Source organism: Cydia splendana, unplaced genomic scaffold (genome assembly GCF_910591565.1).
Source record: "Cydia splendana unplaced genomic scaffold, ilCydSple1.2 scaffold_42_ctg1, whole genome shotgun sequence".
Lineage (NCBI taxonomy): Eukaryota > Metazoa > Arthropoda > Insecta > Lepidoptera > Tortricidae > Cydia > Cydia splendana.
Genome location: NW_026946887.1, coordinates 63,211 through 135,299, shown reverse-complemented (window position 1 = coordinate 135,299; position 72,089 = coordinate 63,211). Strand labels below are relative to the sequence as shown.

The window sequence follows — 72,089 nt, the reverse complement described above, 5'->3', positions numbered from 1 at the left end:
ATTTTGTCGCTCTTCTCATATAAATGCTTAATAAGATCACATTATAAAAAAAATTTAATACGTTTTAAGACGCTATTTTGGGTTTTACACATTATTACGCGATCAAGATCATAAAAAAAAACATTTAGTAAACTTTACTCAATCAGATTATTTGTGAAGGGTGCGGAATACGGGGTGTGATTACAGGGAGTTCAAAATAAGGCGGGTATAAGACAATTTTTTTAAATATTTTGTGTTATTCAGTCAGTTACGTGGTCTTTCACTATCGGCCTCATCTGAGAATTCAAAGTCGCTCAACGAGCTATGGAGAGGGCTATGCTCGGAGTTTCTCTGCGTGATCAAATCAGAAATGAGGAGATCCGTAGACGAACTAAAGTCACCGACATATACTGTGTGCATATTTATTTGCGTTATTTGACATCTGTCACTCACAACAGCAATACGACGTAAAATGTCTCGCACATCGAAATCACAAAGGAAAACAATTGCACTACGAACGTTTACGTTCTACGTCTTTTTTTTTAATTTTAGGGCTAGCCGGACACCACCTTTATGAATCGGTAGTCGTCTAAGTAAATCGATATGAATTTTTCATTTTTCTTTTAATAAAAATAAGGAAAAGGTGGATAATCAACTGTAAATATGGATATATTTATCGTCACCTAACAGACAACAAATTTGACACAGAAATAACATAAATAAACTTTAAAATAGATCCCCAGTTAGTTTAGATTTTGACGATGGGTGCGACCTACTCGGTCGGTGTATTAAATGCCTTGCGCGAAAACCATCTAATTCTAGCTTTATTTAAATCGCAAATAAAAATTCATTATACGTCACAATTCGATACCTCAGTCTACGTGCCATCCAATCGTAATCGCTTGCTGTGACTATCGATTTGGGTTAGTTACATCTCTATACAGGATGTCCAGTAATTAATGGACAACCTTCTAACCATCGACAGGGCAGCTTAGGCTGGTCCAGAAAATGCACTTATAGGTCTAGTAAAAGTTTCGTGGTTTTCGAGATAATCGCACTTTTATGTCTTTTTTACTAGTTAGCACCATACTTCACTTTAAACACCATCTAGGCCATATCTTTATTTGTAGAAATGTAAATAGCATGTGTGATACCATTTTAGAATCAGTATTAGATAAACTATTTTTAAGAAAGTTGGCCACTCTGTTCTCCATACATTATACATATATATATGGGCAGGCCACATTGCGCGCAGAGAAGATGGCCGATGGGGTCGAAAAGTGCTCGAGTGGAGACCACGGACTAACAAAAGCAGCGTAGGATGTCCACCCACAAGATGGACAGACGACCTTGTTAAGGCCGTCGGAAGACGCTGGATGCGGGTCGCTTCCGACCGGAATGGAGGTCCAAGGGGAAGGCCTATGTTCAGCAGTGGACGTCTTATGGCTGAGATGATGATGATGAGTCAGTTACAACTTAATTCAAAAAAAATAATTATATAATGCACTTAATAAAATGTAGGTACCGTGCGCGAGTTTGACTCGCACTTAATTGAATTATTTTCTTGAAAACATTGTTTCGTTAAAATTGTGTGATCATTAAAGTAGGTGTAAAGTCGATAGGTATTGTAAACAATAATTTATTAAGTTAGGCAACAAAAGTATTGGAAATTGCGATAATGAGACCCACCAAAAACATTTTCATGTAAAATGTTGCCAAGACGAAACCATAAGGCTTGCACTGACAAAAAGTTATCAGAAATTTACTTTGAAACTGTTTTTTTTTATTTTTAGAGCTTATAAATAAGTACTACTGATCAGTAACAACGTTTTAATTTCACGGCAGCGTTATTGAGTTAAAGGAATCTGTAAAGTAAAATTATTGATTAAGGTTAATAACCTTTATAAATAGAACCCTTAATTGACCGTCTCCTTTAAAATTGTTACTTTCCTTTAGGTACTTTAACTCGAACACGCTGCCATGAAATTAAAACGTTCTTTACTGATCAATAATAAGTACACATGTCTATATAAAAATAATAATTCTACATGAAATGATCAGAAATACGTAATGCAAAAAATACATACGTACATATACAATAAAAACTCTAAAACGTGACCATTTCCCGGTCTAGTTAAAATACTGTCATCATAAAATCATTATACTGTGACCCGTCTGCTATGTTTACCGTGCGCGGCGCGCGCTCACGATCTCGGCGAGCGGGTCGCGGGACGCGCGGGCGGGGCTTCACGGTTTGCCGCGCACCTCACCCCCTCAGATTCGTTGATGAGTCGAATCATATCGCCTTAAGTTAACTGGAACAGTAGGCAGAGGCACTAAACTGCTTATTATATAATTTCGAATTCAATAAATACATTACATAATAGGAGGTCACTCTATACTAACATAATGTCAGTTTATGACTATTTAATAATAAATAATTAATAAAGTGTGAGACCAACAACATCGTCCACAGATTACTAGATTACCTACTGATAAATCTACAATGTATATAGCGCAAGGTAACAATATAAATGATGTATGTAAAAATTGTAAAAGTAAAATTAACAAAGATAAGATTACAAAATAGGTTTGTGGATGCAATTACAAATTCATATTGGCAGAAGTAGTCTTATACAGTTTAATGAGCGAGTAAACAGTTAAAACAGCATGGCCCATGGGAGCAACTTTTAATTATGTTTTGTTTGAAGCAACTGAATCAATTTTTTTTTATACACATTATCAGAGAACATGAAAATATCAATATCATTAAAATACAAATTGTAACATTTAACCAGCCTGTATAGGGGATCTCGTTCTCCAGCGTGGGTGCGGCAGCGCGAGTCTGCAAACAGCTGGTGCTTACGTGCAGCGCGCTCCCGCGCCCTCGTCGGTACGCGGTAGCAAATAGTCCCGCTCAGGCTTGGACAGTCAAATTTGTTATGACATAGATTATAAAGGACCATCGCGTCCAGAAGGAGGCGTCGGTTTTGTAAGTTGAGTAATTTGTACTTATCAAGAAGCTGTTGGTAACTTAAACGCGATCGGCAACATCGGAAATGCATGGCACGCAAGAATTTCTTTTGAACAGTCTCTATTGAGCTTTTGTACTTATCATAGAAAGGATTCCATATTGACACGGCATATTCTATTTGTGACCTAACCAGCGACTTATATAAATAGAGGTAAGTTGAGGGTTGTTTAAAATCCGTACCGAGACGCATGATAAAACCGTACATTTTATACGCTTTACCGATGATATGACTGATATGACAATCTAAATGTAGTTTTGAGTCTAAATTGACACCAAGATCTTTTATTACCGAGACTTTTTCGAGAGCCGATCCGCTAAGGGTGTAGGAAGTGGGAAGGATGTGGAGTTTTTTGGTAAAAGTAATTTGTTTGCATTTAGGCAAGCTAAAACACAGTTTATTTTTGTGACAATACTCGCCGAGTCGGTTTAAATCATTTTGGAATTTGAAACGGTCCTCTTCATTTTCAACAATATGATAGATTTTAAGATCGTCGGCATAAAGTAAAAAGTTACAAAATTTAAAACAACTGTCTATGTCATTAATAAACAGGGTGAATAACAAAGGCCCTAATATAGACCCTTGTGGGACTCCAGAAGTTACATGGACACATTTAGACTCATATCCGTTGACTGCAACTTTTTGTGTGCGGTTTGTAATGTATGACCTAAACCACCTCCACAAATTTCCACGAATGCCATTGAAGTATATTTTTTCTAACAGAATTTGGTGATCTACTCTGTCGAAAGCTTTGCAGAAGTCCGTGTATATACTATCAACACGTTTATTTATGTCCAAACTTCTGAAAAGGTATGAGGTATATAGAATTAGGTTTGTTGTTGTTGATCTTTTCTTGACAAAGCCATGTTGCTGTGGGAGGATAATGTTGTGTAAACTTGGATAAATCTGATCATGAACCAGTTTCTCGAAAAGTTTGGATAATACGGGAAGAAGTGAAATAGGCCGGTAATTTTTTACGTCTTTCTTTGAACCTCCCTTGTGGACAGGGACAACTCTTGCGATTTTCCAGACATCAGGAAAGGTACCTTCTTTAAGGCAGCTATTATAAATGTAATACAGAGGATGTGAAATATTGTCAGCTACATTTTTTAGGAATATTGGGGGGATGTTATCAGATCCAGAACTTTTCGATGTATCAACAGTTTTCAAGGCGCGTTTGACAAGATGGATCGGTATGTGAACATCATTAATATGAACATTAGATGGGCTAGTTGTTGATCCGTGAGGATCGAAGTCAGGGGAAGTATTAGACGGCGCAAAAACAGATTGAAAGAAGTCAGAAAATAAGTCACACACCTCGGCAGGGTCACTGGTGGATACGTCATTATAAGAAACGGTGGCGGGGATATTTGTGGTTCCACGCTTATTAGCAACAAATGTCCAAAAGTATTTAATGTTGGTTTGAATGCTTGTTTCAACTAATTTTAAGTAAGCATTATAACACACAGCTGATTGCTTTTTAAACCGTTCCCTGTAGAGTGAAAAAGTTTCATAGTCGTTTTGATTTTGATATTTTTTCCACTTTATCCAGGCCTTTTTTTTATTATTAAATATGTGTTTTAAAGCAGGAGAGAACCATACAGGAAAACGCGAGGGATGAACGGGTTTTAGTGGAACAAACTTTTTTATTATCTTGTATAATTCTTCATAAAATGTCTGTACCGCCTGTTCCGCCTTGAGACCTAACAATAAACTATTCCAGTTAATGGTAGATAATTCCATATTTATGGCATTGTAGTCTGCTTTATAAAATAACAATTTAGGGATGTTGCTTTTATTAATTGTTTTAGTACTGGTTAAGAAGGGGGTTAATATAGTGAGTGGTGGGTGGTGCGGATCAACTGGCACAAGCGGTACAGGTGCCATTGCGCACTTACAATCAGCGTCGTTGGAAAAAAACAAATCTAGTATACGATTATTAAGGTTTTTGTGTGTGTTTATTTGAAAAGAATCTGTGATGGCCATAAAATTACGAACACAGTCATTTTGTGGGACTTGTGGAGAATTAATGTCAGGCGAGCAGCAAGGGCCCACTGGAACCCAGTTTAATGTAGGTAAGTTATAATCCCCTAAAACCCAGTAACCACTAACCGAAGGAGATAGCAGAATAGCTGATAGATATTCAAAGTGTGTAACATATGTTTCCAGTTTTTCATTAGGAGGGATATAGGTAGCACTAATGACGTATTTATGGCATCGGTTTACTGGTAGTTCAAGTAGGACGTGATCAACAATAGGGCAGGTCGGCGCCGGCACGGGCCGCGCGGCGCCGGCGGCTGCGACGTACGGCGCCGCGCCGAGCTCGCGACGCGCCGCTACTAGCACGCCGCCGCCGTCGCGCCGGCCAGTACCGACGCGGTCCCTGTCGCTTCGGAACACAGAATATCGCGGATCTATGAATTCATTATCGGCAATGTCAGGATGTAACCATGTCTCTGTCAGGATCACAATGTCAAAGGAATGGGATAGGATATTCATGTACAAGGAATGTAATTTAGATCTTAACCCTCTGCAGTTTTGGTAATAAATAGATAGACTACTACTACTCATGTTCAGATACAATTACACTAAGTTTAAAGCCACTGGTTAAGGAGGTAAATAAAACCAACACAACATTTGAATTATTATAATGTGAGATAAGCCTATTATACAATGTTTGCAAAAAAATGGTTATTATGAGCCAATACGGAGCCCTACACGTTTTAGTTAGTTTGCGAATATTGTATACAGTTAAAACAAGGTAAAAAGTAACTATAGTTGCCACATTCGTGCATGCCATGACCGCAATGAAATAATTTCTCAACACGTACAAAACACTCCTACTTCTTAAACAACTATAACTGAGAATAATAATAGCACTATTACACTTTATTAGTAGAAACAATATTACAGTACCTATATATAACAGAGCAAGTTCATATATTATATTTAACTTTGGGTAACACTTCACAATAGACCGGACGCTTGCATCATAAAATTTAAGATTTAATTTTCTCGATGTCACGGGGGGCCCTAATTGCAAGCACGGGTGACGTATCATTTTTTCGCACAAATATTTGTCCGTTGCGAACCCATGGGTGTTTAAAGTTATGCTGGCTGGCGGCGGCTCGGGCGTCACGAAATAACAATTTGTTTCTGAGCGTAAGGTGCTCGTTCAGATATATCCTGTACTGCTGTCCAGTGATACCAATCTGATCAGATGTTAGGCCCTTCTTAGCTCTGCATGCAGCCAGGATCTCGTCGCGAAGTAACCTTGTAGATAGTTTTACTATAATGTTTCTGGGGCGGGTGCTCGCAGATTCGGCGTGGGGTACGCGGTGTATGGATATTATGTCACGAGGGGCTATGTTGCAGTTGATAACCTCGCACACATTTTTCATGATAGTCAAAAGGTGTTCATTTTTCCTCTCCGGGACGTTACTTAACTCAATGTTGCAGCTTCTAGACTGTTGTTCCATAGATTGCCTCCCTATTAAGTTTTGGTGGGCTAAAGAATCCGTCTAATGGTGGTATCTAGGACATTTTGGATGACCTAAAACAAGATACTATCGTTAGTACCAACCAACACTATATCGCGTCAGTTTACTTTTAAGTACTATGTTGTACTAATTTGGACGACCTATAACAAAAGGTCCTATCGTTAGTACCAACCACCACTATCGCGTCTACTAGACTAGTTACTAGGTACATTTGACTCTTTTGGTTTGTTAGTACCAGTTGAACATTCAACTTACTAATTATTCTCTGTTTGTATCATAGGTAAGTGTTATGATTTCGCTTATCATTTCTTTTGTTTTGCTAGTACTAGTTGAACATTCAACCCACTACTTATTTATTTTGCTAGTACCAGTTGAAAGTTCCAACCTACTAAATTATTTGTTTTGCTAGTACCAGTTGAAAGTTCCAACCTACTAATTATTTGTTTTGCCAGTACCAGTTGAAAGTTCCAACCTACTAATTATTTGTTTTGCTAGCAACAATTGAACAATCAACCTACTAATTATTTGTTTTGCTAGTACCAGTTGAACAATCAACCTACTAATTATTTGTTTTGCTAGTACCGGTTGAACATTTCAACCTACTAATTATTTGTTTTGCTAGTACCGGTTGAACATTTCAACCTACTAATTATTTGTTTTGCTAGTACCGGTTGAACATTTCAACCTACTAATTATTTGTTTTGCTAGTACCAGTTGAACATTTCAACCTACTAATTATTTGTTTTTCTAGTACCGGTTGAACATTTCAACCTACTAATTATTTGTTTTGCTAGTACCGGTTGAAAGTTTCAACCTACTAATTATTTGTTTTGCTAGTACCGGTTGAAAGTTTCAACCCACTAACTATTTGTTTTGCTAGTACCAGTTGAAAGTTTCAACCTACTAATTATTTGTTTTGCTAGTACCAGTTGAACATTTCAACCTACTAATTATTTGTTTTGCTAGTACCGGTTGAAAGTTTCAACCTACTAATTATTTGTTTTGCTAGTACCGGTTGAAAGTTTCAACCTACTAATTATTTGTTTTGCTAGTACCAGTTGAAAGTTTCAACCTACTAATTATTTGTTTTGCTAGTACCAGTTGAACGTTTCAACCTACTAATTATTTGTTTTGCTAGTACCAGTTGAACGTTTCAACCTACTAATTATTTGTTTTGCTAGTACCGGTTGAAAGTTTCAACCTACTAATTATTTGTTTTGCTAGTACCGGTTGAAAGTTCCAACCCACTAATAATTTGTTTTGCTAGTACCAGTTGAACATTTCAACCTACTAATTATTTGTTTTGCTAGTACCGGTTGAAAGTTTCAACCTACTAATTATTTGTTTTGCTAGTGCCGGTTGAAAGTTTCAACCTACTAATTATTTGTTTTGCTAGTACCGGTTGAAAGGTTCAACCTACTAATTATTTGTTTTGCAAGTACCAGTTGAACGTTTCAACCTACTAATTATTACTTATACCAACTGCAGCATAGATGTGATGTACAGTTTACTTCTTGCAATTTATTTTTCTTGTTAGTCGACTCCGACTTACTACTCAATTCATTTGATGCTGAGGTTACGTGTCTACTCCTACAGTAAAACAATAACAAAGCCCTCGGCGTTCATCAGTCTAAGTACGCTATCTATAGTTCTAGACTCACTTGACATCGTAACGGTCCTTGATAATTTAACTGGTCCGTTACCTGTTAGCATTGTTTATTATCATAAACAGCACATACCTATGTACTTATATATAAATACATGTTAAGTCGACACCAAGTTAACATCGATTCATACCCATATCGTGCTATAAATAGCATTTCAATTGATTATAACTGGTTATTTTAACCGAACAATATTTCTTTTCAACCGACGAAAAAAAAAAACGGAGGAGGTTCTCAAGTCGACGCGTATATTTTTTTTTTTTTTTTTTTTTTTTTTTTATGTATGACCACGCATAACTTTTTACAGAGGTGTTCGATTTTGATAATTATTTTTTTATTGGAAAGGGTATACCCCGAAGTTGGTCCCATATAAATTTGGAAAAAAAAATCCAACGTTAAGGGTAGGAAAATAGGGGATGATTGATTTTTTCACTCACCGATTGTAACGTATGACCACGCATAACCTTTTACAGAGTAGTCGTAATAATAATAAAAATTTGGAAAAAATCCTACCCTAAGGGTGGGAAAATAGGGGTAATTTATTTATATTACAGAACATAATAGTTAAAATAGGATTATTAATATAACAGTTAATAGCTAAAGCAAGGTAGGTAGCTATTTTATTTAAAAGTAATCAAAAATTAAGCATGTAATAATTTGTATAAATTATAGCCACAGAAAATTATAAAATAAAAACTTTTTAACAAAAAAAATAATGGATTTACAATTGGTAACCAGGCTCACGCACAGTAGCCATTGTCAAAGAGTTAGTGTAATAAGCACGCGTATATTTCTTCTTTGCTTAGTAAACATTCCTCCCGAACTACGTACCATCAATTATTTACTCAATAATAGTTGTAAAGTTAACCACTGTTCTTATGTAAACAGCTTATGTAAACAGTCGACAAAATCAACTGTGCATATACATAATTGTTTTTATTAACATTGATTGTATACAAAACTATAAAATTAGGTATAGTTACAAGATCTACGTTTTTACAGTAATATTTACATTCTACATTAGTTCCTTTAATACTCCTCTTACGTGAGTTTGGAATTTCATAACCTACTTACGTAAGTACCACCTAACAAAATCGTTGCAGTTTTAATATTTTCGTATTATGTACAACCGTACGTCACTCGTTACACCGAATATCACCTCGCACAAAATGTTGTATTACCTGAATACAATCGGTAGCTCGGGAGGAAATGGACAAATACGGTAGCTATTAGGTTAGGATTTCCATACCTTAGGTTTGTTTTTTTTTTCCGCCACCGTTACCTTTCCTTTCCGTGATTTTTTTGTAATATTTTACCCTCGTCGCCATCTGTGACGTCCAGGCTCCGTTGTGTACTGGGTGATCAAATGAAACAACTGTTATTGCTCGTGCACTCCGCCAGCCACCCGCCTGCCATGACACTTCTCCACGGAGTGAAGCTAGCGGGTAGTTGCGTCGTACTGTTTATTGTGTAATCGTCACACTACCCCTCAAAATGTTAAAATTCGGCATCACTACGAAGCTTCGCGCGCGTATATATCATGCGTCTCCCTCTAGTTTTACGATTCCACAGTATTCTCTGTCTTGCGCACGCGACGCGGAGCGGTAACGGTGTAGCCAGCCAGTCGGTTCTCGGTGCTTAAAGTGAAGTGATGTGTGTGTCAGCTATAAGCTATGCTGTAGTTAAAGTTTCGCGCCGGCTGTGGTTTATGTGATTCTCACAATAATGTAAGTATGCATTAATTATTTATTAGATATAGGTACTCAATTAGGACTTAGGACCAAGTTACGGAATGGTTTACAACTTATGTGCATGTTTATTCCGAAGGGAGAAATATACCACGTGGGCTTATTTATTTTAAGTATTTCATGATCATAATAATTTATTGCATCCTTGGTATTAAATAATGCATTATTCGTACAAGAGTAGATCACGATATTTAAAGAATAAACTAAATTAATATTAAATCTTAATGAAAGTGACTCAAATAAAAATGTGTTATTATAAATTGTATTGTAAGATTTGTAAGGCTGTTTATCGTTTGAATGTAAATAAAAACACAACCGTTATGCATTTACGTATTTTAAAATTTACGTGCACTCATATTATAAAACTAGCGATTGTAAAATAAAATACCACATGCATTATTTATTATAGTCAGACCGTAAAAAGTCTGCAGCGATTTTGATAGCCCACGCAGTGCAAGTGTCATTTTAAACATCAAACTTCTATGAAATTATGATGACGTATACATAACACTTACACTGCGTGGGCTATCAAATCCGCTGCAGACTTTGTTTGGTGCGACTATACACTGGTTTGTTTGAAAAGTTTGTGTTTACAAAGTATTTTTTTAAACGTATTTAAAAACATTGCCTATCAAATATCCCTTGATTAAGCATAATAAAATATTAACACATTTTATTTCAACAGGTCATTTTCGAAAAAAACAACGTATAGTGAGTTCTCTAGGCGGCAAACTAGCACATCCGTATGGGAATATTTTGCAGCCGCAGATGACAGAAAAACAGCAAAATGTAAACTGTGTAACAAAATTATTAAAACTGGAGGCGGATCTACGTCTGGTTTGCACTCGCATCTCAGTAGAATACATAAAACATCTACTAGAGACAATGCGGCTTCTACATCTACATCAACTGCCGCCCGTGCCAGTGCCAGTACCACTCTTCCAGATTCGGCAGCATCATCATCTTCATCAAGTTTTAGACCACAAGAAGAACCGGTCGCGAAGAAAACTAAACTTACAGACTATTATCAGTCATCAGATTCGATGGAAATGGTTGTGGCAAGGATGGCCGCCTTAGATGGAATTCCATTGAGCAAATTTTGCACAAGCAAAGATTTACGTCGGCTATTTATGAAGTCAGGGTACAGTAACTTGCCTCGATCGCCAACAAGCATCACTAATATTGTATTAAGGCAAAGTGACCATCTTAAAAATCAGATGAAGAAAATGATTGCTGACTTAAAGGACAAAGAGCACAGATTTACTTTGACTTTTGATGAATATACCAATGGAAATAAAAGGTATATGAATATTAATATTCATAACAAGGACATGGGAGAGGACAAATATAAAAATTTGGGATTGGTCAAAATCAAGGGATCTCTGAATGCTGATGCTGCAATGCAATATTTACTAGATCGCTTGCAAGAATTTGGCATAACATTTGATGATGTTATAGCATTTACAACAGACGGCGCCAGTGTTATGACGAAATTAGGTTGCAATTTTGAAGGACACCATCAACTTTGCATGGCTCACGGTATACAACTAGCCGTTATTGATACATTGTACAAATTTCAATTTGAAGAAACGTGCTCCGTCGTTACAGTTTGCCCAGAAACAGATGATAGTGATAATGATGAAGATAATCAATACAACGAAGGAGATTCGTTTACTATGCTGCCGCCGGGACCGCAGGCTGCATCTCAAGGACAGAAACCTGAGTTTATATACAAGGAGTTGATAGAAAAAGTTCGAAAAATAGTAAGACTATTTCGGAAAAGTCCCACCAAAAACGACGTACTGCAGAAACATATTGCCGCTGAAAGAAAAGAAAAACCTCTGCAACTAATCCTCGACTGTAAAACACGCTGGAGCAGTATGTCAGACATGATTGGCCGCTTTTTAGAATTGAGAAATGCTGTATCAAAAGCCTTGATAGACTTAAACATTAACCTGCCGTTGGACGAAACCGATATAGAGTTATTAAATAACATACACAGTGCCTTATCTGTAGTCAAGGCAACGGTACTGGCTCTCTGCAGACGAGATGCTAACTTAATAACTGCTGATGCTGCCTTAAAATTTATGCTGAATAAATTGGACGAAAAAGGCGATGATCTGAGCAAAAACCTTGCAGCAGGGCTGAGAAAACGTATAAAAGAACGGCGCACTGTAATTTCAGGAGTTTTACAGTATTTGCATGACAATGACAGTTTTTATGACCACCTTGATGAAGACACGTTTCAAAAGCCAACAAGTAACGAAATTCACGAAATAATAGTAGCGCTACTCAAACGCCTGAAGTTTAAAAATATTGTTAGCTCTTTCTCTCAAGAAAAGAGCCAACCATCATCACTGATAACAAATATGAACGTTCCAGAAGCAATACAGGTACAGCACACAAGCGGAGATAGTGAAGGCGTCGAAATTGAAAGTATTGAGACAGAACTGGAAAGGGAAATTAACAAAAGCCGTGTACCCAAAAATGTAAATACTGTCGAAGGAGCTGAAGAGAGAGATCTTGATTCAATTGTAAGAGTTGAAATGTGTGTTTACGACAGCAGTGGAGGTGGACGTGAAGTTTTTCTGACGGCAGCCTATGAGTACTTTTTATCAGTTGTGCCAACTAGTGTGGAATCGGAGCGAGTATTCTCGTCCGTTGGTTATCTTTGTAATAAACTTAGAAGTTCACTATCAGATAAAACACTGAATGCTCTATCCTTTTTAAGGTCACATTTTCAAAATGAACATAATGAAGACCATTAGAACTAATGTTCTATAGCTAATAATAGCTAGAAAAAAAAACTAGTTCTGATTTGACTGATTTTTATAATTATAATTTAATAAGTACTGATTTTTAAAGTTTTAATTATTTCTCAACCAAAGGTTATTAAGATTTATGTACTATGTTACCTTAATGTTATCTGTGATTCCTCATAATCTAACCTGTGATTAAAAATTAGTAAGATATATAAGGTTTTTAAAGAATTTTATTTTTGTAGATTAAGCTAAGGTACTAGTTATAGCTTTGATTATAGAATGTTGACTGATTTTTATTATATTACGACTAGAAAAACTGTTTGATTGATTTTTAATTTATTACATAATAAGTAAATTTTAGTTCATTTCATGTTTAGATGTTGTCTTTTATACAATGCACTGTAAGTGCTCTAATTTTGTTAGAAAATCATTGTACCTTATACTAAAAATGCTTATGTTTTCGATTGAGCTGCAAGTGCGGCAACTTGTCAATAGAGAGAAAAAGATATTGATTATCGAGTGATAATTATGATTGTGAAAAATACTATTGTAAAATACATGCAAAAAAAAATGATTAAAAATTTGGTATTGTTCTTTCAAAATTTCTTTTTTCTCATTTTGTTGCAAAAAATCCCGGGATCCCGGTATTGAAGTCGCCCATCCCGGTATTAATACCGGTATTGCGAAAGGTCCGGTATTTGGAAGCCCTACTCAGTGCTGATGCTTAAAGCAGAATGACCCAAATGAATTTGGTCGGGCCTTTTTATGCCCATCGCTAGCCAGCCACTTGCACCTGGTTAATCATGCCACTTGTCATTCCAGAAATGACGTCACAATCGTGGTTTCTCATGTACCTCGTCCATTTATCGAAATATGCAAAATAAAATGATTATAACATCTTTTCATTAAATTCCGTTATACATAATTACTAATCAGTAATAAATACATAATAAATCACTTAAAAGTAATGTACAAATCTTAGTAGTAAGTTAACTACTATTTTAAAGTTACCACTACCCCTGTTTCTCTTGTCAACCGTGGTTTCGTATCGTACCCACATAAATCACCAATTATAAACTTCACGTGAAGTTGTGTTTAAGTGTTTAAATAGTTCAATATATTATCAACATTGGACCTCAAAGAGAAACAGGTCAGTTTCATACGTAACACAATTTGTACATAGGATAATAATATTCTAACACCCGCATGCTATGTGCGCTACACCAACGACATCCCAGTCGTCGGACAAGCGCAACTAGCTCTATTCGCAGACGACGCTGCTTACTTTGCTTCCTCTTTCCAGATGCCGCACGCAGTCTCCAAGATCCAGCCGACGCTTGACGCCCTCCCTGACTGGCTCTCCAAATGGACACTATCAGTCAATGTGGGCAAGACACAAGCGCTCATCACAGGGCAAGCCATCAACCTGCCTAATCCTCCTTCCCTTCTAGGTCAGCCGCTCACATGGTCACCCACAGTGAAATACCTGGGGGTGACCATAGACAGGAGACTCAACATGGATCGCCACACCAAAGACACAGTAAGCCGAGCGAAAATCGCTCGCATCTGTCTACGCTCAGTCTTCTGTAGTAAGCTTCCTGTACGGACCAAACTCGGCCTGTACAAAGCTTACGTACGCTCTAGACTAACATACGCTTCACCTGCCTGGCATTCTTTCTGCTCCAGGTCCAACAAGGAGAAGATGGGGCGTCAGGAGACCCTCACACTACGGAGCATCGTCAAGTGTCCACGGTACGTCAGCAACGCAGCCCTCGCCGAGACACTGAAGTGGCGCGGCCTGGAGGAGTTCATCGAGCGTCTCGCGCGGTCCATGTTCGACCGCACGGACAACAGCGGGCACGAGCACCTCAAGGACATCGCGCACCACCCCACCAGACCACCGGACAGGTGGGCCCGGGACTTGCCCCGAGCTCTGCTACACCAGCGGTAGCGGAGCCAAGCAAGCACAACACACACTTCGGATACACCACGCCACACACGCCAGCTAAGCTACCGGTCGCCTTCCACGCGGCCCCGAAACCTGGCCCCGCTCAAACGGTATCACCAGGCTAGGGGTCATGGGGGTTGGGTAAACGATCGGTAGCGAAGAGCTGGCTCACACCAGCAACACCGTTATCCTCAAAACGATGACGATTGACCTCCCCACGCGGTGGGGAGCGACCCGCCACAGCCGTCGCAGCCGAAAGGCGGGCAAGGCCGCTCATACCTCCCTTAATGGGAGGTGGGGTGTAGTGGGTCGCCTAGCCAGATATTATTTGGGGCATCACTAACCGGTCTACTGAAGACGTTGGTGCCTCACTGACTGCAGGTGCTCCCACACTCTACCAGTGGCTCCAAGAAGCTGTAGTGCATGCAGCGGCCACACCCCGGTAAACAACGTCGGTTCGCGGGCTAAACTGGTGAGGGGAACCTGCCTATGGTAGGTCTTACAGCGAAAACCTCTCGCTCTAATTGCACAAGCTTATCCCGGCGAAAAAGGCAGCTCAAAGCAGATATGCAGTCGAGTTTGGTGGACCCGGCGGGATAACAAGGCAAGGTGGATGGCCTAGGGCGATGATAGAGGGCATAGTTATCATCGGCCAGACACAGCATCTGACCCCATCTCCGGTCGTATCGGTTCTCTGCTCCACTGGGTCAAGATGGGTGACGACGAGAGTGATGTGCATCTGCGTTTGCGCGTACGCTTGTGCACCTTAATATTTCCTGCGCACTTGACTGTTTCTGGACAAAGGACTCCGATCATACACAAAGTCCAGTGGCGATGGGTTGAGGTAGAGAGGTCCGGTTTGATGCAAGCCGGGCTTTGTCTGATGCCTGCACACTGGCGACTCTGGGGGCGCAGTATGCGTCGTGGTCGTTTTCGCTCTGCACTGGGGTGACAGAGAGGACTCGGCAGCACCCAGGGTGACAAAGCAGCCCTATTTAGGGAGGCACTGCTTTCCCCGCCCAGCCGGAGAGGGGGCTAGAAAAGGTGCCCTAAAGAAACCCCGCCCCCCAACAAGGGATGGTAGTAACCGCGGCTGCCTCCGCATCTCTTTAATCGTGGTCGACGCAACATAAGAAATAAGACAGTCCAAAAGCATAAAATGACGTTCGGCGCGTGGAACGTGCTGTTAAAGGGCAGCCTCCGTTGGAGTTTCGAAGAAAACTCTTGAATACAACCCAAACAGTTTATTAAACCCAAAATACACTGCACAAACTTACACACTAAAAGATTTAGGATATTACTAGATCTATGTTAAAGAGTAAATTACGAGTGACAATGTTTTTACTGTTATTCGAATTTTTATACAGTAATATTGCTGTCAATGCTTTACCTACATTTTAGTTTTACCTGGTAAGCAAAATAATTATGAATGTATATAACAGTGCGAACGCTTCTTGACCGCAATAAGAATGCCTGTCCTGAAAAAAAGACCACGATAGTAGCTCGGGAACTCGGCCGATACAATGTGGATGTGGCTGCTATCAGCGAGACACACCTTGCCGACGAAGGAGAGCTGGTAGAAATCGGAGGAGGTTATACTTTCTTTTGGAAAGGTACAGCTTCTTCTGAGCCTCGAAGGTCAGAGGTCGGATTTGCGATCAAGAATGGGTGTGTAATGATCGCTATAACAATAAATGATATATTTTCATTCGATATAACAACATATGGTATAATTTTGATAGATATATCACTAAAGTAATATAATCAACAATGTGTGTAATCAACAACAACAACCAACAAAAGGAATAACTTTATATGATATAATTAAGGGTATAAAATAAATTTAATATAACGATTACCCAATATTAGTTATAAATGACATAATTTCTAGCTGTATAATATATGATATTACATACATTAAATATTTCGTCTATAAAATTTAACCACCCACAACATATTGAAATGACTGAAAAATGTACCTTTAATTTATCGTGTGTGAAATTAAATTAGGTTCAATCCATAAAATGAAATTTATGCGGAGAGCTTACGCTTAGAAATCATAATATCTATGTATTTTTTCATACTAATATAGGTTTTAACATAGCAAACACGACTTGGTGACAAATCGACGAAGCTCCGCTTTGCGGGGCTTCTATGTTCTGCTCTGAGGGACAAAAGGTAACTAACGAACCTAACCTAACTCAACCTGAAATAGCAGTTGTACATGCTCTTCTTTGTTATGCGAGCCCCCCGAGCCGCCTTCTTCTTTAGACATGGCGATACCTGTGTAATTTTTTTTAACCTATACCATACTTGATACGACGCTCCAAAAATTTTTTTTGTCTATAATATATAATAGCCAACTAATGTTATACCGAACCTTATTATAAAGTATGTGCGTTATACTACCTTAGCATTAGGTTGAAATAGATTATATTAAATACCTGTTATACTGTATGAGAGATATATCTGATAAAAATATGTCATTCGTATGTATATGTCTTATAAATTATATCCTTTGATCGTTATATCGACCAATAATATATCCATAGTTGTTATACACTGAAACGCACCCATCAAGAATGGTCTTGTAAGTGCGCTACGGGAATATCCCATCCATAATATTTCTGATAATATCGGGTTGCCACATTGCGCCTACACCTCGACAACGACAACTACCTAAATGTCATCAGTGTCTATGCTCCGACTCCGACGCTAGACAAATCTGATGATATTAAGGATAAATTTTATGAAGAATTGACACAATGTCTCGACCATATAAATGCCAGGGAGCAGATCCTTTTATTAGGCGATTTTAATGCCAGAGTTGGACGTGATTTTGAAGCTTGGCCTGGTGTGCTAGGCAGACACGGAGTGGGTAATATGAACAGCAATGGTCAGCTACTGCTTAGCTTATGTGCACAATTTGATCTCGCAATCACGAACACTATGTTTAGACTGCCTGCCAAGCACAAGACGACGTGGATGCACCCGAGATCCAAACATTGGCATTTAATAGACTATGCTATTGTGAGGCATAAGGATGTCTCCCAGGTCCAGATCACTCGAGTCATGCGTGGTGCGCACTGCTGGACAGATCATCGGCTTGTTGCCACCAAATTGTCTCTAAGCCTTCATCGCCCTCGAAGATCCGGAAAAAAGAAGCTTACATGCTGAAGTATTGACAGGCTGGAAGATCCAGAGGTGAGGAAGAAATATGCAGAAAATTTGTCTAGTGCGCTCCCGTCGTCTATTGATGAGAATTTGGATGTTGATGTTCTATGGAAGTCTCTGTCCTCTCATATTCTTGTCACTGCCAAAACAACGCTCGGCCTAGCGGTTCGTAAAAACCGGGCAAGTGCGAGTCGGACTCGCGCACGAAGGGTTCCGTACCATAATGCAAAAAAAAAAACGAAAAAAAGCAAAAAAAAAAAACGGTCACCCATCCAAGTACTGACCACTCCCGACGTTGCTTAACTTTGGTCAAAAATCACGTTTGTTGTATGGGAGCCCCATTTAAATCTTTATTTTATTCTGTTTTTAGTATTTGTTGTTATAGCGGCAACAGAAATACATCATCTGTGAAAATTTCAACTGTCTAGCTATCACGGTTCGTGAGATACAGCCTGGTGACAGACGGACGGACGGACGGACGGACGGCGAAGTCTTAGTAATAGGGTCCCGTTTTACCCTTTGGGTACGGAACCCTAAAAACGAGGACTGGTTCGACAAGAATGACAGTATTCTGACAGAGGCATTGCACAAACACAGACGTCTCCTGCGAGAGCACCGTTGCCGTGGCGTGCCCGTGGGTCAGGGTGGAGACATTAGACGAAGTGAACTGGAGCTGAGAAGACTGTGTCGGGAAACCAAGGAACGGTGGTGGCAGAACAAGGCTTGTCATATGCAGTGGCTCGCTGACTCAAACCAGCTCGGAGAGTTTTATGGAGAGGTTAGAAAGCTGATCGGTACCAATTCCCATGCCAAGATACCGCTTAAATCAGTCGATGGTGAGTGTCTTCTAAAAACTAGGGAGGACGTGCTTAACAGATGGGCTGAACTTTTAACGCTTTGCTCAATGTAGATCGTACAGCAGATCTATCGCACATTAGCTTGATACCTCACCTCTCCATACGTATGGAGCTGGATGAGCCTTTATCGCGTGACGAGGTAGTTCTTGCCATTAAACAGCAGCAGAATAAGCGTGCGGTTGGCATTGACTCTATGCCAGGCGAATTGCTCAAGTACGGAGGTGAGGAGTTGCACTCGTCAGTTTGGGCACTTTTTGTTCGTATGTGGGATGAAGAACAGGTTCCCTCTACTTTTAAACTGTCATGCATTAGGGCCATCTACAAGAACAAAGGTGACCGAGCGGATTGCAACTCATGCCGCGGTATATCCCTTCTCACAGTTCCTGGTAAAGTTTGCCAGAGTTCTCTTGAACCGCCTTATTAAGCTCTCTGAAGAGATCCTACCGGAAACACAGTTCGGCTTCCGACCTAATCGGGGCACCTGTGAGGCTATTTTCTCATTGCGTCAACTACAGGAAAAAAGCAGAGAACAGGGACAAAGGCTGTACTTTTACTTCGTTGACCTTGAGAAGGCCTTCGACAGTGTCCCCCGTGAAGCTTTGTGGATGGTGCTAGGGAAACTAGGATGTGTGGTGCGGGAAGTTGGAGGAGCAATTAAACAAGTGAATGCTGATTAAGGACTGAAGTTTTATTCAATAAACACGTAATTTATAGCTACAAAAACAGCAAGGTTGCATTATTACTTACTTATGAACTACTCCTTACATCTCCCACGGAAAAGAGAAAAAAAAATTACATAAGTTTTTTTTTTTTTTTTTTACATTGGTGTAAAATAAAACTTAGTTCTATTTTTATGAACTAACAATGGCTTACCATTAATTTCTATCTCTACATTAGGTGAAAGATCTTTCAATACTTTATATGGGCCCAAGTATATACTATCTAACTTACTGCCTACTTCATTTTTTATTAAAATTAAATCATTGGGCTTATACATAATAGGTTTCTTATTACAATCATATTTTTCTTTTCTTTTCATTTTTGATTTTATCAAGTTATCTCTAGCCTCTTTTTGAGATACCTGGAGTCTATATTTTAACTCTTTAGGGTAGCTTTCGTGATTGTACAAAGGTTCTACAATATTACCCATTAAATTGCTAGGAAGTGAGCATTTCCTACCGTATACAAGTTCAAATGGCGTGTATTTAGTTTCAGTGTGAACTGAAGTGTTAAAAGAAAAACTCCAGAAAGGCAGCCATGTACTCCATGTTTGTGGATGCTTTTCTGATTGTATACGTAAAAAAGCAGCCAAGTGCTTGTGTGTATTTTCCAACGCACCTATGCTTTGATGGTGGTAGGCTGTAGAGTTCAATTGGTCTATATTTAGAAGTTTACTTACCTCTTTGAAAGTAGCTGACAGGAACTCTGTACCCTTGTCGGTCGCTATCCGTTTCGGAATGCCATATCTAAGTAAGAAATTGTTGACAAATACTCGAGCGACTTCCTCACTCTTCTTTGAAACCAATGGATACGCTTCAATATATTTAGTTAATTCGCACTGTACGGTCAGTATATAAGTATAATTATTCTCATCGAGTTCGACTGGGCCTATTAAATCTAAGAAAACTTTTTCGAACGCGTACGTGGCGGTTGTGGTAATAACCATGGGTTCTTTTATTGGAATTGAGTACTTATGTTTTTGGCATTTATCACAACTCCTTACAAATTTCCGTATATCTTCCTCCATATTGGGCCAAAAATAATATTTTTTAACGTTATTGTACATTCGTCTCATACCCGCGTGGCCACTGGTGGGTAAAAGATGGAAATCATTCAATATTACCTTTCTTTGATCTTTGTCGTCTACTCTTATTAAATCTTTTAAAATACATAGTCTTAAGTTCGAACTGCAGTCTGACTTTTTAAATTCATGCAATAATTTCTCTATAAATATGTAGTTATTATTATTTTTCTTTATATATATCACGTTAACGTTTATTTTCCTACAAAAATTATCTAACTCTTTCACAAATTCGCCTGGCGATAATTGCGATGAAGAATCTAGATATTTAATAAACAATATTTTCTTTAATGAATCATAGAGAAATATTTGATTTTCCACGCACACTTGTATATGATTCCGTTTCTTAATTAATTCTTGTCGTGTCAAAAATTGTAATTCTACCGACTTCTGAGGTTTACTATGTGTTTCCACGATTTTCGGTTGATCAGGCCGATCATCTGTAGAATCAATAGTCTGCCTAGAAGTAGCAGAAGCCTTCCTAAACTGTGATCTTGTCATTACATTAATACTTTCATTCATTTCCTTTAATTCATCGCTATTTATACAAATACGTGACAATGCATCGGCCGGTGCGTTATCCGATCCCTTCACATACTCCACTTTGAAATCATACTCCTCTAGCGCTAGCCTGAACTTGAGTAATCGACTTGAGGGATCGCGCATGCTAAATAAATAAACTAATGGTTTATGATCCGTTCTGATTATGAACTTACGCCCATATAAATAAGGTCTAAAATGTTTTATGCTCCATACTATGCCAAGTAGTTCTTTATCTACGGTCGGGTAGTGCTTTTCGGCTTTATTTAATGTTCTACTGGCAAATGCTACTGGCCTATTATCAAAATTACTTAAGGTAGCTCCAAGTGCGTATGCTGACGCATCAGTTTGCACAATAAATGTGTTATTTTCTGTAAAATCTGGGTATTGCAATACAGGTGTCGATGTCATAGCTTCTTTAAGTTTTTCAAAAGATTTTTGACAGTTATTATCCCAATTAAATGTTACATTTTTACGTGATAAGTGGTTTAATGGCAAAGCAATTTCTGCGAAATTTCGAATAAATTTTCGATAATAATTAGCGAATGCAACGAATCTTTTTACTTGGTCTGAACTAGTCGGTGTTGGATAGTTTTTAATTGCACTTATTTTTTCTGGATCGGGTAACACACCGTTAGATGACACTACGTGTCCTAAATACAATATTTCTTTTTTTAAGAACTCACACTTACTTGGATTTAACTTAAGGTTGACTTTCCGTAATCTTTTAAAAACATCCATTAAATTAGAATTGTGGTTATCTAGATTCTTTCCGAAAACGATTAAATCGTCCAAATAAATTAGACACTTGTCATATGTTAAACCAGACATTGCTAAATTCATCATTCTAGAAAAAGAATTTGGAGATGACTTGAGACCTTGGGGCATGCGAGTCATGCGCCACTGGCCTGAGGCAAAGGCTGTATAATTTCGACTGTTTTGGTCTAAATTGCATTGATAATATCCGTTTGCCAAGTCTAAATGTGTAAAATATACGCAACCTGATAAAGAATCAATAATTTCGGTAATATTGGGAAGTGGAAATTTATCATCTTGAATGCAGTTATTTAATTTTCGGTAGTCTACAACAATACGCCATTTTTTCTCACCACTTTTATCTAATTTTTTGGGAACTATTAGAAGTGGGCTAGACCACTCACTTGAACATTTCTCTATTATGCCTTGTTTTAGCATACTTTCTAACTCAGTGTTTATTAAGTCTTTCTGAGCGTGTGGTAACCTATACGGTTTCGTATAAATAGGACTAGTGTTCTCTTTTAATGTTATTGAGTGATTGTAAATATTTGTCGTTGTTAACTTGTCACCAGGTAAATAAAAAATATCGGAATATTTGGCACATAAGTTTTCTACAGAAATCTGTTCTTCTTTGTTAAGGTTTTCTAATTTTAAATGAGTAAATAAATCCTTTACACGATCTACACTTTTTGAGTCGCATTTATCAAAACAACAAATATCATAATCACTCGCTTTATGTATTACTAGCTTTAAATCACTTAGTTTAATCTCTTTTTCGGTCGTGTTTAATATTTTTATAGGTAATTTTCCATTGGAAGGTCTAACTATTGAACTAGCCAAAAATATACCGTCTTGCAATTCTGATGAAAACACTACGCAATCTTCTTCTAAGTTTGTAGTCACGAAATGTAATGATTCGGTTCTTGGTGGAAGAGTTAAATGAGTTCTATCATTTTCAAAAGGTATACAAACTGTCTCATTCTTACTTGATTCTAAGGTCAATTCCATATTTCGTAAATCTATCAAAGCGCGGTATTTTAAAAGAAAATCTTTACCTATTATTCCGTCCCACGTGGTTGAAAAGAAGTCGTCAAAAATATAAAACTTATGTTGAAATACATGGTCACGTTCCGTTAATTCAATGTAAGCATATCCGATTGCTTGTTTTGTTCCACCTATTCCGTTAATAATTAACTTGTCTTTATAAATCGGAATATCTAATTTCAAAGCGATCGCCAACTTCAAAGCACAGATCGAGGCACCGGTGTCACATAACCATAATTGTCTTTTGTTTTGCACATTGAAATAAACTAAACATGTATCATTACTTGCAAATATAGATTCATTATCCACGAAAAAACTGATTTGGGCTCACATTTTCATCAGTTTCAGTTTCAGCCGTAAAAATACGGTTGTTGCGATATCCATTGTTTCCATGAAAAGTGTTAGACTTACCTCGGTTTCCTTGATAGTTTCTGCCTCGGTGATTGCTCTGGAACTGGTAGCCTCCTCTGCCAGCTCCTCTGCTCCTGTAGTTGTATGATGCTCCTGTTGCCGAATGTCCTGGGTTGTGTAGCGTCCTTGCGCCTGAAGAGTAGTGTGGTTGCCCCCTATAAGAGCCACGCCCTCGAACGTACCCTCTACTGAAATAAGTTGTTTTACGATGGTTAAAAGAAAATACATCACTTGACGTATTGCTTGAAGTCGTCTCTTCGTCCTTGGCACCCTGTATGGCGTCTTTTAAAGAGTCGTAATCGCGAGCTGCAATAATTGTACTTACTCGACGATTGCGCAATCCGTCCGCGAATCTTTTAATCGCTTGTTTTTCATTAAGACCTTTTAATACTTTAAATGCATTTGAGTCACCGTCTGATTGCGCGATCGTGAGATCTACAAACATTTTCGACAATTTTTGACCAAAGTCATCAATCGAAGACTCTCCTTGTTTCAAGGTCTGCAATTTATTTTGAATAGCTGTGGCTGATTTTTTAGGCAACAATAGTTTTTTCATATCTGTCACTAAATTTTGGACAGAAGTGTATGACGAACTTAACTTTAATTTAGCTACTTGTGTAAGTCTATTTTTCAAGACAAAGTTTATGAACTGTTGTTTCGCGTCACTTTTTAAGGTAGAGTCGTAGTATTCTATAGAGTCTATTAATTGATTAATTGCAACTTCATCGTCAGTCATGGACGGTATTAATGAAAGCGCTATTTTCAAGTTAAACTCGCCCATTTTGGAATTTTTATTAGACGGTGGATTTGAACTTGTATAGGTTTTGTGACAAAAATCCTCTATTTGCTTATACAAACTCCTAATATGTTCATAAAAATTCTGAATATCCAATAAGCTTTGACCAGTCAGTTTTTTCTTATCGATATCTACCTGGACTTGTTCAAAAATTTTTAGATAGTTAGAATATATTAAAAATGCCTCTTCTAACTTTGCATTAAGGACTTCAGGCGTCCTTCTATCATAACTAAGCTTAACTAAATATTCTTTAATGGTTTTTGTGACGTCCAGGCTCCGTTGTGTACTGGGTGATCAAATGAAATAACTGTTATCACTTGTGCACTCCGCCAGCCACCCACTCGCCATGACACTTCTCCACGGAGTGAAGCTAGCGGGTAGTTGCGTCGTACTGTTTATTGTGTAATCGTCACATCTCTCCCTTTTTATAACGATTTATTTATTTTACTTTATATATTTATCATGCAACAATAGTTCAGTTTATCGTATTATCTTATACTCGCTAGGTTAATTTATTTTTCCAATCTAGGTATACTACCACCGGTTCGGAAAGGTTAACCTCAGACCCGAGAAGAACCGGCGTAAGAAACTCGGCGAGGTGTGGATGTATTCATTTTACAACAGTGAAATAATAAAAATTTTCCAACACTAGCAAACCTTTAAATCTGTAAAACTATTATTTTACTTTTACAATTTCTTCTTAGGTGTCAGTCCCTCTCCTTCTCCTATTTGCAGTTTTGAGTTTTTTATTCAATTGCTTATAACTCAAAGATTTACTTTAAACGCCTTAATTACTACATTTTCCTTTTGATGCTTACACATTTCCAGGTATTTCCATTAGCATACAATATAATATTTTACTAATTAATACCTATTTCATGATTTAGGTACAATAACATTGTAAGCTTGCCAAGCGTCTTGGACATTACTTACTTATTGGCAATAACTGATTGACTCAGTTTTACTTGTCTTGTATGATGTTAATATATATAATGCAATTTAAAATACTTGTAGATAATCCAAGGTCAAATAAAGTAGGAATGTTACATTCGTTGTAGAGGTACCACGTCAAGTATGATTTTACTTGTGAATAGGTTAAGCGAACAATAATCTATATAAATAGATTTATATATTATTAATTTGTTAGGTACCTACTAAGATTTACCTGCCTATTTGACCATTATTATTATTAATTGCATTGCATACATATCTAATTATCGTTCTTTAATTATAATACTTGAATAATATGATCTTGACATCAATTAATCCAAATATTTAGGTATTTCAAACATTTTATTGCTCAAAAAGTAACACAGCAAATATAATATCGAATGTAATATTATTCTAGCAACTTACTTATGCGAAGAATCATAATTACAATTTATGTTATGAAAATAACGTAACACCTTACTAATTGAAAGCTGATTTTTCAATTGAATTGTGACCAGTAAGTATTGTATTATTATTTCCACAATAATTACTGTCAGACTATCACATAAATATTATTATTTGTACTTATACACTTTTTCTTCGGTTTATTTCAATTACTTGCAACATATTTTATAAACCTGAAACATAGGTATACACCTTGTATGTCTGCTTCCTATCCTGCCATTGGTAAGTATGTCATTTAACTTCAATAAACATCTTCCAACGAACCAATGGAATTACATTATTCTAACCATGATCCCATGAAATACTGAGTACACCAGAGTACAGTTCGAATGTTTAGGTACTTTACCATTTTATCGTTACGTTTAACGTTTCTAAATGATAAGACCTAGGCTTTTGGTCTTTTGAGTCTTAGTGCTCAATTAGTACAATAAATGTGTACTCTTGGGTAGATCAATAAAGTGGTTCAAGCTACAACTTTAATCTACTAGTTTTACTTAATTAGTTAGCCTCAACAAATTAAACATCAGGCAAACTGTCATTGAGAGCGATCAAAATCACGGTTAATTCGAATACTTATTGTTTTTATTTTATAATGTGTAGGTACACACAGTATTTAGTTATTTGTTTCTGTTTTGATTTAATGTATTGGTTCTGAGACAATGTATAATTTCTAATGTATGTATTGTCTCAACCGCATACCTAAGAGTTTTGGCATCCTTAATTATTGTAAGTTTATGCATGTGACTGAAATAAGGAAATATATTTTCCGGTAAAGTGCCTTTTTAATTACACTTAATTATAATTAGTCATCACATCACACACATCACTCATCTTCATCTGAGTAGGTGTACCTACTACCTAGGTAGTTAAAAAGGGACTTCGTCATCTACACTGTTAACCGACAAAAGTCGTATGTCTATTTACAAGACATTAGGTTAACTGCTGGTCACTAGAGTTTTTTCTGTTAGTACCTTAGTCATGGTTGCCTTGGGTATAGTTTAGTAGTTTAGTTAAGTAAGCAGTGCTTCCTCACCGTGTAAGGCTCCCCGCATCGCCACTTCAGTTTTTACAGCATTGACTTTAGGTACTACATGACATGATGTAGGCCCAGCGTCTATTTACGTACCTGTTGTACTTGGGTTTGTAATTGAGCTTTGCCCTGATTATTATTCTATAGAATCATGTATTCCGGCTCTAAAATAGATTGGAATTGGGATTTATTATATGAAATCTGGGTCATATACGATTTTGAAGAATTGTACTTATATCCTCATCTATTTATAGGTTTTATTTGGGCAGTTTAGGCATGCCTCTGTGTTCCACAATTTACACGGCTACTTACGCAGAATGCATTATTACTCTTATCCTGGTCACCTGCTTGTTTCTCTTAAACTATAATTTAACCTGTCTTCTAACTGTTCCAACAGGATTGCTACAACAATCTTTAACCGGAATACCGTCTAAGTCGTCGTATAATATATTTTATATACACTTTGTCCGTTTTTATTTAAGCTGATACATTCGGTTCTTACCCATACGAACATCTGCAAAATGCAGTTAATTTATGATACGGGTATAGGTTAGAAGAAGGTTAAATTGTAATACTTTACAGAAAATGTTTCCAACTGGCGTTTTTTTTTTTTTTTATAATTGAAATCTACTCTGAATCTACATTAGTAGATATGCCTATTCCCGAGGCCATCCATCTATACCTACGCCTTAAGTTAACTGGAACAGTGGGCAGAGGCACTAAACTGCTTATTATATAATTTCGAATTCAGTAAATACATTACATAATAGGAGGTCACTCTATACTAACATAATGTCAGTTTATGACTATTTTGCCTCCCTATTAAGTTTTGGTGGGCTAAAGAATCCGTCTAATGGTGGTATCTAGGACATTTTGAATGACCTAAAACAAGATACTATCGTTAGTACCAACCAACACTATATCGCGTCAGTTTACTTTTAAGTACTATGTTGTACTAATTTGGACGACCTATAACAAAAGGTCCTATCGTTAGTACCAACCACCACTATCGCGTCTACTAGACTAGTTACTAGGTACATTTGACTCTTTTGGTTTGTTAGTACCAGTTGAACATTCAACTAACTAATTATTCTCTGTTTGTATCGTAGGTAAGTGTTATGATTTCGCTTATCATTTCTTTTGTTTTGCTAGTACTAGTTGAACATTCAACCCACTACTTATTTATTTTGCTAGTACCAGTTGAAAGTTCCAACCTACTAATTATTTGTTTTGCTAGTACTAGTTGAAAGTTCCAACCCACTAATTATTTGTTTTGCTAGTACCAGTTGAAAGTTCCAACCTACTAATTATTTGTTTTTCTAGCAACAGTTGAACAATCAACCTACTAATTATTTGTTTTGCTAGTACCAGTTGAACAATCAACCTACTAATTATTTGTTTTGCTAGTACCAGTTGAACATTTCAACCTACTAATTATTTGTTTTGCTAGTACCGGTTGAACATTTCAACCTACTAATTATTTGTTTTGCTAGTACCGGTTGAAAGTTCCAACCCACTAATTATTTGTTTTGCTAGTACCAGTTGAAAGTTCCAACCTACTAATTATTTGTTTTTCTAGCAACAGTTGAACAATCAACCTACTAATTATTTGTTTTGCTAGTACCTGTTGAAAGTTTCAACCTACTAATTATTTGTTGTGTTAGTACCGGTTGAACATTTCAACCTACTAATTATTTGTTTTGCTAGTACCGGTTGAAAGTTTCAACCTACTAATTATTAGTTTTGCTAGTACCGGTTGAAAGTTTCAACCCACTAACTATTTGTTTTGCTAGTACCAGTTGAAAGTTTCAACCTACTAATTATTTGTTTTGCTAGTACCAGTTGAACATTTCAACCTACTAATTATTTGTTTTGCTAGTACCGGTTGAAAGTTTCAACCTACTAATTATTTGTTTTGCTAGTACCGGTTGAAAGTTTCAACCTACTAATTATTTGTTTTGCTAGTACCGGTTGAAAGTTTCAACCTACTAATTATTTGTTTTGCTAGTACCGGTTGAACATTTCAACCTACTAATTATTTGTTTTGCTAGTACCGGTTGAAAGTTTCAACCTACTAATTATTAGTTTTGCTAGTACCGGTTGAAAGTTTCAACCTACCAACTATTTGTTTTGCTAGTACCAGTTGAAAGTTTCAACCTACTAATTATTTGTTTTGCTAGTACCAGTTGAACATTTCAACCTACTAATTATTTGTTTTGCTAGTACCGGTTGAAAGTTTCAACCTACTAATTATTTGTTTTGCTAGTACCGGTTGAAAGTTTCAACCTACTAACTATTTGTTTTGCTAGTACCAGTTGAACGTTTCAACCTACTAATTATTACTTATACCAACTGCAGCATAGATGTGATGTACAGTTTACTTCTTGCAATTTATTTTTCTTGTTAGTCCGACTCCGACTTACTACTCAATTCATTTGATGCTGAGTTTACGTGTCTACTCCTACAGTAAAACAATAACAAAGCCCTTGGCATTCATCAGTCTAAGTACGCTATCTATAGTTCTTGACTCACTTGACATCGTAAAGGTCCTTGATAATTTAACTGGTCCGTTACCTGCTAGCATTGTTTATTATCATAAACAGCACATACCTAAGTATATATAAATACATGTTAAGTCGACACCAAGTTAACATCTATTCATACCCATATCGTGCTATAAATAGCATTTCAATTGATTATACCTGGTTATTTTAACCGAACAATATTTCTTTTAGGACATAAGGTCCATAAAATGTATACAACTATACCGACTTGATATGCAGGTTTCTCTATACGTTCCCTCATGTAAAAATATCTTAGTATTTAATTACACGACTAAGTAGGTCGGTATATTTTAAGTATGAACGGTAAATACACAACTCATAATAATCATGATTTCCGCGAAGGTAGTTTGATTATTTACCCTTTATATCATATGAATTCTAATATACGATTTTGAGTCAGAAAATAAACCATGTACCATCTGTATTTGTAACACGCAAACCATCGGCATATTCGTTTCTGTCATTTCATGGAAAAATTCATGGCTAATAAGTCGGTGCCACATCATAGGAATAATGTAACATGAGTACATTATTTTTTGTAGTGACCCCAATTATTGATCTATCTTGCATTGATTACACTTTTGGATTTACATTTGGTACCAGGCTCACGCACAGTAGCCATTGTCAAAGAGTTAGTGTAATAAGCACGCGTATATTTCTTCTTTGCTTAGTAAACATTCCTCCCGAGCTACGTACCATCAATTATTTACTCAATAATAGTTGTAAAGTTAACCACTGTTCTTATGTAAACAGTCGACAAAATCAACTGTGCATATACATAATTGTTTTTATTAACATTGATTTTAAACAAAACTATAAAATTAGGTATAGGTACTAGATCTACGTTTTTACAGTAATATTTAAATTCTGCATTAGTTTCTTTAATACTCCTCTTACGTGAGTTTGGAATTTTATAACCTACTTACGTAAGTACCGCCTAACAAAATCGTTGCAGTTTTAATATGTTCGTATTATGTACAACCGTACGTCACTCGTTACACAGAATATCACCTCGCCCAAAATTTTGTATTACCTGAATACAATCGTCAGCTCGGGAGGAAATGGACAAATACGGTAGCTATTAGGTTAGGATTTCCATACCTTAGATTTGTTTTTTTTTCCGCCACCGTTACCTTTCCTTTCCGTAATTTTTTGTAATATTTTACCCTCGTCGCCATCTGTGACGTCCAGGCTCCGTTGTGTACTGGGTGATCAAATGAAATAACTGTTATCACTTGTGCACTCCGCCAGCCACCCACTCGCCATGACACTTCTCCACGGAGTGAAGCTAGCGGGTAGTTGCGTCGTACTGTTTATTGTGTAATCGTCACAGTTTTTAAATCACCAAGTAACTCTTGCAATTTACTTATCATATCAAATTAACATATTTATCTTAACATAAAAAAAATCTTACGATCATGAAAATGAAGTATGCAGACAATCCTTCCTGAGAAATAAAGAAAACTTACGCGTAGGTACGCTCTAATTACCGTTCATGCCGATTTTTACACTAATTTCACTTCACATTACCGAATACGCGCACTTCACTTTCACTCTGGAATCGCCGTAATGTCCTGATGCTGGATACTGGGTCACTCGTTCATCTTGTTTGTTGAATAAGAAACACCTCGAGCAGGTCCACATTGATGGCAGTGAGTGTGTGTCTCGCGAAGATCTCGATTGAAAGAGCGGCGAAGGTTGTATTGCACGATCAAATCTCTTGACCATTTGTCGTGGCACTTCTTGTATATCTTATAGCAAGCGTAGAGTACTCCGATGGCCAATAGTGCACAAATCACTATCATAACAATGCTGATCGACGATAAATGATTTTTCATCTCGTGCAGATGAGCGTCGTTGGCAGATTTCCCCGCAGCGTTTTGGTTGATGAAAATATCTTCTTTTTCGACTCTTGAATTACACATTGTTCGATTTTATTAAAAAAAACCCGAATGATGTATGAGTGTGTCGGCTATTGTCCGATTAATGCAATTTCGCAACCGCGGCGGCGCGCGAACCCGACACCTCACGTGGCAGGGTCGCCATGTGGTGCGGGAAGTTGGAGGAGCAATTAAACAAGTGAATGCTGATTAAGGACTGAAGTTTTATTCAATAAACACGTAATTTATAGCTACAAAAACAGCAAGGTTGCATTATTACTTACTTATGAACTACTCCTTACAGATGCACGGATAAATTCATTCGCCTCCTGAGACTTCTGCATGACAACATGGAGTGCTGCGTCGCTGTGGATGGCGAGGAGTCTAGTTTCTTTCTCGTTACCTGTGGGGTGAAGCAAGGTTGCGTCTTAGCGCCAACACTCTTTGCTCTCTACTTTGCTGTGGCTGTCCGTGAAGTTTTACAGAGGCAGAGCTCGTCGAATGGAATTCGCATCCGTTTCCGCACTGACGGTAATCTTTTCTACTTGGCCAGATTTAAAGCTCGCACTAAAGTCTCGTACACTGTGATCACCGAGATCATGTACGCGGACGATTTGTGCTTCATAGCGGAAACCCCTGGTGACCTACAGCAACTTGTGACCGACTTTCTCGAGTCCTGCTGCAAGTTTGGACTGAAAGTCAGTGTCAAAAAGACGGAAGTAATGTCATTAGACATTCATGGTCGCGAGACACTGACAGTTAGGCTTCGGGAGGATGTACTGAAACAGGTTGATAAGTTCCGGTACCTGGGGAGCACAGGAACGTCTACGTGTGACCTTGACGCAGAGATAAACAGCAGAATTGGTGCCGCTGCTGCAGCATTTGGTAAGCTGGATGCCAAGGTCTTCCGCTCACATGACCTGAAACTGGCGACAAAGATCTCCATTTATATAGATAGCATCACGTTTATATAGATAGGATCGAGCGGATTCAGAGGAAATTCATAAAATTTCTCTGCTATAAATTACGTACCCCATATAACTCATCTAATTATATTAGCGTGTGCAAAAAAACACCATTTGTTACATTTGTCACAGCGACGTGAAATTGCTGACATTATATATTTCCTAATAATTACGAATGGCAGCATTGACTGTCCTGATCTACTTAGTAGTATTATATTCAACACTCCTAATAGAGTCAAAAGGTATTATCCTCCTATGTCTGTTCCCTTTGCATCCTCGAATTACAGACCTAACAGTTTCCTTATTGGCGCGGGTAGAACACTTAACAGTCTGTCAAGAGAGCACGATATTGATGTGTTTAATATAAATACGCAGTCTATACGACGTATTTTAACGCTTAAATTCTTTGAGTGAGCTTGACCTTTCTATCTTGTCTGTATGGTTTTTTTCTTAAATTGTTTTTATTTTTAATTTATGTATGTACTTGCTTAGTCTACGCAGAATTGTAAACTATATATACTTACTTAGCGAAGCTATCTTCTATGTAATTTATATTTGTGAGAACCTATAATTTATTGGCCTCCGATTTTTATACATATTGTTAATATGTTTCATATGCTGTTGGTTTTCCAATAAATAAATAATAATAAAATAATAATAATATATATGGCTGTTGTGCTTCCTAATATCTTATACTCTTCTGAAACGTGGACCGTATACCGTCGTCACATCCGCACATTAGACCGGTTTCACCTAAAATGCCTTCGCAAAATCTTAAAGATCAGCTGGTCCGATCGCGTGCGGAACACCGAAGTTCTGCGAAGAGCCAAAGTGGGTGGGATCGAAGTTTATATTATGCGACGACAACTTCGCTGGGGCGGCCACGTTTCAAGGATGGCAGAGGGTCGGGTGGCAAAGTGCATCTTTTACTCGAAGCTGCACAGACGTAGATATGACAGATTTATATTCGGTACAAAATGGGATAAAAAATGTAAAAACGTTGTTTTATACTAAAATCAATTGTATTCTGTCAATTAAAAACAAAAAAAATATATATAAAAAAATATATAAAAAAAAATTATGAAAAAAAATATTTTAAATTTATTTAATACAAAATTAAAATACACACAAATCTACACTGGTATATATGGTTCGGCAGGCAACAAAAGCTCGATTGTCTCAGGAAGAAAGGCTTTGTTGCAAGGCGATTGCTTTTTTGGTCTCATACTGCTGATGAGTGGATCGGATGTTAGTAAAAGTCTAGTAAAAACGTCAAAATTACATTGTTCTCTTGAAAATTTCCTTGCAAAATTTTGTCGGTATGCCCCAAAATGTTTATTTCGGGCTTCTGCTGCTTCTTCCGACAACTGGCCAATGGGTAATAGAGCGTTTTCTATTACGCGTCCCCCATGGATCAAAATTTTATGCATGGTTGGAGTCATAGGATGCCATTCCCCATACAAATTCTTATATAATGTTGCTGTATCATAAGCGTATTCGTCGAATTTAGCAATATTTATTCTATGACCACTAGATATTACCTCTAAAATAACTTTCATCCTAAAAATCAAGTCGTAGCTGACTTTTGTGATATCAGCCGCCAATTCCGGATTATCAAAAAATCTCCTACTGGTGTTGCCGTCATTGGTGTTGCCAAAGTTAGCCTTCGGCATATCAATCAGCAATCCTGTCTCAGTTTTGAATCTCTCTTGGATATCCTTTTTTCTCTCTTCTTCCATAAGTTTTTCTTCTTGTGTTTTTCTCTGTCTGTATTTCTTTGTAGGTAATCTGTACGCTAAATGCAGGATGCTTTCCATAAAACGGATTCTAGCATGTAAGACTGATAATCCAAAATCCAAAGCTTCCGGACTCTCCTCATTTTTCTTGTTGAGATCATTAAAATCCTTCGTTTGATTAGCACCACATATATAACACTTGCTCGTGGATTTTGTATCTGTTGCAGCATTACAGACCTTTCCGTCAACCATGGTCATTTTAAAAATATACCCAAACAAAAATTCATTTTCATGCAAGGTCACTTTAGAATCATTTAGGTGCGTAGCAGAATTCTGCACATAATCAATTTCTTCTTTTGTAACATCTGTTGATTCTTTTACGTAACGAAATCTGATTGGACGACAAAATCGTGTCGAAGACGGTGTCGGATTATTCCAAACCACTTTTTTGCCTTCTTCTCCGCAAACGATCTGTAAAGGCACAAAAGAACTCATAAATATATTTCCATCAGAATCACTCTGTGTTTTGTTTGTTGACCTTATTATTTCGTATTGATGCCTGCTGAGGTCAGCATCTACATACATTTGTAGAGCTTTTTGTGGTGTCAGTGGAGCGATTATTTCATTAACGCTGGATGATCTTTTGTATTTACTAGCACATTCTGGAGTATTAGTAATATCCTTAAGCACTTTTGAGGCATCTCTTTTGCCACTAGTTTGAAGAACCGATTGTGCTGCATGAACAATAATTTCATCAGGTAGGGCAGCTCGAATTTTTTCGGTTTTCCTACTCTTGCTTCGCTCACTTAATTCCCCAAAGGATTTACACGGTCGTCCTGACGTGTTAGAGGATGCCACTGGAATCTCAAAAGTTCCTTCCAACCAAGACTCATTCAATTTTAAAAACTTATCTATTGTTTTGTTTGCTTTCAACCACCTTTGTTTTATTTGTGATTTCACGTAAGAAAATTCATGTTTTATATATTTTTTGAGCTCTTCCTATGTTCCGTAGGTAAGCACAAGATAATTTTCATAATAATCGCACCTTTCACTTAAACTTGGCAAATTTTGCTCTTGTATTTGCTCAAAAATATATTTTCGAGCAAATACTTTTCTCCCCGAAGCACTGGGTTCACCTGTAAAAAGATAAAACTAAATTAACAATTTTTTTTTTAAATGTGCGAAAATATTTTTTTTTCATAGGTTATCTTTGAAAGCCTCTAAGACCACATAGGGGCGGCTAGTGGCGGCTAATTTCTGAGACACCATAAAGACGACTAAGTAATCTGTTCAGGCATATACAATACAAGACAGGGACGCACCCTGAAGTATAACAAAAATACCATTGAAAATCAAAATCTATGAAAAAACAACATTTTGTGAAGGGTCATATTTAACGAGCTCAGAATATATGATAAATGTCAAAAATGTAATATAAAATTATTGAGATATATAAATTCTTACCTGAATAACTGGAATCAATCAAAAAAACTTTATGAAAACGTCAGAAAAACCAATTAAACACTTGGGAAAACTTGCAATATTTTGGAGCGTCGAGAACAGAAACTTGCGCGCTGAGCGATAGTCAGAGTTCGACTGCCTGTTATGCGGTTCAAGTTAGTTCAAGTATAGACTACCTCCACGTGGTATTTTTTTTATCAATATGTTGATTTTTAGGGCTCCGTACCTCAAAAGGAAAAAACGGAACCCTTATAGGATCACTCGTGCGTCTGTCTCTCTGTCTGTCTGTCCGTCTGTCCGTCTGTCACAGCCGATTTTCTCCGGAACTACTGGACCAATCAAGTTGAAATTTGGTACACATATGTAAGTTTGTGACCCAAATACGGACATGTAACGTAAACAAATGAATTTTAAACATGGGGGCCACTTTTGGGGGGTAAATGAAAAAATAAAAAAAAATAATTTTTCAAACTATATCATGTTACATATCAAATGAAACAGCTTGTTGTAAGGATCTCAAATATATTTTTTTTATAATTTTCTAATAAACAGTTTAGAAGTTATTCAAGAAAATAGGCAAAAAATGACCATTCCCCCCCCCTTATCTCCGAAACTACTAAGTCTTAAATTTTTTTAAAAATACATAAAATAGGTCTATACCTATAGATGACAGGAAAACCTATTAGAAATGTACAGTCAAGCGTGAGTCGGACTTAATTACAGTTTTTGATCCGACCCCTACGGATTTTTTAAAGAGATTTCACTCACGTTTCACATAAAAAATACATTGTTAACAGTGCCGGATTACTTAGAGTAGTAGTTTTCTTAGAGTAATTGGTGATAATTTTCTGATAAGATAATCATTTTAAATATTTAACGGTCTTACCTACTTACGAGTAATTGTAAGGTCAAATTAAAAATAATGTTTAAAAAAAAATGTTAAATTGAGAGCTAGCTCAAAGTTTTTTGTACTCGTCGACTTTAATGGTTGAATTAATAAAGACTTTGTAACCAATAAGCAAAACAAGCACGTGCTTACGGCACCACGTTCAGGGGGGGCACCAAAATGCCAGGTTGAAAAAGGTGAACAAATTTTAAAATTAGGGACAGACACATCGTTTTTACCACACGATTTTTTTAGCTGTCCAAAAGCTAATTTGCAAAAATAATGGCGGTTAAATTTTGCGGTTCGGCGTTAGGTCTGATGCGAGGCCTTCTGCCTTACGGCAAAGTTGATCTTCTGCCTTAATTACACTTGGGCGTGGATCCAAATCCAAGCTTTCCTCTTTCGCAGCTGGGCCTACTGCCTTTCTCACACTTCGCCAATTCAATTCCAAGCTCTGCTTTCTTGCATATTTTATGCATGAAAACAACCTCGCTGAGACCCTTAAATAATAAATAATAATAATAATAATAAATATGAAAATGTGAATCTGTATGAAATCCTGGATTCGCGCCTGGTTGCAATATGGGACTAAAACTAAAATTGCGTTTTTATATCGAAAAATTTTCGCGCTCGCTTCGCTCGCGTTTTAATAAAGCGTCAAGCGTCGCGTTATGATAAAGGTGACATTCGGGTGGCGACTGCAGCAACATTACTCTGTTGCAACGTTACTGCTGCAGTACTGTCAACTTCCGTGATAAAATGATGTGACTGATTTCCATACTAAAAGTAAAAATGTACAACTGTCTATCATATTGCGTTTTTATATCGAAAAATTTCCGCGCTCGCTTCGCTCGCGTTTCTATTACTTTCTAAGCTATGATAAAGGTGACATTCGGGTGGCGACTGCAACAGCATTAGGTACTCTGTTGCAACATTACTGCTGCGGCACTGTCAATTTTCGTGATAAAATGATGTGACTGATTTCCATTCTCAGCTGTAATGCGGCAATGAACTTCTCTCAATTTACCAAAAAATCAATGTAATCTTGATGACCCTAGGGAGAGGGGGCACCTAGAAATGCTTAGGGCATCAAAATATCTTAATCCGGCACTGATTGTTAAAAATTGTGTAATATACGGAACCCTTGGAACGCGAGTCCGACTCGCACTTGGCCGGTTTTGCAAAATCGACTTTTGGCCGTCTAAATCGGTCATATCTACGTCTGTGAGCTGGAGGAGGGCAAGCGAAAGCATGGCGGGCAACTTCTCAGATATAAAGATTTGCTTACGCGCCACATGAAGAACTGCAACATTGACCCGCTTCTGTGGGAGAAGCAGGCGGCCGACCGCCCTATATGGAGATCTTTTGTCATTAAGCAAACTGATGACTTTGAATCCCGTCGACTTATGGAACTAGATATCAGACGGGATGAGCTGAAAGCCCGACCACCAGCGGCTATTAGGTATAATTACACCAATGGTGTCCTTACCTGCCCGTTGTGTGCACGGGTCTTTGTTAATAAGATCGGCTACGCAAGCCACACGCGGGTACACGAACGTCTTCAGCAGCGGAGCTGAAACAGTCGCCGTGGTCGAAATCGGCCGGGAGAGTATATATGTATATAATGGGAGGTATCGAAAGATATACCGACCGACCGCCTATTAGTCACTCATCTACAAGCATCAACTGTAAAGTATTGGGAAACGTGCAATGAAACCACCTCAGCTGATTATAGACTTATAGTGTTTGTTAAATTAGTAGTTATGTAACTATGTAACACCTAAACATAAACACCGGCTCGGCAATGCCCTCGCAAATACAATATAACTTCACTTCCACAACAGCAATCGTACAGCCCGCGGCCATCGTGCCATAGACAGTGACAGTTACTATTTTATGGCATTGCAGCCAACACAAGGACACACGAGACGGCGTATGTATGCTATTTAAGCTACTCGCATAATCGCATACACTACAAGACTGATTTATTATTTTTCTTGCATGCCGATCAACCTACCCTACATCTCAATCTACCCACATATAAATACTGACAACTCCCATTTGAAAAAACCAAAAAATAACAATTTATTTATTACCTACATTCATACATTCTCCTTCCTTTAAATAATCCCTTAATTAAATTCATTATATAGGTACCTACATGCATACTGTAACCTATGTATATATATATATATATATATATTTTTTTTTTTATACAAGATGAGATATAAACTTACACATGCAAGTGTAAGTATCCATCTACATTTTAATTCATTATAACATTCACTAATTATTTTTCTCACATTCAAATTTTAAGTAATCAGACTGCTTTCTAATTTAATTATAACTACATCACTAGATTTTTATGTTTATCATGCGAAAACAATTTATTGTTTACATCTGAGTAGGTAATACTTAATCTAATTACGACGAGGTTCAGGTACAGGGTAGGTCCACCGATCAGGAGGTCTCACCATCCTGCCAAAGCGAGTAACATAATGATTAGTATTATTTATTTGCTCGTGGTTTGGACTTGGACCCCGGGAGCTGATGGAAGGCTGCGGCGCACAGGGCGTAGTTATATTTATATCGTCATAATTAAAACATATTGCAGGTTGGTCTGAGCGCTGTGGTGAGTCATCGATCAGCTGTCTGCGGTTACGTCTTAGAATTCTACCAGATGTCATTTTTATAAGATATGACCGCGGTCCTACAGTACCATGCACAGTTCCGTTCTGCCATTCATTGTTTATTCTTACCTTAACCTTTTCGCCTTCTTGGAGTTCTCGCAGGTGCTTAGCTCCTCTATCGTAATAATGTTTTTGTTTACTTTGACACGATTTTAGATAAAGTTCGACATTTCGCGGGATTTTAGGAGCTAGTAATGTTGGAGAACATGGTAAAAAAAAAAAATAACCGCCGAAAAAAAACTAAAAGGAAATAAAAAAACCGGCACTAACACGAAACGAGTCGACCAACAAAAACAATAGCACACTGAAAAGAAAAAAATAATTATTTTGTCTTCAATAACGCAAGTGAATACCTATGAACTATACTTCTGAAATCAATCACACAAATCTGCGTATTTATATATTTACAATCTGTTATTTTTGGAGTCGGTGCCAGCCTAAAACAAACTTGAGCACCTTAGTGAAGCAACTGCACCGACTCCAAAAATAACAGATTGTAAATATATAAATACGCAGATTTGTGTGATTGATTTCAGAAGTATAGTTCATAGGTATTCACTTGCGTTATTGAAGACAAAATAATTATTATTTTTTTCTTTTCAGTGTGCTATTGTTTTTGTTGGTCGACTCGTTTCGTGTTAGTGCCGGTTTTTTTATTTCCTTTTAGTTTTTTTTCGGCGGTTATTTTTTTTTGTTAAAAAGTTTTTATTTTATAATTTTCTGTGGCTATAAATTATACAAATTATTACATGCTTAATTTTTGATTACTTTTAAAATAGCTACCTACCTTGCTTTAGCTATTAACTGTTATATTATTAATCCTACTTTAACTATTATGTTCTGTAATATAAATAAATTACCCCTATTTTCCCACCCTTAGGGTAGGATTTTTTTCCAAATTTTTATTATTATTACGACTACTCTGTAAAAGGTTATGCGTGGTCATACGTTACAATCGGTGAGTGAAAAAATCAATCATCCCCTATTTTCCTACCCTTAAGGTTAGATTTTTTTTTCCAAATTTATATGGGACCAACTTCGGGGTATACCCTTTCCAATAAAAAAATAATTATCAAAATCGAACACCTCTGTAAAAAGTTATGCGTGGTCATACATAAAAAAAAAAAAAAAAAAAAAAAAAAAATCCTCCGTTTTTTTTTTCGTCGGTTGAAAATAAATGCCCGAGGGATGCCGCTTTCCTAAGTAATAAAAAAAGCTATAATATATATTACCGTGCCAAGGTGATACTGGCTGCCAAGCTTATTATTTATAAGCTATATAGAGTAATTATTCTGGAAATATGGAACATACATGAGAACAACTGAGTTGTTTTAAAGGAACTTATAATATGCTTGTCAGATGCAGAAAGGAACAATACCCCTATCTGCATCTGACAAGCATATCTATTGACAAAATTCAAGGTATTCTGTAAGTAGGGCTCTTCCACTATAGTCAAAAAACATTTGCAGTGACTTTAAAAATACAAAGCAACATTTATAAAACTTTAATACAACTACCAATACCTGGGTCAAATAAAATATAATATGGCTTGTCTTCTTGTCACCTGAATTTTATTTGTGTTCAACCAGTCATACATTGAAATATATTTAACCCAAGCCATGTATTGGAAATAATGTTCCAGTACAGTACCTACTGATTAACCTACCTCAAGTCCCTATATACATAACATTTAAACCTAACATAGGTACCTAAATAGCCCTGAATTTGTCACAAGAAAAGGCCCTCGGTCTGAATAATTTTATTTTATTTGTTTTCCCTCCATACTGGCTTTTTAATTATTTATCTACACCCGAAGAAAATAAAATAGTTAATAAGCAAGTTACCTGTATGACTGAAAATATAATAACTGATAGGTAGGTACCTCCTTAAATATAATTGTAAAATAAATAAGTTCTTTATCTACTCTCCGGGTAACCCTTTACGTCCATTGGTCACTAAACTGCTTAAGTACCTAAAAAGGATAATAGTATGAAATGGAAAATAAAGTAGATAAGGTAACTAGCAATATATTTTCTTGTTAAAATTGAAATTCAGATAATATTTCTAATTGTACTTTATTTTTTGTAACAAGTTTCTTCCGGTTAATTTAATTGTATAATTTGTTGATTTCTTGAATTAATTCACTTGTGTGTAACTTTTATCTTGTATTCCATATCATATGGTGTCAATCTAACCTGAAAAGAAAGCAACATGATATTATTATACTTCGGGTGTCGACCGAAGACGATTACATATATTTACTTGCAGCAGTACGAGAGTATGTGCCGTCTCTGTCACACATTTAAAGTAAGCCTAGAAAGCGAAAAGCAACCTATCCCCTCTCTCACTCCCGCACGACCGGATCCCAGTCACGTGGTAACCTCATTACGTGATTTTGTGTCGTCAAGTTCACACGTTATACTTCTGACCGGGACTAGATTCGTGATAATTATGGGAAAAAGGAAGAGGTCTAGGTCAAAGGAAAGTGATTATAATGATATCTTAAGAAAAATGAAAAAATTAGAACGCAAGTTAAAGGAAAGACGAGAACGGTCGTTATCAGTGAGTTCAAATGCATCGAGTTTGAACTACCGCGGTGATAATTATGACTATGACCGATATTACGATGTTTATCCAGGTAAGTTATCTTAAAAATATTTGAAGTTGAGTAGGTAATTATGTTTCAAGTTTTCTGCATGACGTAGTCAGTAGGTAAGTACACGCTTATCTACATGTACCTACGCGGCAAATCATAATTGCTAATATGTTTACCAACTATTATGTTATAATTTTTAACCGGTTAAGTGTATTTTCACAAAACCTCGAAAAAATGTAATCCGCACGGGTACCTACCTTGGACCCCGCTGTGCATGGGTACCTATCTTGGACCCGGTCTGCTTGAGGGTACCTACCTTGGACCCGCTTGGTATGCGCGCATTACGTTATGGGTTCCTATCTTGTACCTACCCACAAAAAAAAAAAAAAAAAAAAAAAAAAATTGTAGGTACTTATACCTATTTATGCACATACCCAAATCATTAAATAGGTATTGCTGGTGGTTTTTAGATGAAGACGCGTATGATCCAGCGACCAACTTGGATGATGAAATGGGTGACGAGGAGCGTCCCGCACAATTCGATTCCCCGCCTCCCGCTCCCCCGGCACCGGCCATACAGCAGCCGCCGCCATCGGTACCGCCGCCATCGTTACCGCCGCCGCCATCGTTACCGCCGACCGAGGCCGTGCCAGGCACATCATCATCGGCTATCTTACCTGAAGGGCAAGAGACAGACGTGTGACGATTACACAATAAACAGTACAACGCAACTACCCGCTAGCTTCACTCCGTGGAGAAGGGTCATAGCGTACGGGTGGCTGGCGGAGTGCACGAGTGATAACAGTTGTTTCATTTGATCACCCAGTACACAACGGAGCCTGGACGTCACAGATGGCGACGAGGGTAAAATATTACAAAAAAAAATACGGAAAGGGAAGGTAACGGTGGCGGAAAAAAAAAACAAATCTAAGGTATGGAAATCCTAACCTAATAGCTACCGTATTTGTCCATTTCCTCCCGAGCTGCCGATTGTATTCAGGTAATACAAAATTTTGGGCGAGGTGATATTCTGTGTAACGAGTGACGTACGGTTGTACATAATACGAAAATATTAAAACTGCAATGATTTTGTTAGGCGGTACTTACGTAAGTAGGTTATGAAATTCCAAACTCACGTAAGAGGAGTATTAAAGGAACTAATGCAGAATTTAAATATTACTGTAAAAACGTAGATCTAGTACCTATACCTAATTGTATAGTTTTGTTTACAATCAATGTTAATAAAAACAATTATGTATATGCGCAGTTGAATTTGTCGACTGTTTACATAAGAACAGTGGTTAACTTTACAACTATTATTGAGTAAATAATTGATGGTACGCAGCTCGGGAGGAATGTTTACTAAGCAAAGAAGAAATATACGCGTGCTTATTACACTAACTCTTTGACAATGGCTACTGTGCGTGAGCCTAGTTACCAAATGTAAATCCAAAAGTGTAATCAATGCAAGATAGATCAATAATTGGGGTCACTACAAAAAATAATGTACTCATGTTACATTATTCCTATGATGTGGCACCGACGTATTAGCCATGAATATTTCCATGAAATGACAGAAACGAATATGCTGATGGTTTGCGTGTTACAAATACAGATGGTACATGGTTTATTTTCTGACTCAAAATCGTATATTAGAATTCATATGATATAAAGGGTAAATAATCAAACTACCTTCGCGGAAATCATGATTATTATGAGTTGTGTATCTACCGTTCAAACTTAAAATATACCGACCTACTTAGTCGTGTAATTAAGTACATCAGTTACCCTACATTAACCCATCTGATACCACCATGAAACCAATTCCAGTCGGTAGGTATGAACCCTCATTTCGGAAGTTTTATGTCTGCCAAGGCCTTTCCTGCCGAAACTACTTGACAGACGAGATTATGTAAGCAACATCCGCATCCGTGGGACCCGTATACGTAAATACTGTAGGCTTATTTATTACTTTATGCTTATAATATACTAGCTGTGCCCGCGGCTCCGCCCGCGTGGAATTCGGTCTGTGTCAGTAAGCGGCTAATTTCTAATCCTAATTTCTCTCCCTCTCCCCTGGAGGCGGAACTTGAAGTAAAGTTGACAGATGGATATGCTAGAGGACTGTATCCACTGTGTCCCGATAAAATATTTTACAATTACCTTATTAAGCCCCAAGAGCCTAGGCTCTTAAATAGAATTAGGCTCGGGGGCTAAAGAGCTAAATAGCCTTTTAGCCTTTTAGGCGTCAAGAGATGAGGCGAGCCCTAAAAAAAGAGCTAAAAGGCTCGAGTCCTTTGGATCACTACCTTTATCATATGTTAGAAAGTCATTGAAAAGGCGAGCGAAGCGAGCGCGACAATTTTTCGATGTAAAAAAACGCAATTCGATAGACAGTTGTACATGTTTACTTTTAGTATGGAAATCAGTCACATCATTATATCACGAAAATTGAATGTCACCTTTATGATATCTTAGAAAGTTATTGAAACCGCGAGCGAAGCGAGCGCGAAAATTTTTCAATATAAAAAAACGCAATTTGATAGACAGTTGTACATTTTAACTTTTAGTACGGAAATTAGTCACATCATTTTATCACGAAAATTTACAGTGCCGCAACAGTTACGTTGCAACAGAGTACCTAATGCTGCTGCAGTCGCCACCCGAATGTCACCTTTATCATATCTTAGAAAGTTATTGAAAACGCGAGCGAAGCGAGCGCGACAAATTTTCGATTTAAGAAAACGCAATTGGATAGACAGTTGTACATGTTTACTTTTAGTATGGAAATCAGTCACATCATTATATCACGAAAATTGAATGTCACCTTTATCATATGTCAGAAAGTTATTGAAAACGCGAGCGAAGCGAGCGCGAAAATTTTTCGATATAATAAACGCATTTTGATAGACAGTTGTACATTTTTACTTTTAGTATGGAAATCAGTCACATCATTTTATCACGAAAATTGACAGTGCCGCAGCAGTAACGTTGCAACAGAGTAATGCTGCTGCAGTCCCTGACCGAATATCACCTTTATCATATCTTAGAAAGTTATTGAAAACGCGAGCGAAGCGAGCGCCAAAATTTTTCGATATAAAAAAACGCAATTTGATGGACAGTTGTACATTTTTACTTTTAGTACGGAAATCAGTCACATCATTTTATCAAGAAAATTGACAGTGCCGCAACAGTAACGTTGCAACAGAGTACCTAATGCTGCTGCAGTCGCTACCCGAATGTCACCTTTATCATATGTCAGAAAGTTATTGAAAACGCGAGCGAAGCGAGCGCGAAAATTTTTCGATATAAAAAACGCATTTTGATAGACAGTTGTACATTTTTACTTTTAGTATGGAAATCAGTCACATCATTTTATCACGAAAATTTACAGTGCCGCAGCAGTAACGTTGCAACAGAGTTCCTAATGCTGTTGCAGTCGCCACCCGGATGTCACCTTTATCATACCTTAGAAAGTTATTGAAAACGCGAGCGAAGCGAGCGCGAAAATTTTTCGATATAAAAAAACGCAATTTGATAGACAGTTGTACATTTTTTCTTTTAGTACGGAAATCAGTCACATCATTTTATCACGAAAATTGACAGTGCCGCAACAGTAACGTTGCAACAGAGTACCTAATGCTGCTGCAGTCGCTACCCGAATGTCACCTTTATCATATGTTAGGAAGTCATTGAAAACGCCAGCGAAGCGAGCGCGAAAATTTTTTGATGTAAAATACTTATTTTGATAGACAGTTGTACATTTTTACTTTTAGTACGGAAATTAGTCACATCATTTTATCACGAAAATTGACAGTGCCGCAGCAATAACGTTGCAACAGAGTACCTAATGCTGCTGCAGTCACTACCCGAATGTCACCTTTATCATATCTTAGAAAGTTATTGAAAACGCGAGCGAAGCGAGCGCGACAATTTTTCGATATAAAAAAAACGCAATTCGATAGACAGTTGTACATCTTTACTTTTAGTATGGAAATCAGTCACATCATTATATCACGAAAATTGACAGTGCCGCACCACTAACGTTGCAACAGATTACCTAAACGTGCTGCAGTCGCCACCCGAATGTCACCTTTATCATATGTTAGGAAGTCATTGAAAACGCGAGCGAAGCGAGCGCGAAAATGTTTTGATATAAAAAACGCATTTTGATAGACAGTTGTACATTTTTACTTTTAGTATGGAAATCAGTCACATCATTTTATCACGAAAATTGTCAGTGCCGCACCAGTAACGTTGCAACAGATTACCTAATGGTGCTGCAGTCGCCACCCGAATGTCACCTTTATCATATGTTAGGAAGTCATTGAAAACGCGAGCGAAGCGAGCGCGAAAATTATTTGATGTAAAAAACGCATTTTGATAGACAGTTGTACATTTTTACTTTTAGTATGGAAATCAGTCACATCATTAGATCACGAAAATTGAATGTCACTTTATGATATGTTAGAAAGTTATTGAAAACGCGAGCGAAGCGACAATTTTTCGATATAAAAAAAACGCAATTTGATAGACAGGTGTACATTTTTACTTTTAGTGTGGACACATTATTTTATCACGAAAATTGACAGTCCTGCAGCAGTAACGTTGCAGCAGAGTAATGCTGCTGCAGTTGCCAACCGAATGTCACATTTATCATATCTTAGAAAGTTATTGAAAACGCGAGCGAAGCGAACGCGTAAATTTTTCGATAATTTTTGGTGCCCCTAGACAATGGTGCCCTAAGCAAGTGCTTATTTTGCTTAAAAGAAAATCCGGCACTGCAAATGACAGAGGTCAATGTTTTTTTTTTCAAAGTACCCAACTTCGTGGCCATTATTAAGTGCTTAAGGAGGCGATACGTATGAATATGGATTTGATATGGATGCGATATAATTACAATTAGGTATAATTCATGACGGAGAAAATAAATAATTTTATGCAATTATACGCGTGTTGATATGTGTGTTTATTTTACCACTACGTAACTATGTAAACTCATTTTTAGTTTTCTTGGTTACTTAATGTTTACTCAGCTCCCCAAAAGATGGCACTGTGCAATGAGGGGCAATTAATTTACTGTCGTTTAATTTTGTTGTATTATTAAATCAACACAATTATTCAATTAAATTTGTTGATATCCGTACGATTGATTGAAATTTTAGAAAAGGGGTCTTCTAAACTTAGAGTTAATTTGGCAAAATCCTTCCTCGGTGACTTATTTATGTCACATCGTATTAAATTCAGCGCCATCTGTTAGTTTACCAGGGTACTCTATAGTGTTAGCACATATTTGAAAAAAGTTTGCCCCTCCTTCCTAAGTAGCGCCATACGATTTAGGGGCAAACTTAAGTCAATCGAGTGTTGTGGCTACCCCCCCTTTTAGGGGTTGAATTTTTATAGCCTATAACCTGGCCGGGGATTTTCTCGACAGATTAGTAAAGTTTTCATCAAAATCCGTTCAGCCGTTTTCACGTGATGCGCGTTCAAATAAACAGACAAACAGATAAACAGATAAACAGACAAACAGACAAAAATTCTAAAAACTGTTGGAACGTGTTCTGTTATCAATTCTAAGTCTCCCCAGCCAACTTTTTTTCAAATATCTTCCATGTACAGACTTTCGACCCTCTTCAGCTTTATTATATGTATAGATTTGTATATGATTATGTTGTAATAAAATATATTTATAAATTATTAATATACAAAATATACATTAGGCATTCATTACCTGCTTACGGCAGTAGTAGGGATTAGTGGGTGAGTTCTGGCTCACTTAGCCAGGCCAACAGTCCCTCCCCCTTTTTTTCCCTTGTTGGAGCCTTGCAACCTTGCCTTGGACCCAACTTAATGTCATCGTAGTTAGAATCTAACCTAATTTATTTTTTATTACTTTTAGAATATTTCAGTTACATACCTACTTTTGCAAAGTTAAATGTGGAAATCTCTATTTTGCACAATGGAATTTTAATGTGACTTTAATATATGTGCAATCTACTTAGAAACTGGGTTTAGAAATATAAAAACACACATTTTATATAGGATAAGTTTATTCAAGTAATATTCTGAACATTTGAGATAATTATAGTAACATCATTACTTATTCTGTGTACAGTGGAGAAAACATGAACGAAACCATGCAATTTGACATTTACCGTTTTAAAATAAAGATAAACTATACAGTATTTGCCACAAACCGATGTAAAAAAAAACTTTACAGTTGTTGATTACAATACCATATCTTACAACACCATTGACATCAATATAAATGGCTATCCAATGTCAGCCAGGTTTAAAATCCGGATCTAAATTGATAATAAGCAATTTAAACAGGTAAACAGGTAGCTGAACAAACAGTGGCATTTTGTTGGCTGCAAATACATTCGATTTCACGCCTATATTCATTTTACTCATATAGTGTTTAATTTCTTGTGTATTTATCTTGAGTTACATTATACGTGTGATGAAATAAGTCATTGTCTGTTTTACTTAGGGGCTGTCCATAAATTACGTCATCGATTTTTGACCCCCCCCCCCCCCCTCCCTAAAATCATCCAAAAATCATGCTTCGAATGACCCCGTTTCCTCCTTCGTCATGCTACCATCATCCGATGTCCAGACCCCCCCCCCCCCTAATTTGAAATGACGTAATTTATGAATAGCCCCTTATCTAGTAATTAACTGTTGTCATCGACACTTACATCCCGATTTTTATTGATTACTATAACGTTATCATGCAAACTCGGCATAACTAAACCATTAAGCGTTGCTGTTAACGCTGTATCAAAACGATCTTCTAGCCTTACACTACCATATCTGACTAAATTCCAATATGAAGTAGAGCTCGCTGAAATATCTGGCCCCTATTTCACCACGGTGACAGGTGCGACAATTGTCGACATTACTGTTACTGACGTCACAGGCCTCCATAGGCTACGGTAATCGCTTACCATCAGACGGGCGGTGTGCTTGTTTGCCACCAACATGTTAATAAAATAAAAACTCCATTATATGGCCAAATAATAAGTACTTATTTTGCGAAGCTAATGACAATTGTCACAAGAAACACGACAATTGTTACGATATTCCGACACAGAACTCATTTGCTGTCAAGAATTACCGACAATTGTCGTGTTTCTTGTGACAATTGTCATTAGCTTCGCAAAATAAGTACTTAGTATTTGGCGGTGACAAGCACACCGCCCGTCTGAGGTAAGCGGTTACCGTAGCCTATGGAACCGTAGCCTGTGACGTCAGTAACTGTGATGTTGACAAGTGTCGCACCTGCCACCGTAGTGAAATAGGGGCCAGGAGTTAAGTCAAAAGCTAGTAAACAGTATCTCCTCCATAGTCCTCTCTAACTTTCAGGCAGTTTTATTAACTTCTTATGGCATCAATGTGGAGTATAAATAGTCTACTATACATATATCCCAAAACTTTAAAGTTTACGTTTTTAAATACAGGGTGACCTTAGCCATTGGACAAACCCTGAAATCCCACATAGGGTTACTTCTCAGAAATGCTCTAACGGTAATTTATTTTTAATTAGAACAATAGATAAAAAAATAAATTATCAAACAAAGGTTATTTCCAATAATCGACAACAAAAAGAAACATACTGTATTAATCATTGGCAGTGCTTTTGACAATTTGTTTGAAAATGTGCGGCAATGATGACATTTGTCAAAAGTCAGAATCTTATTAATGTCATAAATAAAAAAGATAATCAAAACTAGAGATGCCACGAATATTCGGCAACTATTCGGTATTCGGCCTATTCGGCCACTTTGCCGAATATTCGGTATTCGGCCGAATGTTGCCTAATATTCGGCCGAATGTTGCCTAATATTCGGCCGAATACCGAATATCTGTTGCACCTACCTAAAAAGAAAAATTTCGCAATAAATAACCAAAAACTAGGTATATTTAACATTTAAAATGTATTCTTGGAAAGTGGTTAAATACGAAGGCACGTTTTTGAGCATTTAAGGTCTTCTAAAAATACACCTTGGCTATGGAAAAACTGTATTGCCTATAGGTTAGCAGGCCTATTTGAGAATATTTTTCAAAAAACAGAAGGTAAAATTCTTTTCATTTGTGGCCTAAACGATCATTAAAGTGAAACAAGGAACCACAATTAGAAAAGTGCGATTATCTCGAAAACCATGAAACTTTTACTAGACCTATAAGTGCATTTTCTGGACCAGCCTAAGGTACCCTGTCGATGGATAGAAGGTTGTCCATAATATACTGGGCACCCTGTATGTATGTTTGTTCACGATTATCTCGCGTTTGACTGAACCGATTTTGATGCGGTTTTCAGAAGGGTAGGTATTTGTTATTCTGAAGAAGGTGTTAGTATACATGGATGGTTTGAAAATCCAATTGGACCCGGTAGGTGGCGCTGCTATCGGTATACCTATCGTCAAAGGAGATCGTCGATTTTGGGCCCGGAGTAAAACCATCACGTATATTGTACAGACTATTACAGTAATTAATTATATATGCATTTTATTACTGAAAAAGATATACTATTGGGTAAAAATGAAACGGGAATTAGAAATACATAATTAAAAGAAATTATATTATTCATTTCCGTAAATCAATGTATATGTCGGACCCTGACACCAGAAAGACGTATTGCAGCGTTATAGTTCATTATTTTAGACGCCTGTATAAAATCGATTAGCAATGTTGAGCTACGTATTATTTGGTTGTGACAAAATAAATAAAGTTGTGTAGAGAGTAACTCCGTCTATTGGCGCATTGTTGAAATAAAGTTGCGTAGAGAGTAACGCCATCTATTGGCGTGTTGTTGAACTGAGATGACAGGTAGAAGGCTTTGGAACGTCGAGAGGTTTCTCTCGAGTGAGCGTAGGCACGAGTTGGCGTTTTTGTCGGTATGTTGGTAGACTGGTCGAGCAGGTTTGCCAACTTGACTGAGGCGGGAGCGGAGAGGCTCCGCCGCTGGTAGTTCTTCTTGATCGGACCGCGCTAGAGATCGGACGTACTCGTTAGCCAACCTCGTGCCTAACTCGCTACGTTCCTGAAGGTTTATACCTGAAGGATTATTCTCATAGCTTATAGAATCCCGCGTTCTTTAAGCATTTAGCTAAGTGTTTTATTTCAAGTGTTATTTTGATTTCTTATGTTTCATTAGAAGCTTACTTTTGTGAAATAAAGAAATGACGTGTTATGTGTTGTTTTAACTTGTTTTGAAAAGATTTATCCCTCTGAGTTTGTTGCCGGTCCTATATAGGGCTAAATCTTCTCAGGTCAGATATGTAGGGTTGAAGCCGGCCTAGTTTGACTTGAATAAATATTTAAACGGTTTCTTTTTACTTTCATATCGCTCCCTTGAGTTCAAAATAGCAATTAGTTCTTTTAAACATTTAGTACTGAAGTATAGTAGGCACTAGTATGGTTAACGAGTCCTAATGTTTATTTTCATGCACTGGTAGCAATGGTAGCATACTGGTTTAGCTGTGAAGTAATACATTATCGTACTACCCCCACGCGCCCACCGCCTTTAAGACCCTCGGGTGCTACATCTTTATTAGCATTGACATAACGCTCAACTTCACACAAACCGTGAGGTGTTTTCACTAAGGAGTTAAAAAATCTCATTGCATTAAACTATAAGGTGGGTAGCCATAAGTCATAGTTGACATAAGTGCGTTTCGATACTATTCAAAATATCAGTAGTGTCATTCATTATTTATTTAATATATACCTACTTTTAAATTCTAAATCGACTGTAAAAATACCTAAAATAAGTAGTTAAGAAATATAGTAATTTGACTTTTTATTTAGTTACATAATTTGGAGATTTAAACGAGTTCAGAATACGACGATATCATGCTACTTTTATTTAACGAAACGCAACCATTTTTATCGATCTGTCAACTATTTTCAAGTAACGCCAACCTTAAATAAGCCTTACTTCATTGAAAGAAGATTTAAAATGGATCTGTTAGTACTCTCCGTAGAAGTAACAATGAACTTCCGAACAAGATGAAAATATAACTTTTTATTGAACGAAGATACGATTTCAGTTTCATTTACATGTCCGACTTTGTCTTTTTTCTTTGAAAAATCCAAAGCACTTTTACAGAATAGCGTGAGTAGTAGGTATACGCTTTTGTATATAAAAGTTTTTCTTGTCATGTTCAAGTTTTATTGCAGTATTTCTCAAAATTCCCGTTATATTTCGTGATTCTGTTTTTATCATCATACTCTAGCAATTGTAACGATTAATTTCCTATATATATTACATGTATACGTTCAATTTGCGAGGGGGCCCAAACGCCTAAGAAAATCGATGATCTCCTTTGATTTGCTAACACTGATGTAGATGAAATTTTGTGCTTAGATGAAATAGTGGGGGTGGGGGTGGAGGTGGGAGTGGTAGTGGCAGTGGCAGTGGGAGTCTGTCGGAGTCGGACTCGGTCGGAGTTGGAGTCGGTCGGAGTCGAAGTCGGTCGGAGTCGGAATCGGAGTTAGACTGGGAGTGGGAGTCGGCGGAGTCGGAGTCGGAATAAGTTAACTAAATCTGGGGGCACGGCAGTACCCCTGCCAAGTCGAGAAAAACAAAGAGGCACGGCCGTACCATCCTTTTCTCGAAGCGATTCAGGCCATTTTCGACGGCTGTGCTGGCTGAAGCTAGAACCCTGAATTTCCAGTGACATATAGGGCTTAAGATATATTCTCAAAACATTAAATCTGAACTTGTAGTTTAAGAATTATTGTACGTCAAAGTTCCTTAGTTTCGACACTGAAGCTGTACTTCTAGCATACCCACAAGCTTCAAATTTTAAACATAAGTAGATTTCAGCTTATCAAGCCATTAAAAATATTGCAATATCAGTCAGGTTCAAAGGATCTAAGAACTGCATAAGTAAGTTTGTAATTCCATATAAATATATGCTATTACAAAATTACTGTTGCAGTTCCTACAAATAGTAGGTGAAGTAAAGGTACACTACGATGTACGATGTGAGTATGAATGAAGATGTGTTTAGTTATGATATGTGTATACATAGTATGGGTGTGAGGACCCAAAAAGAAGGACTGCCTACAAAAAGAGATGAGATCCCATCAAAAACATTACATGTAAAAAGGTGCAAGTCTCGCAACGCTTCTACTACAAAAAAAACAACGCGTTAGCACTCCGGGAGTGCCGACAGAACTGAAAACTCAGTGACTAGTCCAAAATGTCTGCAGCACTATGTATAATTGACCCTTCCTCCTTTCTATTGAAAAACTTTAGTTCCGAAATTGCTGGCCAGTGAGCTTAAATTTGTAGCGCTAATTGTTTAAAATTCGAATAGAATTACAATTTCTATGTTACCTTGCAGACCTCGCATCTAAACATATTTTGGTCATGGTATTTTGATTTTTATTCACGAGTACTAGAGTTCACTTTTATTAGCGATTTCATCAAGATGTAGCTTTATTGAATTATATTGGAGTGATATAAAGTTAGAATGTAACTGTGAGATCCTCGTATTTCAGCCCGTACAAGATTAGAACATTGAGCTTTATTGCTTAATATAAAAGTCTAGTTTTAAATAATTGACCTGATTATGATACGTTATGACTAAAGTTGTTTGGTGAATAACATTGTCCGTCACACATGACGGCAGCGCGTTACGCGTTACGCTGTCTCGAGTTTATCATTTTTTCCCCACCTCAAAAAGTGCTCAGCGCCGCTAAAACAAGTTTTCACTTCAAAAAGTTTTGAGATGTAATGTGAAACCAAGTCGGTTATTTTAATCAGTGCCAGGGGGTGTTAAAACAGTATCAATAAGATATCTTTAATTTGTAATTTTTAGCGAGTTTTAGCGGTGAGCAAAGTAATCCGGTGATTTGCCATCCATACCAACATTGCCCACCACCAAAAACGGATTAGGGTTGTCACTTTCATCTACTTTACCCAACTTCGCAAGTAAAAGAAGGTTATGTTTGTACACTAAAGTAAGTTTATAAATATATACTGTATTTAATTTATCTTATTATCCTTTACTTATATGTTAGTCCGGTGGTCGGCTGCATGAAACAAACCTGAACAAAAAATCGGGCAAGTGCGAGTCGGACTCGCGCACGAAGGGTTCCGTACCATATAAAAAAAAAACAAAAAAAAAGCAAAAAAAAACGGTCACCCATCCAAGTACTGACCACTCCCGACGTTGCTTAACTTTGGTCAAAAATCACGTTTGTTTTATGGGAGCCCCATTTAAATCTTTATTTTATTCTGTTTTTAGTATTTGTTGTTATAGCGGCAACAGAAATACATCATCTGTGAAAATTTCAACTGTCTAGCTATCACGGTTCGTGAGATACAGCCTGGTGACAGACGGACGGACGGACGGACGGACGGACGGACGGACGGACGGACAGCGAAGTCTTAGTAATAGGGTCCCGTTTTACCCTTTGGGTACGGAACCCTAAAAATAGAATATGCCTACCCTGTAGAGGTACCTGACATTTAGTAGCTTCCAATGCACTTGGTCGGCCTAGGCTTAACCTGGCAGATTTTGTACAAATGGCAAAAACGTTGGACAAAAATTCATCAAAAAAAACCTCATCGAAAAATAGAATGAAACTTGTATGGTAGGATACCTGACTTTGAGGACAGTAAAAAAAAAGTGGTCGCCTCACCTTAGCCTGGCAGTTTTTGCAGTCCGACCAGATTTATTGGACCACGTGACAGCTACAATTTACCTCATCGAAAAATAGAATGAAACAAACGGATTATAATAGCTAAAATAAACCTGTTGACGTATGTCTTGGTGGCAGTTTTTGCACCACTTTACTTTTACTGTCCTCAAAGGCAGCTATCGTACCATACAAGTTTCATACGACTTTTCAATAAGATTTTTTTGATGATTTTTTTATAAATGTGGTCGGACTGCAAAAACTGACAGGTTATGGTGAGGCCGACCAAGACACGTCAACAGGTTTATTTTAGCTATTATAATCTGTTTGTTTCATTCTATTTTTCGATGAGGTAAATTGTAGCTGTCACGTGGTACCACAAATTTGGTCGGACTGCAAAAACTGCCAGGCTAAGGTGAGGCCGACCAAGCCATACGTCAACAGGTTTATTTTAGCTATTATAATCCGTTTGTTTCATTCTATTTTTCGATGAGGTAAATTGTAGCTCTCACGTGGTACCACAAATTTGGTCGGACACAAGAACCTGCCAACACAGGATTTGGCCGACCATTTTTTTTACTGTCCTCAAAGGCAGCTATCGTACCATACATGTTTCAATACGATTTTTCGATAGGTTTTTTTTCATGATTTTTTTATAAATTTGGTCGGACTGCAAAAACTGCCAGGTCAAGGTGAGGCCGACCAAGACATACGTCAACAGGTTTATTTTAGCTATTATAATCCGTTTGTTTTTCTATTTTTCGATGAGGTAAATTGTAGCTGTCACGTGGTCCAATAAATCTGGTCGAACTGCAAAAACTGTCAGGCTAAGGTGAGGCCGACCACTTTTTTTTACTGTCCTCAAAGTCAGGTATCCTACCATACAAGTTTCATTCTATTTTTCGATGAGGTTTTTTTTGATGAATTTTTGTCCAACGTTTTTGCCATTTGTACAAAATCTGCCAGGTTAAGCCTAGGCCGACCAAGTGCGTTGGAAGCTACTAAATGTCAGATACCTCTACAGGGTAGGCATATTCTATTTTTTGATCGGGTTTGTTTCATGCAGCCGGCCACCGGACTATCCCGTTAACGAATGAAAAACACTGCAAAAATCATATTTTTGGCCATTAAACTATTGTAATAGATTTTCTCAAAAGTGACAACCCTTTGTTTTTAAAATGCTTAGGCGAGCCTTATATGGAAATGGGCAAAAACGGGTAGGCAACATTGCCCAGCAAATTTATTTAAAAGTGTTTTACACTTATCGCTAAGTTATTAACAGGGAATGGTAGGATTGCCTAAAACCTTTAAGTGATCCTTAAACATCATCATCATACGAGCTGTATTTGAATACCAAATTGACGTGGTCAATGTTGGCGAAAACCCCGGATATCTTTGCCCATCCTCTCAACTCAACGCAAAAAATGGGTAAAAACACGATAAAAATATTTTTTCTTCAAATAAACTGATGCGTTTGATCACAATGGACGTGCTGAGCAAAAAAAAGTCATATGATGTGATTTTTTGTTTGAGAAATTCGTGTTTTTTTTTAATGCGGGCAAAGTTGGTGATAATGACGGTACCTACTCTTCGAAGGCCGCAAAAATATGTGAAATGCTCTTATGGTTCTACAAATAAGATCGTGTCAGATATTTTTGCGGCCTTCGTTGTGTTGTGTAACATAAATTGCAGGTGACTGTATATTTGGAATAATTATTTTATTTAGTTTCAACGAAAGTTTCAAGTTTAGTACGAAAATACTTCAGATATGCAATATGCACAAAATGTAGACCTAATCGAAATAAAACATTGCTTTTTATAGTAAATTTATAAAACATTCGATACATAGGTATACATAACAATAACCAGGCCACAGCGGTATTGGCCTGTAAGCTTCATCTCGACCTCCAAAGCCGCAAAAACTCGCTAGTACTTAGTGCTGGTCTAGCCGTTATTTTTCTTGAAGATTTTCAGAGAACAGCACGTACACGCATTATACATATAGACGGAACGAACGGCATAATCATAATCATTTATTCTTCGCAATCCATGATATTACAGATCTAGGTACAAGACTTTCAGGTATTACTTATACGAATTACATAACGCTTCCTGTTAATAGGCAATATTTAAAGATAAAAGTTCTATAATATAATACAAGATTACAATTGTCATCAAAATTCATTGACGTACAGAAGTCAAATACGTTTTTAAAATGACGCAAAATGAATACCAGCATAATGAAAATTAATCCCAATCAGTAAAGATGAGTCTTTAAACTTTTTCATTTTAAGCGAGTTTTGAAGGAACATAATACTTAAATTCGACTGTAATCGTATTGTTTTAAGATAGTTTACTGCGGTTTTCAACCATTATGACCCGTAAATAACAGCAAATCAAATTTAAATGAGACGCGAGCTGATATTTATGTACCCTATATTTTGAAATACAATTTATCTGCTGGTATACTTTCTCGTGTGCGTATATGATTTAATGTCAATATAATTGTCAAAAGCAAGCAAATCAAGCTTTCATTTTCATTTGAAGAAGTATACGTGTGCTCCGGTGCAGCCCCAGCGGGCATCTGACTTGAAGAAGAATTTTGAGTGATGTCGTCAATATATGGAAATTGTTCTAAAGTTTACATTTGAGATTGAATTTCTGTGTTGTCTTTGTGAGTAAAAATATAAATTGGTAGTTGAATTATCTAGCTTTCAAAATCACACAATAATGAAATTACTGTCAAAGACAAAATTGTTTGGCATGGCAAAGTACTCACACAGAAGAAGACCGTAAGAAATATGTGGAAAGTAAGAACCAGGCCAAAAAACTAGTGGCATGTTCTAGAGCTTCATCTCGGGAGGACTTTTATAAACGTTTGGAGAATGCAACCAATGATAAAGATATTTTCAAATTATCCAAATATAGAAATAATCAAACTAAAGATATAAAATCAAATAAATACATAAAAGATAAAGATGGTAGACTTATAACCAAAGATAAAGAAATAAACATACGTTGGCAAGAATACTATTCCACCTTATTGAATGAAGAGTTTCCACGAGAAAGGATGTCAGAGTCCATAAATTACATTGCTGGCCCAATTGAGGCGATAACACCCCAGGAGGTAAAAAATGCTATCAGAAGAGCGAAAACCAATACATCGATGGGGCCGGATGAAATTCCGATAGAACTCTGGAAAAAACTTGGCGATACAGGTGCAATCTGGCTGGCGAACTTCTTCACAACTATCATAGAAAGTGGTAGAATGCCGAATATGTGGAGAAACAGTGAGATCATTCCTTTTTATAAAAACAAAGGAAACGCTGCAGATTGCGGAAATTATAGAGCCGTAAAGTTAACTTCACATACGTTAAAAATTTGGGAAACTCTTATTGTTAATAAATTAAATCACTTGATTGCATTAACACCAAACCAATGTGGCTTTACTAGGGGCGTGGGAACTATTGATGCGATCCACTCCATCAAAATGCTTTTACAGAAGTACAAAACTCTCAAAAAAGATCTACATCTCAGCTTTATTGACCTGGAAAAAGCATTTGATCGTATACCGAGAGACCTGATATGGGCAGCACTGAGAGCACATTTTGTACCTGAACAGTACATTGATCTAATAAAAGATATGTACCACAACGTTACCACAAGAGTGCGCAGCCCCGCAGGCTTGAGCGAAGCTTTCCAGGTTAAGGTAGGAGTGCACCAGGATTCAACCATGAGTCCACTTTTGTTCAATACGGTCATGAACATTGTGAGCGAAGATCTGCAGCGACCAGCTCCTTGGTCATTATTATACGCTGATGACATAGTGCTCGTGTCAGAGACCTTTGATGACCTACAAGATCAGTTGTCCCAGTGGTGCAACCGGCTCGAAAGTAAGGGAATCAGAATAAGCCGCAAGAAAACCGAGTACATGTGCTGCAATCTCTCTGGCTCGCCTGTGGATAGACCATCACCTCTAGTAGATAATATCCCGATCAATAAAGTTGCCAAATTCAAATACCTTGGATCGATAATAACAAGTGACTTGAACACCAAAGCAGACATAGAAAACAGGATCCAGGCAGGTTGGCAAAAATGGAGAGCGTTAACAGGGGTGCTGTGTGATGCTCGAATGCCAATCCAAGTAAAAGGTAACGTCTACAAAAGAGCTGTACGTCCGGCGCTTCTGTATGGAGCAGAATGCTGGCCAATGCGTAAGGAGGAAGAGCACGTAATGCACTGCACAGAAATGCGCATGCTCAGATGGGCAGGAGGAGTGACGCTGATGGACCGGGTCCGGAATAATCATATCCGTGGAACGTTCAAGGTTGCACCTATTGCCGAAAAAATGTGCGAGAGCCGACTGCGCTGGTTTGGCCACGTAATGCGAAGAGACGACCACCACATGACTAAGAGAGCCCTAAATGACATACCCGAAAATAGGAGGGGCAGAGGCCGCCCCCCTACGACATGGATGAGCACAGTGTCGAAAGATTTGAGGACGATATGCGCAAGCCCTGACATGACGCAAAATAGAGAAGGATGGCGGAAAATGATACGGAGAGCCGACCCCAAACCCTAGGATATGGGATAAAGGCTAAGATGATGATGATGATGATGAAGAGTCTGTACACGGTTTCTTCGTGAACAAATTTACGTGTAATTTAATGCAATTATTAAACATTTATTGAACAAATTATGGTCACAAAGTGAGGTCTAAATCGAAAACGTCATATACCGGCCCCTTCAGGTATCATAGTGGTTTTCCGGGTCAAAGTCCGGGTCCGAGTCCGGGTCCGAGTCCGGGTCCGAGTCCGGGTCCGAGTCCGGGTCCGAGTCCGGGTCCGAGTCCGAGTCCGAGTCCGGGTCCGAGTCCGTGTCCGAGTCCGTGTCCGAGTCCGGTTCCGAGTTCGGTTCCGAGTCCGGGTCCGAGTCCGGGTCCGAGTCCGGGTCCGAGTCCGGGTCCGAGTCCGGGTCCGAGTCCGAGTCCGAGTCCGGGTCCGAGTCCGAGTCCGAGTCCGAGTCCGGGTCCGAGTCCGAGTCCGGGTCCGAGTCCGAGTCCGGGTCCTAGTCCGAGTCCGGGTCCGAGTCCGGGTCCGAGTCCGAGTCCGGGTCCAAGTCCGGGTCCGAGTCCGGGTCCGAGTCCGAATCCGAGTCCACGTCCGGGTCCGGGTCCGAACCGGATCCGGGTATGAGTCCGGTTCTGGGTCCGAGTCCGGGTCGCAGTCCAAGTCAAAATCGAAATTCGAAATCACCAAACGTGTACTATGCGTCGTTGAAGAGTTCTGTTCTGGTCATCATCAGCAGTTCCACTTCATCAAATGCGACCGTTTTTAATGATGAAAATACAAAAAAATCTATACTTATGCCTTTAAGATTTGAGGAGTTCCCTCGATTCCTCATGGATCCCATCATCAGAACTCGAGCTTGACAAAAATGTGGCTTAAAAACTTGACTTGCTTAACAAACATAAAGAAGACGACAAATCGCCAAACGTGAACTATGCGTCGTTGAAGAGTTCCGTTCTGATCATCATCAGCAGTTCCACTTCATCAAATGCCACTTTTTTGGATGTATATGCTTAATTTGTCGATAAAAACCCAAAAATCACTATATGTATGCTTTTAAGATTTGAAGAGTTCCCTCGATTCCTCATGGATCCCATCATCAGAACCGGGTTTTGACAAAAACGGGACCAATCTCTATGCATATACATACAATTAAAAAAAGGTCCAGTAATGACGGAGACGCTACGGCACATCTTTTTGTCCAATATTCCGCAGTGTCTCAAGACGAAAGTCTTCGACCAGTGTGTGTTGCCAGTGATGACATATGGAACTGAAACGTGGCCGCTTACTGTGTGCCTCATAAGAAGGCTCAAAGTCACCCAAAGGGAATGGAAAGGGCTATGCTTTGAGTCTCTCTGCGTGATCGCATCACAAATGAGGCCATCCGCAGCAGAACCAAAGTAACCGATGTTGCCCTCCGAATCGCTAAACATAAGTGGCAGTGGGCGGGGCACATTGCCCGTAGAACCGTTGGCCGTTGGGGCGGAAAGGTTCTCGAGTGGCGACCACGTACCGAAAGGCGCAGCGTGGGTAGACCCCCCACAAGGTGGACTGACGACCTGGTTAAGGTCGCAAGAGTCCGCTGGATGCGGGTGGCGCAAGACCGGTCATTGTGGCACTCTTTCGGGGAGGCCTATGTCCAGCAGTGAACGTCCTTTGGCTGATATGATGATGATGATGATGATGAATGACGGAGATATGGAGTAACAAACATAAAAAAAAAACATACAACCTCACAACAATTGATAACCTCGTTCTTTGAGATTTGGAAGTCGGTTAACAAACTAATATTAGCCCAAAATCTAAAATAAATGAAGTACCGATCACATAAAAAGTAAAAAATAAAATAAAGTAACTAAAAACAGATACTAAAAAGTTGAAATAAAAAATAACTACCACTAAAAAGTTAAAAAAAATACTAAAACAATAAAATAAAGCAAAACCAAAAATAAAAACCAAAAAAGGAGGTTCTTAGGTCGGTTTTTTTAATGTTTGATATCTCCGTCATTTCGGGATCGATTTTGAAAATTCTTTTTATTAGTTGCGTTGTAACTTACAAGTATATACATACAGATTGGTTCCGTCTTTGTCAAAACCCAATTCTGATGATGAGATTTATGAGGAATCGAGGGCACTCTTCAAATCTTGTAGGTATACATATAGTGATACTTGTGTTTTTATAAACAAAACAAGCATTTACATTTTAAATTATGACATTTGATGAAGTGGAACTGCTGATAATGATCAGAATAGAACTCTTCAACGACGCATAGCTCATGTTTGGGGATTTGTCCTCCTCGTTATGTTTGTTAAGCACGTTAGGTTTTTAAGTCAGTTTTTGTCAAGCTCAAGTTCTGAAGATGGGATCCATCCTTATGGATCCATCCTTAATCGAGGGAACTCTACAAATCTTAATGGCATTGTATAGTGACTTTTGTATTTTCATCACGCTATCAAGGATTTACATTAAGAATAATGGCATTTGATGAAGTGGTACTGCTGATGGTGATCAGAACGGAACTCCTCAACGACTTACGACTTGTCCTTTTCTATATGATTGTTAAGCAAGTTACCCCACTGGCAAAACAATCAAGATTTTGAATTCGACTTCTACCTGAACCTGGACCCGGACGCGGACCCGGACTCGGGATCGCGAATTCGGACACGGACCCTTTTTCTATTTGGTTGGTGTAAATGGTGTTGGTGAATTTTTTGATTAATTCGGGCGAAAACAGGAAGGTTAGGTATCATAAAATGTTAATAAAGAGAAATTGTAAGAGATGGTATTATGCCAACCAACAACTGCAAAGTTTTTTCACATCGGTTTGTGGAAAATACTGTTTAGTTTATCTTTATTTAAAAATAAAAAAAATCAAATTGCATGATTTCATTCATGTTTTCTCCAGTGTACACAGAATAAGTAATGATGTTACTATATCTCATATGTTCAGAATATTATTTGAATAAACTTAGGATAGGATAGTAGACATAAAATGTGTTTTTATATTTTTAAACACAATTACTAAGTAGATTGCACATACATTAAAGTCATATTAAAATTCCATTTTGCGAAATAAAGATTTCAACATTTAACTTTGCAAAAGTAGATTATTGTAATATTCTAAAAGCAATATAAATAGATTAGGTTAGATTCGAGCTACAATGAAATTAGGTTGGGTTCAAGGCAAAGGCCTCGACAAGGGAAAAAAAGGGGGAGGGACTGTTGGCCTGGCTAAGTGAGCCAGAACTCACCCACTAATCCCTACTACTGCCGTAAGCAGGTAATGAATTCCCAATGTATTAGGTATAGGTTTAATAAATTATAAATATGTCGAGGACAGAGGGTCTTAAAGGCGGTGGGCGCGTGGGGGTAGTACGATAACGTATTACTTCACAGCTAAACCAGTATGCTACCATTGCTACCAGTGCATGAAATAAACATTCGGACTCGTTAACCATACTAGTGCCTACTATATTTCAGAACTAAATGATGAAAAGAACTCATTGCTATTAGAATGTTGACTGGTTAAATTGAGAATGAAAAGATCACATGAAACCGTTCAAATCTTTATTCAAGTCAAGCTAGGCCGGCTCCAAACCTACGCCTCTGACATGAGAAGATTTAGCCCTATATGGGACCGGCAACAAACTCAGAGGGACAAATCTTTTCAAAACAACACATAACACATCCTTTCTTTATATCACAAAAGTAAGCTTCTAATGAAACATAAGAAATCAAAATAACACTTGAAATTAAACACTTAGCTAAATGGTTAAAGAACGCGGGATTCTATAAGCTATCAGAATAATCCTTCAGGTATAAACCTTCAGGAACGTAGCGAGTTAGGCACGAGGTTGGCTAACGAGTACGTCCGATCTCTAGCGCGGTCCGATCAAGAAGAACTACCAGCGGCGGAGCCTCTCTGCTCCCGCCTCAAAGTCAAGTTGGCAAACCTGCTCGACCAGTCTACCAACATACCGACAAAAATGCCAACTCGTGCCTACGCTCACTCGAGAGAAACCTCTCGACGTTCCAAAGCCTTCTACCTGTCATCTCAGTTCAACAACACGCCAATAGATGGCGTTACTCTCTACGCAACTTAATTTCAACAATGCGCCAATAGACGGAGTTACTCTCTACACAACTTTATTTATTTCGTTACAACCAAATAATACGTAGCTCAACATTGCTAATCGATTTTATACAGGCGTCTAAAATAATGAACTATAACGCTGCAATTCGTCTTTCTGGTGTCAGGTTCCGACAAATATATTTTATTGATAACATAATAATATACAAATATGTATAAGCATAAAGGAATAAATAAGCTTACAGTAATTACGTATACGGGTCCCACGGATGCGGATGTTGCTTACATAATCTCGTCTGTCAAGGAGTTTCGGCAGGAAAGGCCTTGGCAGACTTAAAAATTTCCGAAATGAGGGTTCATACCTACCGACTGGAATTGGTTTCATGGTGGTATCAGATGGGTTAATGTAGGGTAACTGATGTACACCTTGCTAACATAATCTCGTCTGCCAAGGTGTTTCGGCAGGAAAAGCCTTGGCAGACTTATATATTCCTGAAATGAGGGTTCATACCTACCGACTGGAATTGGTTTCATGGCGGTATCAGATGGGTTAGTGTACGGTAACCGATGATCATGTTGCTTATAATCTCGTCTGCCAAGGTGTTTCGGCAGGAAAACCCTTGGCAGACTTATATATTCCTAAACTGGGGGTTCATATCTACCGACTGGAATTGGTTTCATGGTGGTATCAGATGGGTTAAATTAGGGGTCCCGGTGGCCACCTTTGAGAGCGTCTGCCAAGCACTTCCGGCAAAATAAATACTGGCAGATTTCGCTTTTCTGTGTCTACATGTAAATTTCTAACTGCTGCCATAACGATTATTTCGGTATCAGATGGGTTAAATCAGCCCCTTTTTTCGCACCGGAAGTGGCCTTCTTTTTCGTACTTTCGGCAAGTTCCGCCGTGGCAGACTATCGAATTCGGACTTAGCATCACTTTTATGGGAAACCATTGTGCATTTCATCGTGGTATCAAGTCGGTTAGAAATTTTGCGGCCGGCTCTTCTACTAAAACAAGATAATTTAACTATCAGTGAGTCTTCAAGTACTTTGGGCCTCGGATGGACCCCTTCAAGTGACACGTTGCACTTTCCTATAAAAATGTCTACTGAACCTGACGCTGTAATAACAAAGCGATTTATAATGTCAAATTCTTTTAAAATATTCGACCCGTTAGGTGTTCTGAGCCCAGTTATTGTTATACCTAAGATTATGCTTCAAAAATTGTGGGAGAAAAAATTAGATTGGGACTCGCCAGTCCCATCAGAGATAAAAAATGACTGGATAAGGTTTTCTGACAATTTAAAAATTCTGTCAAATTTAAACATTCCAAGGTGGGTGCTAGGCGATTCGCCTAAGCGTCATTCTAATTTCATTCTTTCAGTGACGCCTCTCAGTCTGCGTATGGGGCATGCATTTATGTCAAGTCGATAGGCCCGAATGAGGATGTTACTGTCAAATTGTTATGTGCAAAATCAAAAATTGCACCAATCAAATTCACCAGCATCCCAAGGCTTGAATTATGTGCTGCGCTGGTCGCCGCCAAGCTCACGCAGTCCGTTTTAGAGTCCCTCAGATACAAGCCAGATAGAATAATCCATTGGTGTGACTCGAGTGTAGTCTTAGGATGGATCAAAGGTGATATAAGTAGACTAAAAACATTTGTTGCTAATCGTATTGGTGAAATAGTAGAGCTTACTTCGCCACAATCATGGAGGTACGTTCCTACAGATTTAAATCCCGCAGATTTCATTTCGCGTGGTGTTGACCCAAAAAATATAATGTCGTTGGATTCTTGGTGGTCAGGTCCCAACTTTCTGCTTAAAAATGAAGACGATTGGCCTGTCTTGAAAGTTAAAGATTCCGAACCTCTGCCTGAACTTAAAGTGCATTCCGCAGTAATAAGTGAACCAATAGTTGATTTCGAAAGATTCTCTTCTTGTACTAGACTTATTAGATCGTTTGCGTACGTACAAATATTCATATTCAACACTAAAAATAGTATCAAGCGTACTGGCATATTAACAGCTGATGAATTGCGTGAATCCTGGCATTCGTTATGCATTATTGCTCAATGTCAATCTTTCTCAGACGAATATGAATTACTTTTAAGGCGATATGATTCGACTCATCAACGAATCTGAGGGGGTGAGGTGCGCGGCAAACCGTGAAGCCCCGCCCGCGCGTCCCGCGACCCTCTCGCCGAGCTCGTGAGCGCGCGCCGCGCACGGTAAACATTGCAGACGGGTCACAGTATAATGATCTTATCATGGCAGTATTTTAACTAGACCGGGAAATGGTCACGTTTTAGAGTTTTTATTGTATATGTACGTATGTATTTTTTGCATTACGTATTTCTAATCATTTCATGTAGAATTATTATTTTTATATAGACATGTGTACTTATTATTGATCAGTAAGAACGTTTTAATTTCATGGCAGCGTGTTCGAGTTAAAGTACCTAAAGGAAAGTAACAATTTTAAAGGAGACGGTCAATTAAGGGTTCTATTTATAAAGGTTATTAACCTTAATCAACAATTTTACTTTACAGATTCCTTTAACTCAATAACGCTGCCGTGAAATTAAAACGTTGTTACTGATCAGTAGTACTTATTTATAAGCTCTAAAAACAAAAAAAAAACAGTTTCAAAGTAAATTTCTGATAACTTTTTGGTCAGTGCAAGCCTTATGGTTTCGTCTTGGCAACATTTTACATGAAAATGTTTTTGGTGGGTCTCATTATCACAATTTCCAATACTTTTGTTGCCTAACTTAATAAATTATTGTTTACAATACCTATCGACTTTATACCTACTTTAATGATCACACAATTTTAACGAAACAATGTTTTCAAGAAAATAATTCAATTAAGTGCGAGTCAAACTCGCGCACCGTTGGTACCTACATTTTATTAAGTACATTATATATATATTCTTTTTATTAAGTTGTAACTGACTCATCATCATCATCTCAGCCATAAGACGTCCACTGCTGAACATAGGCCTTCCCCTTGGACCTCCATTCCGGTCGGAAGCGACCCGCATCCAGCGTCTTCCGACGGCCTTAACAAGGTCGTCTGTCCATCTTGTGGGTGGACGTCCTACGCTGCGCTTGCTAGTCCGTGGTCTCCACTCGAGCACTTTTCGACCCCATCGACCATCTTCTCTGCACGCAATGTGGCCTGCCCATATATATATATATATATATATATAACATTTTCAAGAAGTCTGGTCGCTTGTGGTGAAAAAAAAAATGTATGGAGAACAGAGTGGCCAACTTTCTTAAAAATAGTTTATCTAATACTGATTCTAAAATGGTATCACACATGCTATTTACATTTCTACAAATAAAGATAATATGGCCTAGATGGTGTTTAAAGTGAAGTATGGTGCTAACTAGTAAAAAAGACATAAAAGTGCGATTATCTCGAAAACCACGAAACTTTTACTAGACCTATAAGTGCATTTTCTGGATCAGCCTAAGCTGCCCTGTCGATGGTTAGAAGGTTGTCCATTAATTACTGGACACTCTGTATAGAGATGTAACTAACCCAAATGGCACTTGGCACTTTTTTTATCTGATAGTCAGCAAATGAGCCGCCTGATGGGAAGCGGTCATCTGATACTACTTTAAACACTAAAACGTCCATGCGTTATTGATTTAGTGTAATTTCCCCACAACAAATTAGCCTTTTGGCTGCACTTGGGCCGAGCACAAGCATAAACAGTAGCAGTAGGTACTAGGTACAAAGAAATCACGGAGCGACATAACCTCCTCGTTCAAAGCTACCACGATAGGCTCAGCTAGAAAGTCGTAGAGTAACTGACTGCAAATAAATATGGGAGCGATAGCTTGCACTCCGTGGTCCATAACAATCAAACAGATGGCGATGGCGTCGCATTCTTACGCCGCTAAGGATCCGATACAAGATACAGTGGAACCTGGATAATTGCAATTTCAAGGGACCGGCCATTTTTTGTCAATTAACCAGGTTTTTCATTTAAGCAGGTCGTGTCAATTAACGAGGTTCACAAAATCGTTGTGTCAATTATAGAGGTTTTCATTAATAGAGGTTGCGTTCTGACAAATTTCTTTTATGGAGGTGCAAATAACCATTGAAAGTAGATTTACACGCTTACGTTCTGGGTTTCAGGTCTATATATAGCTTCTGTCTATACTTGCACTTTTACACTACATTAATTACTACTTTATTTTCTTATTAATCATTTAGGTTTAAAAAATTCCCTTGAATTGTAGAAGAAAGTTTTATTGGAATGTAAAAAGCATACTTTGTTTTTGATTTAATTAAAACTATTTCACCTACTACAGGCTGTGATAGATACCCAATAAATAAATTGAATTCTGGATGAAGATACAGTGAAACCTGGATAAGTGAGACTTCAAGGGACGAGCAGATTTGTCTCACTTAAAGAGGTATTCCACTTACCCAGGCTCTCAGTTAACCAAGTACAAATAAATTTCTGTCTCATTTACAGAGGGTCCCATTAATAGAGGTGAGAATAGAGGATATATCTCAGTTATAGAGGTGGTTAATAAGGTATTTTGTAATTAACTTTAAATGTTTAGGTAAAATAATACTTGTCCCTAAATATTTTTTAAGTCTGTTTAAATATTTCTTTGAATTTATTTTGAATGATTTTCCAAAGGATAGATTTTTCAATTAAATTTGATACGGACTTCATTGCGTCTTAGAAATTTATTAAATGAAAATTTGTTTATTCTTGTTACTTATCAAGATTTCAGCTTTCGTTTCGATAGTTTTAACTACATAAAGTAACTAAATGAAACTTATAGTCGTTTAGACACAATTAAGCAAATGCGGAATTTGTGGATAGACTAAGAGTTAGTAAGAATACGGAAATAGACCAATAAAGTCCAAGTTAGAGAGGTCATAAATTGACGTTATCTCAGATACAGAGGTAATTCGTATAAAATTCTAAAAAAACAATTAGGAAAATTAATCTTATAAATATAGTCTCAGTAAAAGAGGTAAAATACACTCTCTGTCTCAATTATAGAGGTAAATGTGACTATAAAATCAGAACAACTAATCCCAGTTATAGAGGTTCGTTTTATCTCACTAACAGAGGTAATTCAGTGCTAAAGTGTCGGGACCGCACCATGAGTCCCAGCTATAGAGGTTTCTCACTTATCCAGGTCCCACTTAACCAGGTTTCACTGTATAAATAAAATTATCATTGCTATTAAAATATTGTTTCTGCTGTCTACAACTACATTATTTCAATTACAGAGGTAATAAGTAAGACTCGTTTCAATAATAGAGGTAAAAAGAAGAGCAAAAATAACGGATTTTTTTAGCACAGTGTCAATTATAGAGGTCTTAGTTGCGACGTGGTCAATTACAGAGGCAAAATTACGAAAAGCCCTAAAATCTAAATTGCAATTATAGAGGTTCCAAAATTTCAATTATAGAGGCCTTTTGGTCTCAAGGGACCGGGACCGGACTTTTGGTTGCAATTATTGAGGTTTTCCATTTATCCAGGTGCCAATCAACCAGGTTTCACTGTAATTTTAGATATTAGACAAAACAAAAAACCTAAGGTAGGGAATAAACACATTAAAAAATGTTGGCTAACGGCGTATTGCATAGAGTATCATTCTATGGAACTTGCTAACTATGTAAACAAAAGTTACTAGTAAATTCATTCATTCATCAAGTTTGATTACATAGTTAGCAAGTTTCATAGAACGGTTACCGATACGACGGTTATGTCAATTACACAAACGTGCACGGTGCGTAACGGAATGGGTAAGTAATATATAATAATAATATAATTTTACACTAAACAAAATATCTGCAAACAAAAGATTATACGAGTATAGCGCCAACTGCGCGCCTCTGGGCTGTATCTTATTCTTTGAACCTCGTGGCGGTGCAGCGATACAAAATTCACGTACGATCGCAGTGAGCGGGGTAAGCGGGTGGTGCGGGTACAGAGCGCTTAGCTCCACCCAGACGCTCAAGGGCATTGGGCCTACCAATCGTCTTAATAATATTAACTAGATTTTGCCCTGTGCGCAGGGCCCTCAGGGCCCCGCGGTACGCGTGTTGTTTGCTGTTGGTGCTGTTGTTGACGTGTTGTTGTTGCTGTTGTTTGCGCTGTTGTAATTGCGTAGTAGCTTGTTTTCCAAAAGGAAAAAGAAACAAAGTTGTACTTTTGCTAGGACAAACAGATCCGCGTGCGAGCACTTCATTCCTGTAGCTCGGTAGCAGTCCCGTTATGTGAGGGTCGCAGTTCTAACCTAACCTAACCCACTTTTCTGGTAGCAGTCCGTTTCTGTGAGGGTCGCAGTTCTAACCTAACCTAACCCACTTTTCTGGTAGCAGCCCGTTTCTGTGGGGTTCGCAGTTCTAACCTAACCTAACCCACTTTTCTGGTAGCAGTCCGTTCCTGTGAGGGTCGCAGTTCTAACCTAACCTAACCCACTTTTCTGGTAGCAGTCCGTTTCTGTGGGGTTCGCAGTTCTAACCTAACCTAACCCACTTTTCTGGTAGCAGTCCGTTCCTGTGAGGGTCGCAGTTCTAACCTAACCTAACCCACTTTTCTGGTAGCAGTCCGTTTCTGTGAGGGTCGCATTTCTAACCTAACCTAACCCACTTTTCTGGTAGCAGTCTGTTCCTGTGAGGGTCGCAGTTCTAACCTAACCTAACCCACATTGTTGGTAGCAGTCCATTCCTGGTGTTGTTATTGTTGTGAAGTAGTTTGTTTTCCAAAGGGAGAAATAAATAAAGATGTACTTTTGATAGAAAGAAAAGATCCGCATGCGAGAACTTCATTCCCGCAGCTCGGCCTTCGGCCTCGCATGCTTGGGAAATCGTAACTTTTCCTATTGGGTCGTGTTGCAGCTCCAACTTCCTCCTCACGTGTGACGCTTCGAACAAGACTAAAATACAACCAAGCGCAAGATGAACTGCCTGTAGGCACCTTGAACTCTCAATTAGTCTCTCTTAGTAGGTCTGAGGGAAAACGACAATATTATAAGGACATGAAATCCATAGTAAATAAGGCTCTGTACTGTGAGAAATCAGCGTATTATAAACTTAATATAAATAATAAAATAAACGAACCAAAATCGCTATGGAAAAATTTAAAATCTACTTTATTGCCCAAGAAAAATACAGAACTGCCCAACTCATTCAGCGACCCAGAAGTAATTAACACACATTTTCTGACCCTACCGGGCACTCCAGACATTAGAATATCTGACCTCACTTATTTTGAATATCATAGATTTAATGACTCTGTCTTTCATTTGCACCCATCAAGCTCTGATCAAATAATTAAAATTGTTAAGAGCCTTAAGTCTAATGCCGAGGGCTGTGATGGCATTAATTTAAACATGCTATTATTGACTTTTCCTCATACTGCAGACATAATTACCAAAATAATAAATATCTCTTTTTTGACATGTACATTCCCTGACATCTGGAAATTAGCAATTGTTCGCCCACTTCCTAAAATATCAAACCCATCTGAACTAAAAGATTTGAGGCCCATTAGTATTCTGCCATGTCTCTCTAAAATAATAGAAAAAATTGTAAGTAAACAACTAACTGACTACTTAGAGACCAACAATATCTTACCAGATGTTCAGTCGGGTTTCAGAAAGGGGCGAGGCACAGCGACTGCCCTGCTGGATGTCACTGACAATATCTTGTGTTCCCAGGATAAAGGGATGTGCACACTGTTAGTACTGCTAGATTTTTCCCGGGCTTTTGACTGTTTAAATATTAATCTGCTCTTATCTAAGCTTACTTACTATGGATTCGATAATAATGCTGTAAAGTGGTTTGACAGCTATCTTAATAATCGCTCTCAATGTGTTAAACTAACTCAGAGCAACGGCACCATAAAGACCTCGGTTCAGGCTAGCCTTAAGAGAGGCGTTCCGCAGGGATCGGTTATCGGTCCAATCTTATTTATTCTATACTCTGCTGATATAGGGGCGCAGATCACACACTGTAAGTACCACATTTATGCAGATGATATTCAAGTGTACATTTCTTGTAAGCCAGATGAAGCAGATAGTGCAATTGGAAAACTTAACCACGATCTTAGCAAAATTGCATGCTGGGCCAAAAATAACTGCCTAATGCTCAACCCTAGCAAGACCAAATATTTAGTCTTTGGCAGCAAACAACAACTAGCGAGGTTTACCCCCACGGCCAATGTGTTATTGATGGGGCAATCCATTGAGCAAGTTCAGGAGGCTCGTAATCTCGGGCTCCTCATGGATAGTTGCCTTCGGTTTGAGCGCCACACTGTTAATGTTATCAGAAGCTGTTTTTATAAACTTAAAATTCTTTATAAGTTAAGGCCATATATAAATGAAAATGTGCGTATAAGGTTAGTAGAGTCTCTTGTTCTTTCTAAATTAAATTATGTTGACAGTGTATATGGTCCCCGACTTCTTGCCAAGACAAAGAAGCTTATTCAACGCGTCCAAAATGCCTGCGCACGTTTTTGTTTCAGCATTCCTTCAAGGGCACATGTCACTCCATTCCTCAACAAACACAATATGCTAAAAATGCAGCATCGACGCAAACTCCATTTAGCTTGTCTTCTTTTTGGTGTCTTGAAGTTCAGTGCCCCACGATATCTTTACGATAAGCTGACGATCAATAGGACGCGTGGACGCCGGCAGTGTGCGATACATCTACTTCCACCTCGACATGCTACATCAGCGTTCCGTGGTAGTTTCCGATATGCAGCAGCAAAGATTTGGAATAATATTCCTCCGCCAATAAGGAACCTGCAAAATGTTAACACTTTTAGGTGCAAACTTAAACAGTTTATGTATTTACACCAAAAATCACAGGAAACTTTGAGTCATGACACTAGTTGCATATAACTTGTTTTGTCTCTCGTATTTATATAGACTTACCGTTCGTTTATTGTCCCTTTTGCTTTGCCATATCGCTTCTTTTTTCACTTCTTTATAATTTTAAGTTACGCCTACTTATATTGTGTTGTCCATCTTCTTATAGTTTATCTTTTCCCATGGTGCGACCATGCCATGCCACGCTTGTAGATAGTTTTAGTTACGCAAGTCGCCGCTGGCGCTAGCAGCTGCAGGCAAGCGTTGACGCATGGTATGGTCGCGTTCATAATATTACGTTTACTATAAATTTTTGTCTATGTTTATGCTTTTCTTTTCATTTTGTTTTGTTTCGTTTCTTAAATAGTTTTCTTGTATTTTGTATTTTCTGTTTTCTTAATTATTTCTTCTGTCTTTCTTTTGCAATGTTTTAATATGTATCTTTTTGTGTTATCTGTCGTGGCATCACCGAATGGGCCCTACGGAAGACCAGCGCTGGCTTTATAGCTAGCATTATGCTGAGTTGGGTCCATTTCGTGATGCACACTTATTGTTCTCTTCTGTTCTTGCTGTTGTTGTCTGTACATGTTCGTACATGTTTTGTGATCGTCACGAATAAAAATCTTTTATCTTTTTTTTTTTTTTTTTTTTTTAATTATATTTAATTCATGTCGACCGTGGTCAAATATTAAAAT

General features: G+C 37.9%; 1 protein-coding gene across 1 annotated transcript; it reads right to left on the bottom strand.

Moving 5' to 3' along the window:
• Positions 1 to 23,106: 23,106 nt before the first annotated feature.
• On the bottom strand, positions 23,107 to 23,997 carry LOC134805575 (uncharacterized). Its single transcript, XM_063778851.1, has one exon. The coding sequence runs from the start codon at positions 23,995 to 23,997 to the stop codon at positions 23,107 to 23,109; it is 891 nt and encodes a 296-aa protein (XP_063634921.1).
• Between the last annotated feature and the right edge of the window lie 48,092 nt (positions 23,998 to 72,089).

What these genes read in the sequence shown, in the direction of transcription:
- LOC134805575 (XM_063778851.1), bottom strand. Translation starts at nt 23,997, where the DNA reads ATGGGCGAGTTTAACTTGAAAATAGCGCTTTCATTAATACCGTCCATG.